We start from the raw sequence: 72,089 nt of genomic DNA on the forward strand, positions 1-72,089 counted from the left end.
CTAGTTGTCCTTCAGAAGGTTGACTACCTGAGCCACTGCTGTCGTTGCAATGTAGGTACACCCACTGTGCTATTATGGAGGGAGTTCCAGGATGTTGCCCCAGCGACAGTGAAGGAGCAGCGATATATTTCCAAGTCAGGGTGGTGACTGACTTGGAGGGGAACCTCCAGCTGGTGTGGTTCCCAGGTATCTGCTGCTCCTGTCTTTCTAGATGGTAGTGGTCTTGGGTTTGGAAGGTGTTGTCTAAGGAACCTTGGTAAGTTACTACAGTGCATCTTATACATGGTACACATGGCTGCCACTGTTTGTCGGTGGTGGAGGGTTTGAATGTTTGTGGAAAGGGGAAGCACTCAAGCAGACTGCTTTGTCCTGGATGACGTTGAGTTTCTTGAGTGTTGTTGGAGCTGCACTCATCCAGGCAAGTGGAGAGTATTCCATCACACTCCTGACTTGTGCCTTGTAGACGGTGGACAGTCTGTGGGGGGTCAGGAGGTGAGTTACTTGCCTTAGGATTCCTCGCCTTTGACTTGCTCTGGTAGCCACAGTATTTATATGGCTATTCCAGTTCAGTTTCTGATCAATGGTAACCCCCAGGACATTGATTGTGCGGATTCAGCGATGGTAATGCTATTGAATGTCAAGGAGCAGTGGTTAGATCCTCTATTGTAGGAGATGGTCATTGTCTGGCACTTGTGTGGTATGAATGGAACTTGCCACTTGTCAGTTCAAGCTTGGATATTGTCCAGGTCTTGCTGCATTTGGACATGGACTGCTTCATTATCTGAGGAGGCGCGAATGGTGCCGAACATTGTGCAGTCAGTCATCTGAAAACATTCCCACTTCTGAACTTATGATGGAAGGTCATTGATGAAGCAACTGAAGATGGTTGGACCCAGGACACTACCCTGAGGATCTCCTGCAATGATGTCCTGGAGCTGAGATGATTGACTTCCAACCATCTTCCTTTGTGCCAGGTATGACTCCAACCAGCAGAGTTTTTTCCCCGATTCCCATTGACTCCAGTTTAGCTAGGGTTCCTTGATGCCATACTCGGTTGAATGTTGCCTTGATGTCAAGGGCAGTCACTCTCACCTCACCTCTGGCATTCTGCTCTTCTGTCCATTTTTGAACCAAGGCTTTAATGAGGTCAGGAGCCGAGTGTCCCTGGCGGAACCCAAACTGAACACCGGTGAGCAGGTTATTGCTGAGTAAGTGCCGCTAGATAGCACTGTTGATGACTCCTTCCATCACTTTGCTGATGATGGAGAGTAGACTGTTAGGGCTGTAAATGACTGGGTTAGAATTGTCCTGTTTCCTGTGTATAGGGCATGCCTGGGCAATTTTTCACATTACCGAGTAGAAGCCAGTGTTGTAGCTGTACTGGAACAGCGGGTGCAGCAAGTTCTGGAGCACAATCCTGGAGTACTATTGCTGGGATATTGTCAAGGCCCATAGCCTTTGCCTTCAGCCATTTCTTGATATCATGAGGAGTGGATCTTACTGGCTGAAGACTAACATCTGTGATGCTGGGGACCTTCGGAGGAGTCTGAGACGGATCATCCACTTGGCACTTCTGGTTGAAGTTTGTTGCGAATGCCTCGGCCGTGTCGTTTGCACATATGTTCTGGGCTCCTCCATCATTGAGAATGGGGATATTTGTAGAGCCTCCTCCACCAGTAAGTGATTTAATTATCCACCACCATTCACGGCTGATGTGGTAGAACTGCAGAGCTTAGATTGGATGTGTTGTGGAATCGCTCAACTCTGCCTATTACTTGCTGTTTATGCTGTTTGAGACACAAGTAGTCCTGTGTTGTAGTTACACCAGGTTGACACCTCAATTTTCGGAACAGGAAAGCCGATGTGGTACCACTATTCAAGAACGGAGGAAGGGACAAACCAGGAAACTACAGACCAGTCAGTCTAACCTCAGTGGTGGGGAAACTATTGGAAACAATTTTGAGAGACAGAATTATCTGCATTTGGAGAGGCAGGGATTAATCAAGAACAGTCAGCATGGTTTTGTTAAGGGGAGGTCATGTCGGAGTAAATTGATTGAATTTTTTGAAGAGGTGACTAGGTCTGTAGATGAGGGTACTGCATTTGACGTAGTCTACTTGGACTTCAGCAAGGCTTTTGATAAGGTCCCACATGGGAGACTGATAGTGAAGGTAAGAGCCCATGGGATCCATGGAAATTTGGCAAAGAGGGTGATGGTCGAGGGCTTTGTGTTCTGACTGGAAGCCTGTGTCCAGTGGGGTCCCGCAAGGGTCAGTGTTGCCATTTGTGGTTTATATAAATGATTTTGATATGAATGTAGGCGTTGATCAGTAAGGTTGCGGGTGATACGAAAATTGGTGGGGTAGTAAATAGTGAGGAGGATAACCTGCGATTACAGGAGGGTCTAGATGGGCTGATCAGTGGCAAATGGAATTCAATCGGGATAAGTGTGAGGTGATGCACTTGGGCAGGACACACCAGGCAAGAGAATACATGAGAAACTGCAGGGCCTTGGGCAGCATCTTGTTTGCATGTACACCGGCCCTTATGGTAGCAGAGCAGGTGGATACAGTGGTTAAAAAAGCATATGGAATACTTGCCTTTACAAGCTGAGGCATACATTTTAAGAGCAGGGAGGTTTCGCTGGAAACCAGTACACACATTCAGGACACAAATATCTAACACCCACACACACAAACACCCAGCGCACACACACCCAGCACTCACACAACCAGCACTCACACACCCAGCACTCACACAACCAGCACTCACACACACAGCACTCGCACACCCAGCACTCACACAACCAGCACTCACACACACAGCACTCGCACACCCAGCACTCACACAACCAGCACTCACACACACAGCACTCGCACACCCAGCACTCACACAACCAGCACTCACACACACAGCACTCGCACACCCAGCAGTCACACAACCAGCACTCACACACACAGCACACACACACCCAGCACACACACACCCAGCACACACACACCCAGCACACACACATCCAGCACACACACAACCAGCACACACACCGAGCACACACGCACCCAGCACACACTCACCCAGCACACACACACTCAGGACACACATGTCCAGCACACACATGCAGGCCACACATGTCCAGCACATGCACTCAGGACACACACATGTCCAACACACACACTCAGGACACACACATGTCCAGCACACACACGCAGTACACACAGGCCCAGCACACACACACCCAGCACACAGACACCCAGCACACACACCCAGCTCACACACACCCAGCACATGCACACACCCAGCACACACGCACCCAGCACACACACACCCAGTCACACAGGCCCAGCACACACACACCCAGCACACACGCATCCAGCACATACACACACCCAGCACACACGCACCCAGCACACGCACACCAAGCACACACACACCCAGCACACACACAGCCAGCACACACACACCCAGCACACACGCACCCAGCACACATGCACCCAGCACACACGCACCCAGCACACAAACACCCAGCGCACACACACCCAGCACTCACACAACCAGCACTCACACACCCAGCACTCACACAACCAGCACTCACACACACAGCACTCGCACACCCAGCACTCACACAACCAGCACTCACACACACAGCACTCGCACACCCAGCACTCACACAACCAGCACTCACACACACAGCACTCGCACACCCAGCACTCACACAACCAGCACTCACACACACAGCACTCGCACACCCAGCAGTCACACAACCAGCACTCACACACACAGCACACACACACCCAGCACACACACACCCAGCACACACACACCCAGCACACACACATCCAGCACACACACAACCAGCACACACACCGAGCACACACGCACCCAGCACACACTCACCCAGCACACACACACTCAGGACACACATGTCCAGCACACACATGCAGGCCACACATGTCCAGCACATGCACTCAGGACACACACATGTCCAACACACACACTCAGGACACACACATGTCCAGCACACACACGCAGTACACACAGGCCCAGCACACACACACCCAGCACACAGACACCCAGCACACACACCCAGCTCACACACACCCAGCACATGCACACACCCAGCACACACGCACCCAGCACACACACACCCAGTCACACAGGCCCAGCACACACACACCCAGCACACACGCATCCAGCACATACACACACCCAGCACACACGCACCCAGCACACGCACACCAAGCACACACACACCCAGCACACACACAGCCAGCACACACACACCCAGCACACACGCACCCAGCACACATGCACCCAGCACACACGCACCCAGCACACACACACCCAGCACACACACACCCAGCACACACGCACCCAGCACACACGCACCCAGCACACACGCACCCAGCACACACACACCCAGCACACACACACCCAGCACACACACACCCAGCACACACACACCCAGCACACACACACCCAGCACACACGCACCCAGCACACACGCACCCAGCACACACACACCCAGCACACACGCACCCAGCACACACTCACCCAGCACACACACACCCAGCACACACACACCCAGCACACACGCACCCAGCACACACGCACCCAGCACACACACACCCAGCACACACACCCAGCACACACACACCCAGCACACACACACCCAGCACACACACACCCAGCACACACACACCCAGCACACACACATCCAGCACACACACATCCAGCACACACTCACCCAGCACACACACACCCAGCGCACTCACACCCAGCACACACACACCCAGTACACACACAGCCAACACACACGCACCCAGCACACACACACCCAGCACACGCTCACCCATCACACACACACAGCACACACGCACCCAGCACACACACATCCAACACACACACACCCAGCCACACACACCTAGCACACACGCAGCCAGCACACACACACCCAGCACACACACACCCAACACACACACACCCAGCACACACACACCCAGCACACACACACCCAACACACACACACCAAGCACACACACACCCAGCACACACACACAGGCCCAGCACACACACACCCAGCACACGCTCACCCATCACACACACACCCAGCTCACACACAGCCAACACACACACACCCAGCCACACACACCCAGCACACACACAGGCCCAGCACACACACACCCAGCACACACACACCCAGCTCACACACAGCCAACACACTCACACCCAGCACACGCTCACCCATCACACACACACCCAGCGCACACACACCCAGCTCACACACACCCAGCACACGCTCACCCATCACACACGCACCCAACACACACACACCCAGCACACACACACCTATCACACACACACCCAGCACACACACACCCAGCACACACACAGCCAACACACACACACCCAGCTCACACACACCCAGCACACGCTCACCCATCACACACACACCCAACACACACACACCCAAGAACAAAAGAACAAAGAACAAAGAAATGTACAGCACAGGAACAGGCCCTTCGGCCCTCCAAGCCCGTGCCGACCATGCTGCCTGACTAAACTACAATCTTCTACACTTCCTGGGTCCGTATCCCTCTATTCCCGTCCTATTCATGTATTTGTCAAGATGCCCCTTAAATGTCACTATCGTCCCTGCTTCCACCACCTCCTCCGGTAGCGAGTTCCAGGCACCACTACCCTCTGCGTAAAAAACGTGCCTCGTACATCTACTCTAAACCTTGCCCCTCTCACTTTAAACCTATGCCCCCTAGTAATTGACCCCTCTACCCTGGGGAAAAGCCTCTGACTATCCACTCTGTCTATGCCCCTCATAATTTTGTAGACCTCTATCAGGTCTCCCCTCAACCTCCTTCGTTCCAGTGAAAACAAACCAAGTTTATTCAACCGCTCCTCATAGCTAATGCCCTCCATACCAGGCAACATTCTGGTAAATCTCTCCTGCACCCTCTCTAAAGCCTCCACATCCTTCTGGTAGTGTGGCGACCAGAATTGAACACTATACTCCAAATGTGGCCTAACTAAGGTTCTAGACAGCTGCAACATGACTTGCCAATTCTTATACTCAATGCCCCGGCTAATGAAGGCAAGCATGCCGTATGCCTTCTTGACTACCTTCTCCACCTGTGTTGCCCCTTTCAATGACCTGTGGACCTGTACTCCTAGATCTCTTTGACTTTCAATACTCTTGAGGGTTCTACCATTCACTGTATATTCCCTACCTGCATTAGACCTTCCAAAAGGCATTACCTCACATTTGTCCGGATTAAACTCCATCTGCCAAATCTCCGCCCAAGTCTCCAAACAATCTAAATCCTGCTGTATCCTCTGACAGTCCTCATCACTATCCGCAATTCCACCAACCTTTGTGTCGTCTGCAAACTTACTAATCAGACCAGTTACATTTTCCTCCAAATCATTTATATATACTACAAAGAGCAAAGGTCCCAGCACTGATCCCTGTGGAACACCACTGGTCACAGCCCTCCAATTAGAAAAGCATCCTTCCATTGCTACTCTCTGCCTTCTATGACCTAGCCAGTTCTGTATCCACCTTGCCAGCTCCCCCCTGATCCCGTGTGACTTCACCTTTTGTACTAGTCTACCATGAGGGACCTTGTCAAAGGCCTTACTGAAGTCCATATAGACAACATCCACTGCCCTACCTGCATCAATCATCTTAGTGACCTTCTCGAAAAACTCTATCAAGTTAGTGAGACATGACCTCGCCTTCACAAAACCATGCTGCCTCTCACTAATACGTCCATTTGCTTCCAAATGGGAGTAGATCCTGTCTCGAAGAATTCTCTCCAGTAATTTCCCTACCACTGGAGTAAGGCTCACCGGCCTGTAGTTCCCTGGATTATCCTTGCTACCCTTCTTAAACAGGGGAACAACATTGGCTATTCTCCAGTCCTCCGGGACATCCCCTGAAGACAGTGAGGATCCAAAGATTTCTGTCAAGGCCTCAGCAATTTCCTCTCCAGCCTCCTTCAGTATTCTGGGGTAGGTCCCATCAGGCCCTGGGGACTTATCTACCTTAATATTTTTTAAGACACCCAACACCTCGTCTTTTTGGATCTCAATGTGACCCAGGCTATCTACACACCCTTCTCCAGGCTCAACATCTACCAATTTCTTCTCTTTGGTGAATACTGATGCAAAGTATTCATTTAGTACCTCGCCCATTTCCTCTGGCTCCACACATAGATTCCCTGCCTATCCTTCGGTGGGCCAACCCTTTCCCTGGCTACCCTCTTGCTTTTTATGTACGTGTAAAAAGCCTTGGGATTTTGCTTAACCTTATTTGCCAATTACCTTTTATGACCCCTTCTAGCCCTCCTGACTCCTTGCTTAAGTTCCTTCCTACTTTCCTTATATTCCACGCAAGCTTTGTCTGTTCCCAGCCTTTTAGCCCTGACAAATGCCTCCTTTTTCTTTTTGACGAGGCCTACAATATCTCTCGTCATCCAAGGTTCCCGAAAATTGCCGTATTTATCCTTCTTCCTCACAGGAACATGCCGGTCCTGAATTCCTTTCAATTGACACTTGAAAGCCTCCCACATGTCAGATGTTGATTTGCCCTCAAACATCCGCCCCCAATCTATGTTCTTCAGTTCCCGCCTAATCTTGTTATAATTAGCCTTCCCTCAATTTAGCACATTCATCCTAAGACCACTCTTATCCTTGTCCACCAGTACTTTAAAACTTACTGAATTGTGGTCACTGTTACCGAAATGCTCCCCTACTGAAACATCTACCACCTGGCCGGGCTCATTCCCCAATACCAGGTCCAGTACCGCCCCTTCCCTAATTGGACTGTCTACATATTGTTTTAAGAAGCCCTCCTGGATGCTCCTTACAATCTCTGTCCCGTCTAAACCCCTGTCACTAAGTGAGTCCCAGTCAATATTGGGGAAGTTGAAGTCTCCCATCACCACAATCCTGTTGTTTTTACTCTTTTCCAAAATCTGTCTACCTATCTGCTCCTCTATCTCCCGCTGGCTGTTGGGAGGCCTGTAGTAAACCCCCAACATTGTGACTGCACCCTTCTTATTCCTGATCTCTACCCATATAGCCTCACTGCCCTCTGAGGTGTCCTCCCGCAGTACAGCTGTGATATTCTCCCGAACCAGTAGCGCAACTCCGCCTACCCTTTTACATCCCCCTCGATCCCGCCTGAAACATCTAAATCCTGGAACGTTTAGCTGCCAATCAAGCCCTTCCCTCAACCAGGTCTCTGTAATGGCAACAACATCATAGTTCCAAGTACTAATCCAAGCTCTAAGTTAATCTGCCTTACCCGTAATACTTCTTGCATTAAAACATATGCACTTCAGGCCACCAGACCCGCTGTGTTCAGCAACTTCTCCCTGTCTGCTCTGCCTCAGAGCCCCACTGTCCCTATTCCCTAGTTCTCCATCAATGCTCTCACCTTCTGACCTATTGCTCCCGTGCCCACCCCCCTGCCATACTAATTTAAACCCTCCCGTGTGACACTAGCAAACCTCGCGGCCAGGATATTTATGCCTCTCCGGTTTTGATGCAACCCGTCCTTCTTATATAGGTCACACCTGCCCCGGAAGAGCTCCCAGTGGTCCAGATAACGGAAACCCTCCCTCCTACACCAGCTGTTTAGCCACGTGTTTAGCTGCTCTATCTTCCTATTTCTAGCCTCACTGGCACGTGGCACAGGGAGTAATCCTGAGATTACAACCCTAGAGGTCCTGTCTTTTAACTTTCTGCTTAGTTCCCTGAACTCCTGCTGCAGGACCTCATGCCCCTTCCTGCCTATGTCGTTAGTACCAATATGTACAACGACCTCTGCCTGTTTGCCCTCCTCCTTCAGGATGCCCTCTACCCGTTCGGAGACATCCTGGACCCTGGCACCAGGGAGGCAACATACCATCCTGGAGTCTCTTTCACGTCCACAGAAGCGCCTATCTGTGCCCCTGACTATAGAGTCCCCTATTGCTATTGCTCTTCTGCGCTTTGACCCTCCCTTCTGAACATCAGAGCCAGCCATGGTGCCACTGCTCTGGATGCTGCTGTTTTCCCCTGATAGGCTATCCCCCCGACAGTATCCAAAGGGGTATACCTGTTCGAGAGGGGGACAACCACAGGGGATTCCTGCACTGACTGCCTGCCCTTTCTGGTGGTCACCCATTTCTCTGCCTGCACCTTGGGTGTGACCACATTTACATAACTGCGATCTATGACGCTTTCCGCCACCTGCATGCTCCTAAGTGCATCCAATTGCTGCTCCAACCGAACCATGCGGTCTGTGAGGAGCTCCAGGTGGGTGCACTTTCTGCAGATGAAGCCATCCGGGACGCTGGAAGCCTCCCGGACCTGCCACATCTCACAGTCAGAGCACTGCACCCCTCTAACTGACATTGCGTCAATTAATTAAAATTAAAATTAAAAAAAAAAAATTTAATATATATTTTTTTAAATTTCAAAGTTACTGCTAACTATCTGTTTCCTAGCACTAGATTTCTAATAAAAATGCGAAAGCTAAATATAGTACTCTCCGATCTCTGGCTTAGATACCCCTCTAAATTATAATTAAGTAATTATGTTTAATTAGTTACCAATGCTTAATTTTTTTAAATAAGTGTAGATTCCCAACCAGCCACTCAGGTCACAGCTTTTCTGTGATGTCACTTCAGTTTCAAGGGTGGTATCATGGCCGGTACAGGCTTGGAGGGCTGAAGGGCCTTTTCCAGTGCTATATTGTTCTTTGTTCTTTTACGTGCTTGTTAGGTGAATTGGACATTCTGAATTCTCCCTCAGTGTACCCGAACAGGTGGTGGAGTGTGGCGACTAGGGGATTTTCACAGTATCTTCATTGCAGTGTTAATCGAAGCCTACTTGTGACACTAATAATGATGATTATTATTATGACAAGCTCTTCCTTCCAGGGATCATTCTTGTGAACCTCCTCTGGACCGTTTCCAAGGCCAGCACATGATTCCTTAGATATGGGGCCCAAAACTGCTCACAATACTCCAAATGGGGTCTTACCACAGCCTTAAATAGCCTGAGGAGTACATCCCTGGTCTTGTATTCTAGCCCTCTTGTCATGTCTCCACCAGAATTTATTGTTTGGGGGGGGGGGGGGGGGGGGGGGTGTGTACCGGCCATGATACCACCCTTGGCCAAAACCCTCAGCACTTCCTAGTGCCACATCCCTCGATACCCATCCTATCCATGGATTTGTCGAGATGCCTTTGGAGCGGCGTTAAAGTATCTGCTTCCACAACCTCCCCTGGATGCACGTTCCAGGCACTCACCACCCTCTGTGTAAAAAAGCCTGCCTCGCATATCTCCTCTCAAATTTTCCCCATGGACCTGAAACCTATGTCCCCTTGTGACTGACCCCTCCATTCTGGGAAACAGTGCCTGTCCATCCACTCAATGCATATCCCTCATAATCTTGCAGACCTCTAGCAGGTCACCCCTCAACCTCCGCCATTCTAATGAAAACAGTCTTTTGAGACTTGTGGGAGGAAACCGGAGCACCCGGAGGAAACCCACGCAGGCACAGGGACAAGGTGCAGACTCCGCACAGACAGTGACCCAAGCCGGGAATCAAACCCAGGTACCCGGCATTGTGAAGCAAAGTGCTAACCACTGTGCTACCGTACCGCCCTATGAAGAGTGGTTAAGGACTCTGGGCCTGTATTCATTGGAGTTTAGAAGGATGAGGGGGGATCTTATTGAAATTTACAGAATACTGAAAGGCCTAGACAGAGTGGACGTGGAGAGAATGTTTCCACGAGGCGGAAAAACTTGAACCCGAGGGCACAGCCTCAGACTAAAAGGATGATCCTTTAAAACAGATGAGGAGGACTTCCTTCAGCCAGAGGGTGGTGAATCTGTGGCACTCTTTGCCACAGAAGGCTGTGGAGGCCAAGTCACGGAGTGTCTTTAAGACAGAGATAGATAGGTTCTTGATTTATAAGGGGTTCAGGGATTATGGGGAGAAGGCCAGAGAATGGGGATGAGAAACAATCAGCCATGATTGAATGGCGAAGCGAACACGATGGGCCGAATGGCCTACTTTTGCTCATATGTCTTATTATCTTATGGACACACACACACACGCACACACATGTAGCACACACACGCAGAATACACATCGAGCACACACACACATCCAGAACCCATACACATACTCCTCACACACGCACAAACCCAGCACACACACATCCAACACAAACACACACACTCAGTGCACACATACCCAGCACATGCATCTAGCATGCACACACCTAGAACATGCACACACTCCTAGCACATGCACACACCTAGCACACACACACCTAGAACATGCACACACACAGCACACATGCACACTCAGCACACATACCTAGCACACACACCAAGCACTCACACACACCGAGCACATGCACACACCTAGCGCACACACACCTAGCACACACACCTTGCATATGCACACACCTAGCAAACACCTAGAACATACATGCAAGTAGCACATGCACACACCGAGTACATGCACACATACCTAATGCACACACACCTAGAACATGCACATACCTAGCGCATACACACCCACCCAGCACACACACCTACTTAGCCCATACATAGCACACACACACCTAGCATATGCACACACTTAGCGCAAGCGCCTAGCAGCCACACATACCTAACACATGCGCACACGTACACACCTAGCACAAGAAACTCGCACTAACACACCGCGTACACAGATACCCAATACAAACACCCAGCACACACAGACAACTAACATAAAAGTTCCTAACACATACACATCTAGCACACACATCTAGTATGCACAAACCGAGCACACACACACCTAACACGTGCACGCACCTAGAATATGCACACATCTAGCGCGCACACACAAGCACACACACACACCTAGGATATGCATTCATCTAGCACACATCTAGCACATGCACACACCTAACACATGCACAAATCTAGCACACAGACATACCTAGTGCACACACTCCTAGAACACACATATCTAGCACCCACATACCTAACACAGACACACCTAACACATGCATATTCCTAGCATACGCACAAATCTAGCACACACACACATACCTAGCGCGCACACAACTAGCACACACACATCTAGCACCCCATACACACACCTAACACACACACCTAGCATATGCACAAATCTAGCACACACCTAGTGCACACACCTAGCATAGGCACATGCCGAGCATACACACATACCTAGCAAAGACACACACATCGAGCACGTGCACACATAGCATAGACACACCTAGCACAAACACACACCTAGCATACACACACACCTTGCATAAACAGACTTAGTACACACACCTAGCATACACACACCTAGCACACACACACACCTAGCACACACACACCCAGCACACGCAGCGCATGCCCAGCATAGACACAACTAGCACACACACATCTAAAACACAGACACCCAACACACACACACATCTAGTACACCTAGTACACACACACCTAGCACCCACACACCTAACACACACACATTTGGCACACGCACACACACAGCGAGCACACCCACACGCAGAACTCACACCCTAGAACACACACACCTAGTGTGCACACCTAGCACACACTTCACCTACCACATGCACACACATAGCACACACCTAGCATAAACACACCTAGCACAAACACACACCTAACACACACCCACCTAGTGCGCACACCTAGAACACAAATCACCTAGCACATGCACACATGTCACACTCACACATACACACACCTTGCACATATACACACACACACCTGATACACACACACCTAACACACACAACTAGTGCACACACTTCACCTACCACATGCACACAAATAGCACACACACCTAGCATACACACATTTAGCACAAACACATGCTTAGCACACACATCACCGAGCACAATCACACAAGCCATGCACACACCTACACAAATAGCACACACACCTAGCATACATACACACCTGGCACATACCTGGTGTGCACACCTAGCACACATCACCTAACACATACACATGGACACCTAGCACACTCACAACTAGCAAACATACACCAATCTAGCACACACACACCTAGCACACACACATCCAGCATAAACAAACACACCAACATGCACATACACCTAGCACACACACAGCTAGTACACACATCACCTGGCATACACACACTGTGTGCACACACCTTGTGTGGCCACACACACCTTGTGTGCCCACACACACACCTAATGTACAGACACATACCTAGCATACACACACCTAGCACACACAAACCTAGCACGCACACATCCAGCATAAACAAACACACCAGCATGCACATACACCTAGCACACACACAGCTAGTACACACATCACCTGGCACACACACACTGTGTGCACACACCTTGTGCCCACACACACACCTAGTGTGCAGACACATACCTAGCATACACACACCTAGCACACACACATCTACCACACACATGTTGCTTGCTCACACACACATAACACACAATGTAGCACACACAAATACCTAGCACACACACACACCTAGTGGAGACTCATTATATCATATCATAGAATTTACAGTGCAGAAGGAGGCCATTCGGCCCTTCGAGTCTGCACCAGCTCTTGGAAAGAGCACCCCACCCAAGGTCAACACCTCCACCCCATCCCAACAACCCAGTAACCCCACCCGACACCAAGGGCAATTTTGGACACTAAGGGCAATTTATAATGGCCAATCCACCTAACCTACATATCTTTGGACTGTGGGAGGAAACCGGAGCACCCGGAGGAAACCCACGCACACACGGGGAGGATGTGCAGACTCCGCACAGACAGTGGCCCAAGCTGGAATCGAACCTGGGACCCTGGAGCTGTGAAGCAATTGTGCTATCCACAATGCTACCGTGCTGCCCACAAAGAGACACACCTAACACACACACGCCTAGGACACATGGTGCATGCTCACACACACACCTAGCAGACAATGTAGCACACACACAAACACACCGAGTGCACACACACCTATCACATATACAACTAGCATGCACACACCTAGCATGCACGCACCTAGCACCTACATACCTAGCACATACACCTAGCGTACACAAACCTAGCACACACACAGCTAACACACACCCATACCGAGCACACACACCTAGCATACACACACCGAGTGCACACACACATAACACACACTTATCACACATACCTAGTTCACACAAACCTAACACACAACCTAGCACACGCACCTCACACACATCTAGCACACACATATCTAGTACACACACCTAACACAGACACACCAAGTACACACACACACCTCATGCACCCACACACCTAGCACACACCTAATGCACACATGTTGCACAGATACACCTAGCACACACAACTAGCATACACACATCGGGTACACACACACATACCTAGTGCACACACAGCTAGCAGAAACACACACACCTAGCACACACACACCTAGCACACACACACATATGTAGTGTGCACACACCTAGCACACACACCTGGTGCATGCACAACTAGCACACACACGCCTGGTGCACACATACATATCACACATACATCTAGTGTACACATCTAGTGCACATACACCTAGCACACACATAGCTTATGCACACACTCCTAGCGCACACACACCTAGTGCAGAGACACGTATAACAGATACACCTAGTGCACACACACCTAGCACGCACACTTAGCATGCACACAACCCTAGCACACACACCTAGTATGCACACCTAGCACGCACACACCCCTAGCACACACACCTAGCACACACAGCTAGTGCACACACCAAGCACACACACCTAACACACACACGTAGCACACATATTGCATGCACACAAAACTAGGCACACAATGTAGCAAACATGCACTTCTCGCACAATCACATTGCACACACACGTATGTAGTGTGCACACCTAGCACACACACCTGGTGCATGCACAACTAGCATACACACACCTGGTGCACATACATATCACACATACATCTAGTGTGCACACCTAGTGCACACACACCTAGCACACACACAGCGAGCACGCACACATGCCCAGCACAAACACATACAACTAGCACACACACACACATATGCTAGCACACACACACAACCAACACAAACACACATACCTGGCATACACAGACAAAGCATGCACCTAGCACACACACTCAGACAACATAAAAACACACACCCAGTACACACACACACACACACCTAGCACACACACAACCAGCACATACACGCATACACACACAGCAAGAACACACTCACACCTAGCACACAGACACCTAGCATACATACACACACACATACACACATCTAGCACTCACACATAGAAAGCACACATACTCATAGTACACACGCACAGCTAGCACACACACATACATAGCCCATTTACACATAGCACGCACACTCACCTAGCACACAAACACACCTAGCACACACATGCATAGCACACACACCTAGCACACATGCACCTAGTGCACACACACCATGTGTGCACACACACATCTTATGTGCGCACATACTGAGCACACACACACATCTAGCACACACACACCTAGTACACATGCTAGTACACACTAGCATGCACACACATAGCTAGCACACACATATCGAGTGCACACACCTAGTGCGCACACATAGTGCACTCACACCTAGCACACACAATCTAGCACACATATACACCTCGTGCACACACCTAGCACACATATTGCGTGCACACACTCACCTATCACACACTATCTAGCACACACACACACACAACCCTAGTGCACACACCCAGCACATGCACACAGACACCTAACACACTAGCACCTAACAGATACACACCTAGTGTACATAATCTAGCACAAACAAACTAGCACACACACCTAGTGCACACACCTAGCACACACATTGCATGCACACACACACCTAGCACACACAATTCAGCACACACAATCGAGCGCGAACACACAATCGAGCGCGCGCACACTCCTAGCACACACACACAACCTAACATGCAGGCACCTAACACATACACATCTTGCACTCATATACCCAGCACACACACAAATCTAGCACACACGCCTAGCACAAACCTAACACACATATGCACCTAGTACATGCAACTAGCACACACACCGAGTACACACACCTCTAGTACACACACATACCTAGCACACACACACACATACCTAGCACACACACACATTGCACACACACATACCTAACACACACACATCTAGCACACAGACATCTAGTGCACACACCTAGCATGCTCACACCTAGCACACACACAATCTAGCACACACACACACCTAGTGTACACACCAACACACACATTGCATGCACACACACCTAGCAGACACAGCCTAACACATACACACACCTAGTGCACACACACTTAGCGTATGCACACACCTAGCATGCTCACACCTATCACACACACCTAGCACACACACACACCTAGTGTACACACCAACACACACACATTGCATGCACACACACCGAGCAGACACAGCCTAGCACATACACACACCTAGTGCACACACACTTAGCACATGCACACACACACCTAACACACGGGCACCCAACACATACACACCTAGCACACACAAACTAGCACACACATGCCTAATGCACACACCTAGCACATACATTGCATGCACACAATCCAGCACACACACACCTAATGCACACAGCTAGCACATACACAGCACACATAATCTAGCACTCTAGCACACAAACACACCTAGTGCACACACCTTGCATGCACACACAGACATCTAATATGCAGGCACCTAACACATAGACACCTTGCACATGCATGCCCAGCACACACAAATCTACTACACAAACACATAAGCCGAGTACAAACCTAACACACACACATGCACCTAGTACACACAACTAGCACACACACACCTAGTACACACACACCTAGTATATACATACACCTAATACACATACAAACCTAACACAAACACACACCTAGTACACACATACCTAGCACATTGACACACCTAGTATACACACATCTAACTACACACAGCGCATACATACCTAGTATACACAAACAGCATACACACACACACACGCAGCTCCGCACGCATTCGAGTAATGGCAGTCATTTGATTAATCGCGGTCAGACAACGCTGAATGCAAAATTGCCAGTTCAATTCTGGAATTATGTTACACATCAGACTGGGTTCCTTTCGGAAACCGATTCAATTGGTAGACGCACACTTTCGCAAAGGAAATGCAGACGGTTAAGGGAAGAAAGCGAGGAATCATTGCTGTCTCCGAGAGTATGAAGAGAGTGCAAGACAAATATAAGACAGCCCCTTCTGAAGCCGACAACCTGCACTGGGGTAAGCCATCACACAAAGCGCAATCTGTACAGCTGGAGAAATGTACTTCTACACATTATATCCACACATACACACACGAGTCTGGTATAAATAACATTTGTGCACACGTACCTATAAACGTGCCAAGCAGATAACTTCAAACCACATTTACTCGATTCAAAAGTCTGAACTGCAGCGAGTATTTTGATGATTGAATTATGCGGCTGTGTAGACATGAGGCACCAACACTTCAACGGATCGCTGTCCATGGTTCTGAAGGGGGAGCTGATAACCATATCCACGTTACATTTTTACGCTACATTTGAAACTGATCTTTTGAAAGAATTATGACTGCAACTCAGCGAAATGCTTGATTCCATTGATTCCTGATAGCATAAATACCTTTCTGCATCACATGTTGATGCATTGTGCAGTTTCATTGAAATCAGGAACCGCACACTAAACTCAACATTTTCTACAAGATCTATTTATTAACTAACATCCGTTGTTAAACAATCGCGCCTTAACTGAGAATTATTTGAAGCAGATTGTTCTATTTTCTTTGAAATATGGTTGATTACCTATTTAGGAATTGGCGGCCAATAATGTTTTAAATATCTACGAATGCATCGATACATGTAAAAATGATGCATGTAAATCTGATGATTTTCAGATAAACATCAGCGCTCCTTCATTTAGTTCTCCCATTAGTATGTTCGCCCAATTAAAAGGACCATTTTGATCAGCGTCGGTGCAGTTTACTTTTAAAAGTCTCCTTACTGCAGCTGCTTACAAATAAAAAGGTGGCAGAAATGGTCAGGCAAATCTCCTTGGGCCACATTTCCGCACCATCGCCACTCTAGCTTGCGGTGGGTACCTCCAGTTTGTCCCTTTCCACTTGCCGGCGCTTTGGTTTCCAAATGTAACTTCTCACCGTGTGCCCGGCGGGACTCTGGGCAAAGCAGCCACGGTTCCCCGGAGCGAAGAATATTGAGGCGATCAGGCCGCCAATCCCGCCAAAGCGAAAGGGCCAAAATCCGAAGATTGGGATATAACCCTAACTGCGGCTCTGTGCGCTTTGCAATCGATTTGCGTCGCTCTCTCCAGTGAGTGCGGCACAGAGAACGTGCAAAAGAAGCCTGGTTCTGTAGGATTGCACTAAAGCACTTGCACCGGAACAGTCCACTTACAATGGGACTCGCCATCTTTCTTTCCTTTCCAAAGCAGCAGCTTCCATTTGCTCCAACGCCAGGGACAAAGAGAGGGGAGGCGATCTGCATTTAAACTTGGGAAACATTTGGGGGAAATGAGGAGTGTGGGGGCGGGGGGGGGGGGGGGGGTCACTAATTCGTGCCCTCGTCTTGTAAGTGTGTTTCCGAAGGAGCAGGAAACCCAACCCATTTGGAAGAAATTGGAAATTGCTCCCGTCTCCCAAAGTGTTTCAGATCAGAATGAAAGCTGAACAAGTGAGAGCTGCGAGCGGGCACACACACACACTCTGCCGGCGAGGAAGGAGTGTGCGGGAGGGGAGCGGGGGGGGGGGGGGGGGTGGGGGTGCAGTTACACTTCAAACTAAACCTGGGGACTTGGATAAGCAGGTCCGGAATTGAGCGGAGAAATCTGAGTGAATGGAGCATGGGAATCAGTGGCAGTGACTGTACTGACTGGGGTGGGGGAGTGCGGGAGGTCCATTCATCACCCCCCCTCCCCTGCAGGACCCCTCCCCCCCCCCCCCCCCCCCCACACACACACACACCACCGCCCGAAAGTAATCCTGCTTTTCACAGAGAGCAAAATACACACAACGGCTCCTAACACACATTAGCAAACTGGTGTGGAGGGCAGGGAGGGAGACAGCCGAGTCCAGCTCCACACACTGCGTCTCCACAATTCAACTGAGAAACTGCTTCGGACACAAGCACGAAACTTACAAGCCAGTCAAAGCCTTCTGATGAAAGCGTCCGCTTCCCCTCAATACTTGTCCCCCACATCCATAACTTTGGACCGCGGTAAGAACACGTCGGTGCCGCGGCGGCGGAGCGCTGTTGCCAGCAGCCTGCTAGTCTCTGTGTGAAGTGTTGGAATAGCGGGATGAGCGCAGTGCATTCTCTCATTCTTAGTCAGATGCTCCCAGCTCAGCAAAGCGTGCTTTTTTTTTCCTCAAAAGAGGGCAGGTCACACCATGCATCACAATGAGTTAAATCAGCCTCTCTCTCTCTCTCTCTCCCAGGCTCCTGGCCGCTCTCAGCAGAGCTGATGTGCATTTCCCAATTCCAAATGCAGGGATATCCAACCCCACCCCCCACACCCGCCGGCTCATCGCTTGTTTTTTCCTCTCCCTTTCTCTCCCTGCTTCCTCTTTTGTGTTTGAACATCAGGCTCTGAACACTTCTTTAAACCTCCTTCTCCGTCCCCCGATCTCATGTAAATGTGGAAATTCGCCAGCTCACCCAGCAAATGTGAAGGATCAGGTCCGCGAGGAGGTTTGAGAAGAATTGGAAGATCGTGCCTGACACATTTACTTTTTAGCAGCAACAAAGAGATTAAAAAGGCAGTATGTAATTTGGATTTGACTAAAAGCCCAACGCAGTCCTAATGGGTGGGTTGCGAGCGACAAGCTCTGGACAGAAATGCTGGCTGTTACAGGCAGTGGGTATTTCACAACCCAATGCATCTTTGGAAAGGACATTTGTGCATGTTTTCTGCAGGTGTAATTGTTTCGTAAAAAGCAAATAAAAAGTGTTCTGATGAGAGAGTTCCGACTGCAAGGATAAATCATGATCAGTTCTTCATGCTGCATCGTTACAAAATGAACAGTTGATAGAAACCGGTCCACGCAATAACACACTGAACATCTTCAGAAACTTCCCCATTTTACTCATTACATGACTTCTGTATCTAGTTTACCATCGTGACATATGTTATACTGTCGTGCCGTTTGTATATTCAAAAAAATCTTATCGAATGGATCAGGTTTATAAAGAACATATTTATTATAATTTATGTTATTTTAGTCTTTGACACATTTTGATCAAAATCCTTTTATCACCAAACATTTTGGGGAAAAAAACATTTCATCCGTTTTTAATTTATCTCTGATCATTTCCCAAATCCAACTCGGATTCGGCCAAATGATTCTTTAATCCGCATTCTGGGAGAGATCGCCGGACTATTGACATTTCAGTGTGCGGGATTACTAACAGGAAACAAACCGTTTCTAATCTAAAACGATGATGCACATCAGCATTCTGTTTTCTAATCGTTATCTACTTGTGCATTAAGAAGGCCTGGCTCGCTCCCTGTCTTCAGACAGCTTCAGCTGCCTGCCGTAGACTGAATGACGCTAACTCAATAGAGCATTGAAAAACGTCTCGTAATACAGTATAAACCTCGAGAGTCATTCATCGCCTTTCTCCAGGAAGGTTTAAAAGGGCGTCCTTAACAGAATGACCTCTAACTGCGGACGTTTTATAGACTGTATCATTATTATTGTACTCAAACACACGGTCACCTCGTAACAAACAGCTTCCCTGTTTCTATTCTAAACTGCCAATTTGTCACTGGCAATGCGGATGCATTTTTATTGTGCATTTTTGACATCAGCCAATTTCCCTTTACTAAAATTGCATAATAATATGCCCCATTCTGTTACCCTAAACTAGTCAGTACGTGGGATGTGGAAATCTGTGTGATACATCAGTAATATGGCAGCGACTGCCGCTTGCACACTGGGTTGTGTTTTCAAGGCTGCCCACTACACGAGGGAAAAGAAACGTTTCTCGTTTTGGAAAGGGAATTCGAGGACACAAATCAACAACCGACGAACGGGCTTCTTATTAAACGCAATATTGGCAATAAAGGTGGCCCAGTTTGATCGAAACCGAAACCTGTATTGAGAAACGGCGAATGACATAGCGACAACCTGCATTCCCTTTCAGGACAGTCATTTCCTAAGAGCGGACTCAGTTTTGAACTGGACAGTAACTGGCAGCTACTCAACACCAGCAATGCATGGCGTCCTTTGGCATTTTGGTGTTATTGCGGGTATAGCCCTCAAAACCCTGCAAAGCGAATGGATTAACAATGAGGGTCTAAAATAAAAACGGAAAGCATACATAGAAAATATAGGCGATACCTATGTGCCCAGCAATTACCACCGCAATCTAAAAGATTTCTAAAACACACAGCGTTATTATATCCATTATCCATCCAATTATCTTTTTAGGTGTCCCTGCATTCTATTGCTGGTCACAAGCAACTTCAATTGCTGCGCAGAACCATTTGTTTTAGCGCTTACTTCGTGTGAAAAGTGCAGGGTATGTTCACACTGACAGCAATGAGATCTATTAAGAATATTTGCATATAAATACAATGAATGGTATAGAAGGGGGTCAGGTCTCGGCTTTACAATACATGCAGCATGCTGTCTGAATATTTGCTTATGGCAGTGCGCGCACAGGAGAACTGGCGTTTGAAACAGTCGCGTTCTGTCGACATCTAAAATGTGAGAACATTCATTTAAAATGCAATAGTACTGCTCAATGGCGCTAAAGTGGGCAACACAAAGGACTCGCACAAAACTCAGCTCCCCCCCCAAAAAAATCCTTTTATTTCACAAGTGTATATGTTTTGAACAATTAAATGATGTTTTAGGGATCCGAGATAATCAAACAAAGGGAATTTTACATTGTGTAATCCGGTTTGAGCGGTATGAATTCACATGACGTCAAAGCAAAGTTCATTAATCTTACTCCAGAGGTGTGAAAATGATGGGTTATTTATTAAAGGATATTCGTGAGTTTGGAGCCCTTTGAATCCGTGAAGGCTCAAAACAACAGAACGCATGTAATGGTTTTCCAAAGTAGCTCTCTTCCGTTTAGCATATAGCCCATCTGAGTTATGTCAAATCAAATTTAAGCCACCCCAAATCGAAATATTAATACTTAAGCTGATTGAATTAAAATATCCAGATAAATTTTGGCTTACAACTCACTCAAGTAATACAGGACAACGATTGGAAATTAACAAAGCGGAGCAAAGCCTTTGGAAATTAACCACACTGAGTTAAGTGCAGGTAAATAGGATCGTCAGATATCAGTGTAACAAATGCTTCTTGCAAGAGCAACTCTTGCTCTTTTAAATTACATTTTCTGCTTGGTTCTGTGGAACATTTAAATGCCGTTCTACAGAGAAGTTAAAGGGCTGCAACCACAAAGCAGTAACTTACTAAGACGAAATAGATGAAAAGGAAAGGGTTTAACGACCAGTTGATGCTTGTACAGGATCAACTGCCCATTTGCAAACATAAACCAAAGCAAAGTAGACGATAGAATGTGCCACGTTAAGTACAGCCAAGCAACATTTGTGGGTGTGCAAGTTTTACTTTGTACAAAATTCTATACATTGTTGTAGCCAAACAATAGAGATTCGGGCGACTGCAAGTCGAGCTGTATGAATGAAGTGTCTGCGGGAGATATGCGGGTCAATGCTTTGGGTCTCACTCCTAAAGACCTTTCTTAGTTTCACACAATCAAATAGCACAAGGTCGAGTCTTTTCTTGGTCACAGGACATTCCTATTATTCTGCAATTGGGCCTGCACTTCACAACAGAGAGAGAGAGAAAAGTTATTAATCAGCACTGACCAGAGGCCATTGAAATGAGAAAGAAAGAGAGAACTTCGATAGGCACTTCAGCTGCCGGGGCTATTATCTGACGAAAGTTTGTTTGACGTTGCAACTTGTGAACAGGACATAGAGAGTGGGCCCTCAGTCTCCCTCTACCCTCGCCGGAGTTAATGTGGGAAATGATTTCAGGTAAGAAGATACTAGGTCAGACAGCAAAGCGGGAATTGAAAGATCTACTGGTTATGTTGCTGATAAGACAGATGAAGCTAAATGGCACAATTAACATTAAAAATGGGCCTGAGATGCTCATAGGAAGTTTGAAAATGTGAAACTGGAAAAATGAATGCTTTAAGCAGTTTGGATGTCAGAATGGTTCTCAAAGTATATTTTGGTAAATGTTTCATTGACTAATTTCGCAATTGTTCAAATGCAACGCAGTCTAGCTGGTTTTAATTCGCAGACATTTTACACGCTGTAGGGTTAGATGACAGCAGCATGCCTAACGTGCGCACTGCACGCTCGCCATCATTTCCATTGATTTCATTTTAAAAGAAGGCATCCTGAGAGAAAATAATTTGTGAAAGGCTGTGCATAAAGGTTACAACGTATTCCGTTGAAAGAAATCAGATAAACGAAGCGTACACGGTTGAACAGTACAGCGGCCAATGGCCGCCTGAGTCATTGAGGGCCTGAGATTAACGTGCTGATAGAAAAGTGATCCTCAAATGTGCGGATGGCCAATGCGCGCGTGCGCGCTCCTGTGTGTTTGAACAAAATGGTTAATTTCCTGGAGCGGATCTGAGCTGCTGCCTGATTGACAGGCAGGAAAAATGTAGCTGACCCACCATCTGGGTCAAATACAGTCAGCGTTTCTTTGGAACCAATAAAAAGAGCACTTTCAAGAAACAGTCTTCTTAACTGAAACTGCCAAAATTACTATTAGGAGCAATTGAATTTTAGTGTCCATCAAAAAACGAATTCGGACTTAAATTTGCTTTAAAAAAAATACTTTATTCTTCAATACGTAACCCGAAATTGAATATCAAAGCCAACCCCAATCTTTGAATCCACCTTTGCGTCGACATCTTTATAGTGGATAATATACTTTAAGCAAATTACAATGATCACGTTGTAATCTATCCTTGTTTTTGCATGGGGCCATTGCATTACTCCATAGGATTCAAACTAATTTCCAAATGTATCCCGTTCCCTGGTGTATTCCGCAAGTCAAGACCGCGTGGTTCCTAATTCTGATTCCTTTCAATCAAACGGTGGATTGTAAAACATGCTGCGTGTTGTGTGTATCAAGTATTTAAAAGTTTGCACATCAATATTTAGTCTGGAAAAACAGTAGAAATAGATTTACTGCATGAGTTGGTAAACTAGCAGTGGGATAAATTGCTGGCATTTTATTTCATAGAGTTAGGTTTCAGTTGATCGTTTTTAAACTGTCGGAGACTGGGCATTGAGAAAAGGACTTATTGCATCAACTTAGTTGCTCAGTAGTTCCACAGCGAGAGGGGTAACACTGCTTTTGCAGTTTAGCCAGCATACACACTGTGAGGATGGCAGTACTATTTGGGATTTTAGCCTACATGTAAAAAACAATATTATTCGAGGTAGAACAATATTAATTCCGATCTTGGCCGGCATGAGTACCGTGAGAGGGACCAACCCGGTGTGGCATTTCAAGTGCCAACTTGGCTCAGTTCATCTCAATCGTGTTTCCAAGAGTATGTACTTTCAAATCCCACTCCGGGACCTGAATTCTGTCAATGGAGTACTATACGTGCAGCATTGTCGCAGGTTCTATCATTCAGATAAACTATTTAGCTTACATTTCTATTTTCTGACGCTAGTTCAATTGGACATAAAATCTAACAACACCATTTGAAGAAAAGCAGAAATCCCTCCTGGTGTCCTGGCCAACATTCCTCCATCAAACAACCCACATTGCAGGTAACTAGTCGTTGATCTCATTTCTAGCTCTAAAGCCGTGCTGTGTGCAAAATGGCTGCTGGAAATTTCTAGATAAAAAAGATACCGGGCATCTGAATAACTAATTGTATGTATAATGATCTGATAACCTTTTTTTAAAGATGTGCGATAAGGTATGATATGAATTCAAATCCTGAAGGGGGCAACTTCTGAGATATTTAGTCCACAGTTCTGACTACGAGTAAAATAATAGATTTTAGTGCAACCTAGTAATATTTGAAGTTCACACTGTAAGGAAATTATTCTTTACATTATTCCTTATACATACACTATTTTAAAAAGCTATTGTAAGTGGAACAACCCAATTCCCAGCGAATGGTTGGCCACATCCAAGGTTGTAAACATTGAGGAGGTAATTTTAAAAATATTGATTCGGTGGCGCTGAGCATTGCTTTTAAAAGTGTGAATATGAAAGGCGGAAGGAAAGATTGTGGGGAGCCAAGAGCTCTTTTTATTTAAGATATTGGGAAAAATGCGATAAAAGTGATGAATTTTGATGTCAACGTTGTGAGTCTGGTGTTAAAGCAGAAACGTGCTCAAGGTTAGATAGTCACAGCTTCTAAAGAATCGGAAGGGAGGATCCACAGGTGCATGATCAACATAATATTGCCAAATTAGAGAAAACAGACTAGGTTACAAAAACAACAGCAAACACTTGCATTTATAAAGCACATTTGACACAGTAACATTAACTGTAAAAAAGTTTTTTTACAGTTGTGTTACTAAACAAAAATACTGAGCCGCATCAGGAGAGAATAGGGCAAATGACCAAAAGTTTGGTCAAAGAGGTAGGTTTTATAAAGTGTCTTAGGTAAGAATGGGAGAGGGGTAGAGAGGTTTGGGGAGGGTGGGAGCGGGGTCGGAATTCAGAGCTAGGGCCTTGGTAGCTGAAGGCGCAGCCACCAAAATCAGGAGAAGTGCAGTTATTTGGGGGAGGGGTAGTGGGGGGGGGGGATGCAGGACTGGAAGACTTGCAATGGCTAGGCCAAGGATGGATTACACAACAAGGATGAGAATCACGGTAGCACACGTGGCTAGTATTGTGGCTTCACAGCGCCAAAGTCCCAGGTTCAATTCCCGGCTTGGGTCACTGTCTGTGCGAAGTCTGCACGTTCTCCCCGTGTCTGTGTGGGTTTCCTCCGGGTGCTCCGGGTTCCTCCCACAGTCTAAAGGTGTGCAGGTTAGGTGGATTGGCCATACTAAATTGCCCTGAGTGTCCAAAAAAGCTTAGGAGGGGTTATTGGGTTAGGGGGATAGGGTGGAAGCGAGGGCTTAAGTGGGTCGGTGCAGACTCGATGCGCCGAATGGCTTCCTTCTACACTGTATGTTCTATGTTCCATTTAATCCAGACATTTCTCAACTGGGAGACGATGTCGGTCAGTGAACACGGGGAAGGTGGGTGAATGCGGTTTTGTGGGCGTTCACATGGACAGCAGAGTCTTTGATAACTTCAATTTCCGGAAAGTAGGCTGAACAGGAGTCTGTTGGGATGGTTAAGCCTGGAGGTAACCGCAGCAATGAGCAGAGGCAAGGATGATGTTATGGAAGTGGAAACGGGCGGTTAGCCAATGGTTAGAAGCTTACTGTGACATAGGGATTGCCTGTCAAACAAAAAGTGTTCTTTGTAGTCCGGCCAAGTGTTGAAGAGTTTCCTTAGTTACAGGCGCAGTGTTCAGGATTTCGCTGCACCGACCCTTTAATCAATGTTAGGAGCTATCAGTTAAAAAATAATATTAATCACAAAAGAGGAAACAGAGATCACTGAAAGCAGCTTCAAATAGCTATGTTAGCTCGATTTAAGATCAATGGAGACAGTAACCTCAAGAAAGTTGATAGGACTAACGGTGTATTCATCAAAGTTAAGATGCACAATATTAGCTAATGGTTAAACTTACTCGAAACATAGAGAAATTATTTTCTCCGATCGATTGAAAGCAACGAGAATTCAATTGCTCCATAAAAGAACATGGAGGAGATCAAGATGAAATGATTTGTCCACTGCACTGAGAGGACTCAAACTTATGTGCTGTGAAGATGATTTGAAGATTGGTAATTGATCATTTGATATCTTTGCACATCTTGTCCATTATTGCAATTTAGTAGATATGTATCTTTAGAGATGTATTCTGCATACTTACTACCATGGAATTGCTGTTCGATAATAAGTCTACATACTCCATGTGCGGTGGTTAATAATACTTAGGATATGTCTGTATGCGTGTTACTAGGACAGTACTGGCAGATGTCCAGCCTATGTACACTTCCAGAAGCACTCTGTTTGAGGTCTAGCCCACATTAGGGCTGTCTCTTGTTAGTCCTCCAGGATTAACCTGGAGCCTCGGGAATGAAAAACAGTCTCCTGAACATTGCCACAAGCAAACAAAGGGAAAACTCCTGGAGGCATGGAAAAGATTATGTGCATTGTCCCATTTCTTTAAACACTTCAGTTTATTGGATCTAAAAAATATTTGGGATATCACCTGATTTACCGGGGGAAGTGGGAAGTCACGTGATGAAATAACAACAACTCGTACACGTACAGCACATGAAATGTAATAATCCAACATAGGAAGGTGACTGGGTCAGAAATGTTATAAAGAGCATCTTAAAGGAGGAGAGAAAGCTAGAGAGGGAGGAGAGGTTTAGAGAAGGAATTCCAGAGTTTAGGAATGCTTGGAAAATTAAAATAAAACTAGGAGCTTGGACGGTATTGTATGAAAACTTTCTATAACACCTAACGAAATATACTCATTTTAACTTCCTGTTCTTCCTCAAGCTGGCGACGCCTTGTTAAAAAATGCAAGTTTGCCGATTTCTCATTATACAGTAAAGGGTTAAGATTCAGCCTTGAGTTGACAGAAGGCAACGCGTTCGATCTACGATCCTCGTGTACGAATTTTAATCAAATTAGTCGACACGATTTAAATGGCAATTTGACAGAGTCGGAAACTAGATTGTGCAGCGTATGAATTATGAACGCCATTTGGAATGTCAGAAAATATAAATTGGAACTTGATGTAATTCACCTCCTTAAACTTAACCCAGCACACGTAGGATGTCACAAATTAGTTCTTCTTTGTAATGTTGAAGCACACGAAATCAGATTTTAAAAGAGAATTGTATGAAAATCAAACAACCATAGCCAAGAGATTTTCCCGTTTTAATCAGGGTAATAATGTGTCCTTTGTCCTTTGATAAAGCATGTTATTGACTCTAATTTGACTGGTATTTTGTGGACTAAAAACGAATATTTACCCTAAACCTCAAAGTAATGTATGTTATGTTAACTGTCGCTGTGTGGATGGAACCAAGGCGCGCTGAGTTTTATTATTTAGGTGGGATTATATGATAGAATTTAATAGGTTCTACTTCTGAAAGTTTTCATTCAAAATGATTCCGATTAATTCAAGATGCATGTTTTACCCGATCACATTTAGCGGGTCATTAAGGTGTCTTGAAAAGATGCAGTTTCTTATTAAACTGTCTGATTTCATACCGGTTCCTCAACAAAAGTTCGGGCTGTCGAATGATTTTCACGTGATTACACTCGTAGAATAGAGAGAACTTCCTGAACCATTTCGGATTGCGTGCACTAAACAACGAGTTCGGATCAGTAAACAGGAATTACATCATTGATGCTGGAATGTCCCCCAATGTCGTTTTAAACAATTATATATATAGATTGAGTTCACGCTGCCCTGAGAAGTCAATATTTAAAAAGTACAATAATCTTTCCTTCCCGGCCAACTGAACATCAGTATTGCTTTCATGCAGAGGTCAACATCTGGCTTTCACCAAAATAAATCAACATTTTGATGTGAGGCATGCTTTTCCTTCAAACAGCCGTCGCGGTTTTACTCTTTTCATCAACGAGAAGGTTCAACCAGATAGTTTGCTGAGAATATACTTTCTCGCGCCAAGGACACCTCCCGTTGGAAATGTATGCCATGGCAGAATCTCAAGCTTTTATAGAGATCAGACACAATACAAACGGCAACAAGACAGCAAACCCATCAACAAAATCTGTTTTAACCTCAAATGTTTCCAATCCGTTCTTTCTCTCTCTACGCTTGAATCTTATCCACTAAAAGCCCCAAACCATCACAAAACAAAATAAGATTTTAAAAATGCATCCCATCTGAAGTATGCGAAGCTGTATTAGGGGAAAATGTAGCATTTTGTTAGCAGAATTATATTCAAGATGAATCATTTGAAGTTTATGGTAGGTTTTAGCATAGTTTATTTGGAGGACAATGACCAGCATGGTGCTGGAAAGTTTAAGTTAAGAGTTGGATTTATAATTAATCAGTTTGCATATTCAGTCTGCGTTCATGATTACAATGCATTGCATCCCAATAGACATAGTTTACTGGATTGCTCTGATCCAATCTCTAGCTAAGGCTTTGATTTAGTAAAACTCAGGCGATATTTCAAGTTACATATCCATCCACCCGTCCATCCATCCATATCCATATTCATCCAGTTGAAATGTGTATGACATCGCTATATTTTTTAGAAAAGGCGAATGTTTCAGTTCCAGTTCATATTGAAGGCACGTCAGAATCTCTTATCCAATCATCGTATTGAGATCTTGCTACCCTTGTATCGCAATTTGCTACACAGCAACAAAACGTACATGGATATGTACTATCTGGTTTCCATAGATCATAGAATCTTGTAATCACAGAATTCGGCCCATCGAGTCTACACCTCCATCCTATCCCAGTAACCTCACCCAAACCTTTTGGGCATTAAGGGCAATTTAGCATGGCCAATCTACCTCACCTGCACATTTTTGGACTTCCATACAACTACTTTCTGAGATATTCTGCGTCTTTGGTCAACTTCTTAGTTACAGTCTCTGAAAAGTAACTCGCGAAATAACATAAACATTTAATAAAACTGTTTATTAAAACAGTGAAAAAGTGGTAGCTCTACACAACAGGTCGAAATCAAATTTAGACCTTCAATGTTAAAGCATTTTCACACTTTGTTGCAGTATTTTTTTTACAAGGCTTCAATTTGACTGTAGAAACAGGTCTTAATTCCATGATTTATACTACTGACTATAGATTGCTCCTCATCGCACTGAGGTCAGTGGGAGAGTGACACTGGGCATGCCATGCTTGGAGCCATTTGCAATTTTTAATGTTAGGAACATGGGGTAAGAGTGAGATTTTTCCAAACATTAAGAAGTAAGTTTCTGAAACAGCAGGGCATTTTCAAATTGTGTTTGGAACCAGGTTGGAGTTATTGCAGATCAAATTCCTTGGCTGTGGAGAATTTCACACTGGTTGGCCTTGGTGCTCTCTGGCATCAAATGGCACCCAGCATTAGAATGACACATTTTGCATTAATGTGCCCCTGAAACCTTGTTACACAAGACCGGCTATATAAATGCACCCTTAATCACACTACATATGCAATAAAATAACAGTGAAACATTAGAAATTTTAAAACCAGACAAGGTTAACGACTGTATAATATTTTGTCAGTTAGCATGTAATATCTCAGCAGCACCAGCTACCAGTAGAAATATTACCATTAGACTGATTCAATGTCGACATTATATTCATAAAGAAGGGTACCATTTTCAATGGCATGTTGTTCTAGGAATAATTCCTCGAATCTCTGAGGAAAATATGTTGATAATATATTGGCCATGAAACTGGGTGCCATAGCACTACTGATCCTGGCACTAGAGCTACAAAGTAGGATAATGACACACAATACATTGCTGACCACATTGGCTGTGTCCAGCATGGTACCCCATGCTGGCAAGGGTATCAGTATGGGCATGTTGTGCTTCTTTTGATTAGCCAAATAAACAAAATCAACAAATTGGGGGATAAATTAAAATCCATCTCCTGCATCGAAGTAAGTGGAATTTTAAAGGAAACTTAAAACATTAAAACAAGATATGATTGAAGGAGTTGATATAACACCCCAGTCCCTGCCTGGCTAGGCCCAGGAGCAGGCTCACAGGGAGATCCTCCTCGCTCGGCATCCCGCTCTGCATGGCTTGCCTGAAGAGCAGGAGCATTGGCTGAAGTGCAACCACAAACAAAACAACAGATCTACCAGAAAACTAAAAAGGGGGTGCAGCCTAGGACAACTTACATGTACATGCTCCACAGACTCCACAAGGCCAAAAAAGACACAGGCATCTTGGGAGTCCATGAACCAACGCAACCTACCGTTGTATGGGACTGCTGCATGCAACACCCTCCACCCCAGGCCCCTAATGGGGACATGCTGTGTTCATGCTGGAAGATTTGGGAGAGGCCTGATGGCAATGTCAATCCGCTATTCTGATTTGATGCAAGGTTTCATTATTTCAGCTGCTCAAGTCCAGTGAATGCTTGTGCTAATCATTCTCAGTTGAATAGGTATTCAACTGCACAAACCCCTTCCCCTGATCCAGCTTTCACAAGGGTCAGCCATCCAATTTGCGGGTGGGGTACTTTTCACTTGCTGCGAAAAGTCTGTGGAAGGTTTGTCTTTTTCATTTTGGAGCTCTGTTGGTGAGTTGGTGCATCCATTCAGGCAGGGTAGATTTTGCATTCTTTCCATGCCAAGTCTACAGGAGTGCTGCAATTGCAGGGCCTCTAGGTTTGCAATGCAATAGCAAAATTGAGTGAAGCCTGCAAAGCTCTATGAAAAAGGTCCATGCCAACCTTCTGCCATGGGGCAATAATAATAATAATACTCTTTTATTGTCACAAGTATGAAGTTACTGTGAAAAGCCCCTAGTCACCACATTCCGGCACCTGTTCAGGTAAGCCAGTACGGGAATTGAACCCGCGCTGCTAGCTTTGTTCTGCATTACAAACCAGCTGTCTAGCCCACTGAGCTAAGCCTGTCATTAGTGACTGTCTCGCGTGGGTTCCTGCTCTACTTGCGTTGAAATCGTCAGCATGTTTCACAATTCTCCACCATCAGCTCAATGTCCCGGTTGATCCCAGGCCAATAGACTGCCTTCCTGGCTCTCCTCTTGCACTTTTCCATCCCCAAGTGCCGTTCATGCAACTTGACGAGGATCATTAACCGCAATGTCTGTGGAATCATGAACTGCTGACTTTTGAACAGAAATCCATTAACGTCACTTAACTCTGCTCGAATGTTATAGAAACTCGAACAAGATCCATTGGGCCATCCTTCAAGGATGTACTTTATCACTTTGTGCAACATTGGGTCCTTCTCAGTTTTTTCTGTAATGACCTTTGACTTGTTGTGAGTGACTGGCAGAGACTCTGTCACCATGTTTCCGTGTACCTATACATGCTCATCTAACTGAAGTGGTTCCTCAGTGCCGGTAGCTCTGGAAAGCATGTCAGCCATGATATGATGTTTACCCCGCGTGTATACCAATTCAAAATTGTACCGCCGCAACTTTTGTTGCAGCCTCGGTGACTTTGCATAGGGATTCTATTTTATGATGGCGACCAGTGGCCTGTGGTCAGTCCCCACAATGAAGGTTGGAAGCCCATACACATAATCATGGAACTTCGGCAGCCTATTAATGAGCCCAAGAAACTCGTTTTCAATTTGTGCGTATCATTGTTCAGTGTCGGACATCACCCTGGACACATATGCCATTGGCAGCCAGTCTCCTTCCAGATTCTGCTGTAGCAGAACCGCTCCCAAACCATCCTCCGATGCATCGTTTGAGATTTTTGTGCTCCTGGTTGGGTCAAAAAACATGAGCACTGGCACCGTGGTAAGCAAAACCTGCAATGCCTGCCACTCTTGTTTGTGTTTGCTGGACCACTGGAATGCTGTATTCTTCTTTATGGGCTCCCTCAGATGCGCTGTTTTGGCTGCCAAGTTGGGAATGAATTTGCCCATAAAATGTATCATGCCAAGCATTCTTAAAATCCCTTTTTTATCCGTAGGGAGTGGCATCTGTAGAATCGCCCTTATTTTGTCTTGATCGGGCTGAACCGCTTGTGCGGACAGCTTGTTTCCCAGGAAGGTGATACTATTCACTCCGACTTGACATTTCGCCCTGTTTAATTTCAGACCGTTCTTTTCAGATACTCTTTAGAACCCTTAGCAGATGCTTATCGTGTTTTTCCCATGTCGACCCCCAAATAATAATGTCATCTACATATGCACAGTCCCCTGGTATTCCTTCAGTTATATGCTCCATGGCATGATGAAATTTCTCTGAAGCCTAGATGATACCAAATGGCATTTGTAAAAAACAATACCTCGCGAAGGGTGTGTTGAATGTGCACATTTTTGTGCTTTCTTTATCGAGCTTCAATTGCCAGTAGCAGGTTGCTCCTGCTATTTCACAAGTTATCTCCTCCCTTTTTGGTATAGGGTAGTGTTCCCTTTTAATATCGAGAGTCAAATCCTTCAGATCCATGCAGATTCTTAGGTCCCCATTACACTTCTTTACACAGACCATGGAATCAACCCAGTTGGTAGTGGCTTCAATAATATGATCAGGGATAGTCAGCATGGCTTTGTGAAGGGTAGGTCATGCCTCACAAACCTTATTGAGTTCTTTGAGAAGGTGACTGAACAGGTAGACGAGGGTAGAGCAGTTGATGTGGTGTATATGGATTTCAGCAAAGCGTTTGATAAGGTTCCCCACGGTAGGCTATTGCAAAAAATACGGAGGCTGGGGATTGAGGGTGATTTAGAGATGTGGATCAGAAATTGGCTAGCTGAAAGAAGACAGAGGGTGGTGGTTGATGGGAAATGTTCAGAATGGAGTACAGTCACAAGTGGAGTACCACAAGGATCTGTTCTGGGGCCGTTGCTGTTTGTCATTTTTATCAATGACCTAGAGGAAGGCGCAGAAGGGTGGGTGAGTAAATTTGCAGACGATACTAAAGTCGGTGGTGTTGTCGATAGTGTGGAAGGATGTAGCAGGTTACAGAGGGATATAGATAAGCTGCAGAGCTGGGCTGAGAGGTGGCAAATGGAGTTTAATGTAGAGAAGTGTGAGGTGATTCACTTTGGAAGGAATAACAGGAATGCGGAATATTTGGCTAATGGTAAAGTTCTTGAAAGTGTGGATGAGCAGAGGGATCTAGGTGTCCATGTACATAGATCCCTGAAAGTTGCCACCCAGGTTGATAGGGTTGTGAAGAAGGCCTATGGAGTGTTGGCCTTTATTGTTAGAGGGATTGAGTTCCGGTGTCGGGAGGTCATTTTGCAGCTGTACAGAACTCTGGTACGGCCATATTTGGAGTATTGCGTACAGTTCTGGTCACCGCATTATAGGAAGGACGTGGAGGCTTTGGAGCGGGTGCAGAGGAGATTTACCAGGATGTTGCCTGGTATGGAGGGAAAATCTTATGAGGAAAGGCTGATAGACTTGAGGTTGTTTTCGTTGGAGAGAAGAAGGTTAAGGGGAGACTTAATAGAGGCATACAAAATGATCAGGGGGTTGGATAGGGTGGACAGTGAGAGCCTTCTCCCACGGATGGATATGGCTGGCACGAGGGGACATAACTTTAAACTGAGGGGTAATAGATATAGGACAGAGGTCAGAGGTAGGTTCTTTACGCAAAGAGTAGTGAGGCCGTGGAATGCCCTACCTGCTACAGTAGTGAACTCGCCAACATTGAGGGCATTTAAAAGTTTATTGGATAAACATATGGATGATAATGGCATAGTGTAGGTTAGATGGCTTTTGTTTCGGTGCAACATCGTGGGCCGAAGGGCCTGTACTGCGCTGTATTGTTCTATGCTCTATGTTCTATGTTCTAATACGTTTAATGACACCCACGATAGTCATTCTCTCTAACTCTGCCTTTAGTTTATCCCTTAATGGCGCCGGCACACATCTTGGCGCATGAATCACAGGCTCTGCATCTTTCTTTAATTGAATCTTGTACGTGTGTGGTAACACACCAAAACCTTGAAAAATTTCAGAGAAATCATTCAATATGTAGTCTCCTGATGGACGAGAGCCCGTCGCAGCATTGTCCGCACTGTAGACTCGTCGGACGAGCTGTAACTCCTCACACACCTCAACTCCAATTAAGGACTCGCGGTCCACCGCCACCACAAAAAACTCAGCTTGTACGTTTTGGTTTTGACTTCGACATCAAGCTCACATGTGCCTAACAGCGAGATTGCATTACCATCATAATCTCTCAATAATACCATTCCGGTACCTATTTTTAGCTGAATTTGCAGCTTTTTACACCAGACAGGTTGATGAGGTTGGCCCTCGCACAGTGTCAAGCTTGACCGATATTACTGAGCCATTTATTTTTAATGATACCGTCCATTTATCTGTATAATTATCTGCCTTCAATTCAGTATTGCTGCAGATTGGAACAAATCTACTTCTGTTTGATATACCTTGAGTCTCCTTGTCTTTGCTGGAGATCACGTCAACAAAGAAGGTGTTCTCTAGACACGTCTCATCAATGGCACCAATATTCTTTGTTTGTTCAGGCTTTTTTCTTGTATAACATTGGGCTGCAAAATGATTCCTGCCATTCCAGATGGCACATGTTTTTCCATAAGCAGGGCATTGCCATGGCATATGCTGTTTGCCACATCGCAGACACAAAATAGAGGATCGGGTCAGCCACTCAAAATGGCCAACCACACTAGGAGCATGTGTCATATTCAGCTGCATCACCACACTAATGGTGTCAGCTGCCTCTTCTGCCTTTGCACCAAAACTACAGAGATTCATTGTGTTGAACTGCTTTGCAGCAAGCTCAAGCGTGACATATTTGAACGGTACTTTCAAGTTTCAGGTCTGTTTCCTGTAGTGGCCGCACGCACACTTTATTTTTGGAGATTCCGGAAACTATTTGATCACGTATCATTGACGCCTGGAGTGTGCCGAAGTTTCATGACTGCGCTTTCAATTGAAAGTCAGTGAGGAAGCTGTCGAATGCCTCCCCTGCGTTCTGGGTGCGCGTACGGAATTTATAGCGCTCAAATGTTTCTTTTTTTCTCGGGGTGCAATGCTGATCGAATCTTTTAAGCACTTCTTTGAAGCTTTTGCCGTCAAACTCGTCTTCATTTGGAAAAGTATTGAAGATCACAATTGCTTGGGGACCTGCTACAGTGAGCAGCAATGCAATATGCCTCTCATTGGGCTGTGCCTGCAGACCAAGGGCTGCAGTATACAGTTTAAACTGCTGCTTAAGCACCCTCCAATTCTCGTCTATGTTACCGGTAAACCAAAGCTGTTGAGGTGCCTTGATACCTTCCATTCCATCCTTCAAAGTTTTACTGTGCATTGAGCACAAAATGCCAGTAGCTTGCAATGTTCGTCACAAAGATTTGTTTCCTTTCTTATCCTGAAGAGTTATCTTCAGTGGTACGAATTTTCTTGGACAGAATCTTCAAGTTCTGGTTAAATCATCAATCCTGGTACCATGGCATGTTCTATAGATTGGCTGAAGTGAATGATAAACAACAGAACATGTAGTTTCAAATAATTTATTGTAGAACAAGCTGCATGGTAAGATAAATAGAATAAATAAACGATCAAACAACTAACACTGAACAACTCTTGTGGAATTACTGCAAATACGTCTATCTCCCAGCACAACCAACTGCCAACTCTCAGATCACATGGTGATGTGATGGCTTTACAATACCACCTAATGGTCGGAGGTCATGCATAACATTATGTACAAACTTACATCATGCATATCATCACACTACCTGCACACTAAAGTTTTGTGATTCATTTACCAGGACAACTATCCATTTTACCATAGAATTTTTCTTTTTAATTTTATTCCTTTCTCGATATTAAAAATTCAATACACCGGGTAGTGGACAGGACAAGCCTTTAATCCATCTCCTTGTTTGCTCCATAAAATAATTCAAATTGAATCCAATTCATGGTCCCCACGAGAGAGACATACAAGGTCTAAGCTGACAAGGAAAGGCATTGCACCTGATTGTGGGATTGATCTGATGCCTGATCTTAAGTTCTGCAAGCTTCCGCCATTCAAATAATTTATTGTTTTTCTATTGTTCCTACCAAAATGAACAAACTGCCATCTTCCCTCATTATACTCCCTCTGAAAATGTTTTTCTTTGTAAACCCCTTTATGATCTTTTGGCAACTTACTTTCTTATCTATCTTTGTATCGTCGGCACATTTATCTACTATACATTTGGTTTTTTCATCCAAGCCATCAATATACATTTTAAATAGTTGTGAAGCCCTAGCACTGATCCCTGTGGCACTCTGCCAGCAACAGCTTGTCAATGTCCAAATGACCCATTTATCCCTACTCTGCTTCCTGTTAGCTAACCAATCACCTGTCCATGCTAATATGCTTTCCCTACACCACAAGCTCTTATTTTGATATTCATCTTTGATGTGGCATCTTCTTGAATGTCATTTTGAAATCAAAGTACCCCACATGTATAGATTTCCCCTTTATCTACCTTGACTGTTACTTCCTCAAGGAACCAGTAAATGAGTCAAACATGGATTTACTTTTCACAAAATCTTGACTCTACCTGATTCCATTGTGATTTTCTAAGTGTCCTGCTATTACCTCCTTAATGATGGATTCTAACATTTTCCCTACACTAGATATTAAGCTAATTGGCCTATAGTTCCTTCGGCCGGAATGTTGTGCTCATTGGGTGTGTTATGGTCGGCGGGCCTGGAAGTGGATACGATATGAGCTTCTGGATGAAATTGGACCCCTACCGTGATTTCATGCTGGCTGGCTAATTAACTGGCATCCAGCGTGAAACACACGCTGAGAAACACTCAGTGCTCCTGCAGGGAAGGGGAGGGGGATGGGAAGAGGGCGGGCACCAAGCGAGATGAGGGTGGCCGTTTCCAGCGAGCTCCCTGAAGCCTGACAGCTGCTGTGGAGCTGCCTCGGGGAGCGGCAGTGCTGTCTAAATGAAATGAGCTGAGAGGAATGCTGCTCTCTGTGTCAATGCTGCAAATTCAAGTATCTGACAGCAGACCACATAGCGCATCAATCCTCAAACATCTTCATTTATTTTATATCACCCCGTACACTTTATCCCACGCTGGACCGTGTTTCTTGCAAAAAACGTGAAGGCCGCCCGGCTGCTTGTCCTGTCCACCAACTGTAAATGTGGACAGGCCAAGGAAAATGACCACCAATTGCATCCTTAATGGACTTCATTTCCCACTAAATTGTCGGCGGACATTCATCAGACTGCTGCGCATGCCTGCCGACCATATTGTTGCACGCATGTCCGGCGTCTTGCGCAATTTCACATGCTCCAGGGTCACAGGTGCACCCACATGTTCATTAAATTCTGGCCCTATTTCCTGTCTCACTTTCTGGGATAATGTTGTTACATGTGTGGTGTTCAATCTGCTCGGACCTCTCCAGAATCCAGGAAATGTTGGAAGATTACAATCTATGCATTAACTTCCGGTACGTTCTTTCAGGTTGTACAGGTCATCAGGTCTAGGGAACTTGCAGTGAGATGCTTGCCATGAATAAAAGCTGGAAGTACGTGAAAGCAGAGAGTGGTAGATGTGAGGCTGGTACAATGGGTTGATGTGTGACACTGAGGCGGAGCATCTGAACATTAGGCCTGAGGCTTAACAGCGACAAACAGCTGATGGGTGAATGATTGGGGATATGACGCACTGAGCAGTTTATGAAATTGGTGGGGTGGTGGGGAAGAGATGTCCTTTGAAGATGAATGCACTGACCTTGACCACCTGCACGGGTTAATTCAGGGTAGTAGTAATAGGTTTGTTAAAAAAACACAACTTGAGCTGTATCATGTTTTTAAGGCTTGATTAGCTGTCAGGCTACTCAAGTATGTTTTGAGCTAACATTTGTTTATTGAGTACCCATTAATTTTACAGTTGAAGGACAGAACCATTTTTAAGCTTGTCTGTAGCCCATTTCACAATATTACACACAAGGTGAGGGTTCGTTGAAACAATTCAATAGGATATCGGTTGCATCAAAATTTGTCATAATTGCACCTCAGTGCAAATATTTTATGGAAAATGTAAACTGAACAATTTATGATGTAAAAATATTAAATTTTGCAAAATCTTTTTCATCAGCATATTACTGGGATGGTTAGGAGTAGGTAATGGCGTACATCCAGATTGCCAAGATCAAACTAAATTCCTTGATATTCATTTAAATGAAGGTTGCTGTGTCACTAATGCCTTTTCTCTCCTTGAAATTTCCAGGATCACATTAGCAGCTGTCAGTGTGGATGGATTCTGAAACTGAGTGAAAGTGTCCGCTTGTCTGCTGTGGGGTCCATTTACCTCTGATTTTGTAGTTCTTTAGTTGCAGCTGTCAACTCTAATCCAACTTTATGACCCTTTTGTAGCATCCTTTTATATTCTACCTTTGCAAATGCTTTTCCAGTTACATTTTAAATGATGTTATTGTCTCCCCCTCAATAACCTCTTGTGGCAAAGCATTCCATATTCTATTGACCCCCTACACAAACTTTCTCCTACCCTTCCTTTTCATTTTACGTGTGATAATCTTCAGTCAATGCTTCTTATTGCCATTTGTATGGAAAACAACTTACACTGCTTGTCCCCATAGGAATTGCCAAACTGAATAAAAAGAGCTCAATCACTTAACGGTATCCTTTTCCACAAATCTTTTCCCATTACTTTAATATCCTGCTTATAAAATTCTAAATCTTTATAATTTTACATTCATTCACATGTTGTACTTTTACATCCATTTGGTCATAATAGTCAGCAAATTTTTCACACTATCAACAAAATGTCTATCGCAGAACTACAGGCAATAATCCTACTGCCTTGTGTAAATTAGAATTACTGCCTCACTTTTATATTTACTGCCTATATTTTTGTTAAAATATTTTTATTAAGGCATTTACTTATACATTAAACACAACCAACACAAGAGTAAGAAAACCTGGTTACAAATAAGTACCTACCCGAACGCCCCAACCTCACTGCCATTCTCCCCTCCTATCATGCCTTCCCCATTAACCCCCCCCCCCCCCCCCCCCCCCCCGCCCCCCGGCTCCTGCTGATTCCTCAACTTTCCTTGAAAAAGCCGATGAACGCCTTCCACCTCCAGGCTAACCCGTCAACTGACCCTCTTCAGGCAAACTTAATTTTCTCCCGTCTTAGGAACTCCGCCAGGTCGCTCACTCACAACCCCGGTTTTGGTGGCTCCAAGTACCGGGGTACTCCAGCAAAATCGTCTCCAGGCTACCAGGGAGGCAAATGACAAGACCCCTGTACTCCCTTGGACAGGACACACCAAATATTGCCACTTCTGGAATCGGAGCCACCTTCACCTTCAGCACCTCGGACATTACGCCTGCAAACCACTGCCAGAACCCCTTCAGCTTTGGACATGCACAAAACATGTGAACATGGTTTGCGGGCTTCCCCATGCACCGTCCACTTCTGTCCTCCGCCGCTTCAAAGAACCTACTCATCCTAGCGACCATCATATGCACCCTGTTAACTACCTTAAACTACATGAGGCCTTGCAAACGACTAGGACGCATTCACCCTCCTCAGAGCCTCCTCCCACAATCCAGTCTCCATTTTGCCTGCAGTTCCTCCTCCCACTTCTATTTAACTTCTCCTATCGCGGCTCCCTCCTGGTCCATTAACTCCTTGTAAATCTCGGATATCTTACCCTTGCCCACACCTGCCTTCAACATCACCTTGTCCTGTAGCCTCGGGGCAGCAGGTCAGGAAAAGATAGCACCTGTTTCCTCACATAATCCCACACCTATACATCCCGGAACCCATTCCCACTGGGCAGCTCATATTCCTCCTCCAATTCTTCTAAACTCGCAAAGGTGCCCCCCACAAACAGGTCCCTAGACCGCTCGGTTCCTGCCCGCCGCCACCCGCAAAACCCCGCATCTAACCCCCCGGTGCAAGCCTATGGTTTCTGCAAATTGGTGCCCACACCGAGGCGCCTTCCAACCTCAGATGCTGCCGTTACTGTCCCCACACCCGCAGGGCCGCCACCACCGGACTCGTGGAGTACTTGACCGACAAGAACAGCAGAGGCGCTGTCAGCAATGTCCCGAAACCCGTGCCCCTGCAAGAGGCCACCTTCATCTGCTCCCACGCCAACCCCTCCTCTACTACCCACTTCCTAACCGTGGATATATTCGCTGCCCAATAATAATTCATTATATTTGTCAAGACCAACCCGCCACCCTCCCACCCCCCCCCCACCCCCCCCACCTCCCCGCTCCACCGTTCCAACAGCACCTTCTTTACCTGTGGGGATTTCCATGCCCACACAAATCCCCAAAATTAGAGCATTAATTTTCCTGAAGAATGATTTTGGGATGAAGAAAACAAATAAGAGGTTCGGGAGTACCGTCATTTTCACTCCCTGCACCCACCCCGCCAGTGATAACGGAATCTCATCCCACCTCTTAAAATCGCCTCTCAACTTTTCCACCAGCTGCGCCAAATTCAATTTATGTAGTTGTTCCCATCCCTGCGTCACCTGGATGCCCAAATATCTAAAACTCACCCCACCACCTTAAACGGCAGCTCATCCACCTCCTCTCCCGCCCCCCTGGCCTCGATCGGGAAGACCTCACTCTTCCTTCTCCAACTCATTGACACTCTAAGCGCCATTGCCAGTGGCTCTATTGCCAAGGCAAAAAGCCATGGGGAGAGTGGGCACCCCTGCCTTGTCCCACGGTGTACCCCAAACTCACCCGATTTGTCCGTACACTCACTACTGGTGCCATATACAACAAACAAATCCAGCCCACAAACCCCTGCTCAAACCCGAACCGTCATAACACTTCCCACAGATACTCCCGATCGAATGCCTTCTCCGCATCCATAGCAACCGCCACCACCACATCCTGTCCCTCATTACCACGTTTAGTAATCGCCTAATGTTCGCCGACAATTGCCTCCCCTTTATCCTCCCCATCACACAGTCCGCAATCCGCGAGGCCAAGATCTCTGCCAGTAATTTAGCGTCCACATTTAGCAGCGATATCAGGCGATAGGACCCACACTGATCCGGGTACTTATCCTTCTTCAATATTAAGGTTATGGCAGCCTGTGATAACGTAGGGGGAAGTTCCCCCTTATCCCTTGCCTCATTATATTCCCTTACCAACAGGGGCCATAGATACCCAGAAAACATCTTATAAAATTCCATAGGGAACACATCCGGGGCCTTCCCTGCCTGCATTGCCCCCATACCCTCCATCACCTCCACCAACCCAGTTGGGGCCTCCAGCCCCTCCACCAGATCCCCTCCACCTTGGGGAACTCCAACCCATCCAAGAACCACTGCATTCCGGCCCGCCCTCCCCCTCCGACCGGGGGCTCCGATTCATAAAGCCTCTTATAAAACTCCTTGAAAATCACAATTCACCCCCATCGGTCCAGAACCACTCTTCCCCTCCCGTCCTTCACCCTTCCAACCTCCCTCACCGCCTCCTGCTTTCTAAGTTGGTGAGCCAGCATCCTACATGCCTTCTCCCCATACTCATGCACTGCCCCCATAGCCCACCATACTGCCCCACTGCCTTCCCCATAGGCACAAACCCAAACTTCGTCTGGAGCTTCTGCCGCTCCTTCAACAACCCTGCCTCCAGGGCCACCGAGTACCTCATATCCACCTGCAGAATCTTGTGTACCAGCCTAGCCATCTCTGCCCATTCCACCCTCTCTCTATGCGCCCAAATCGATATAAACTCCCCCCTGACCACTGCCTTGAGCGCCTCCCATAGCGTGGCTGCCGAGACCTCACCCATGTCATTCAGCTCCACATACCCCCGGATGACGGCCGTCACCAGCTCACACACCACCTCATCCACTAACAACCTATGTCCAGCCTCTACTGCGGGTGCTGGGCGCCCCCTGGTCCACTTGCAAATCCACCCAGTGCTGTGCGTGGTCCAAGATCACAATTGCCGAGTTCCCCGAGTCAACCATTCCCGCCAGCAGTGTCTCATTCACCACAAAGTAATCGATCCGCGAGTACACCCTGTGTACATGGGAGAAGTACGAAAATTCCATCGCCCTCGACCTCCCAAACTTCTATGAGTACCCCCCCCCCCCCCCCCATGCGCTCCACGAATCCCTTCAGCTCCTTCACCACCGGCGACACCCTCTCCGAACCTGGATTCAACCGGTCCATACCTGGCTCAATAACCGTGTTAAAGTACCCCCCCCCCAATAATCAACCGGTGCAACTCCAGATCCGTGATGTTCCCCAATACCTTCCTCATCATCCCAGTTTTGGGCACAAACATTAACTAAGATCACTGGCATCCCCTCCAGCTTCCCACTCACCATCAGAAGCCTTCCTCACAAATCTGTCACGATATTCCCCACCTCAAACGCTACCCGCTTGTTTACCACCGCCCGCCCCCCCCCCCCCCCCCCCCCATCATCTACATATCTAATCCTAAATGGAAGACTTGCCCTATCCACCCCTTCCTTAGCCTAGTCGGATCTCCAATCTTCTAGTGCGTTTCCTGCAAAAATGCCACGTCCACCTTCAAGCGCCTCAGATTCCCAAACACACGGAACTGTTTGACTGGTCCATTCAGCCCCCTCACATTCCATGTGACCAGCCTGGTCAGGGGACACCCTGCCCCTCTCCCCTGCCGATCAACAGCCCCCCCTGCCTGTGTGACATGACCCTCCAGGCCCATTTGCAGATGTCCACCATCACCACCTCCTTTCTTGCTGCACCACAGCAGGCTCACCTTTGTCAGCAGCCCCCCCTCCCTCCCTTAAACAAAACAACACTCCCACCCCCCTCTATTTCACTAACCACTTGCTCACCCCCATTGCGCTCCCGTTAACTAGCCCACCCAACTAGCCTAGCAGCCACCGCCATGGCACGAAACCTCCTACCCCCCACTGATTCCCCTCCCCATGCCCGCACGCCTCGTTAGCACAAACAACAATGAAATAAGAAAAAAGTACATTCATCCTCCACGTTCCTAAGCATCCCGCCACAGCACCCCCCCCAAAACTCATCTCAAAAAAGAGAGGTTCTCCCTTATCCAAAAAACCCCAAACAGTAAAGCGAAAAGGCAGAGAGGATCCAACATCTTCTCACACTTTCTCCAGAGTTCAATGTCCTCCCTCTCCTGCCAGTCCATTGGCTTTTAGAAACTCCATTACTTCTTCGGGTTTCCCAAAATAATGCTCACGGCCGTTGTAAGTCACCCAGAGGCGTGCCAGGTACAGCATCTCGAACTTCATTCTCTTCTTGAAGAGGGCAGCCTTGCCTCTATTGAACCCGGCTCTCCTCTTGGCCAGTTCCACACCCAGATCCTGGTGTGCTCAGAGCTCATTATCTTCCCAGGTGCATCTCCTCGTCTGCAATCTGCCTGGCCACCGCTGAATCTTCTCCTTATTGAGGAATCGCTGAAGCTGCACCAGCATTGTCTTCATCAGTGCACGATGCGTCGATCGACCTCCAGGGACCAGATGAAGGCCCCCTGCCCCATCAGCTACTCCAGCTTCTTGGCTACATATGAGCCCGCATCCGCTCCCTTGGCCATGCTAAATTGCCCCTTAATTGGAAAAAATGAATTGGGTACGCTAAATGTTTTTTAAAATGAAATAAAAAAAAACAGTTGGCAGATGGAGCATAAAGTCGGAATATATGGGGCTGGATTCTCTCTCCTGCTGCACCTGATTTCTGGTGCGGCACTCCCCTGCCAGCAGCAGGATCCTCCGTCTCGGCAGCCGGCCAAATGGGTTTCCCATTGTGGACACCCCCACACTGTCGGGAAATCCGTGGGTTTAGGTGCGCTGCTGGCGAAGTGGAGGATCCTGCCGGAGAATGGTGCTCATGAAGTTTTCCATCTTGGAGGGAGACTAGAAAAGCAGAGCATACTTTAAATGGAGAAAGACAGCAGAAGGTTATAGTACAGAGGAATCTGGCCCTTGTACATGAGTCGCAAAAGGTTAACATGCAGGTACAGCAAGTAATTAGGTAGGAAAATAGAATGTTGGCTTTTATGCAAGATGAATCGAATATTAAAGAAGGGAGGTCTTGCTAAAACTGAACAGGACATCAGTGAGATCTAGGGCTTGATTCTTTGACCGTGTTGCGCTTGATCAAGAGCACAACACTGCTGAAGAATCTCGGGAATGGGCGGCATGTGGCGCAGTGGATAGCACTGGGCCTGCGGCGCTGAGGACCCGGGTTCGAATCCCGGCCTGGGTCACTGTCCGGGTGGAGTTTGCATATTCTCCCCATGTCTGCGTGGGATTCAGCCCCACAACCCAAAGATGTGCAGGCTAGATGGATTGGCCACGCTAAATTGCCCCGTAATTGGAAAAAAAAATAATAATTAGGAAGAATCTTGGGAGAGCCTTTTGGGGGCCTCCCAGCAGCTTCCACGCCTCGTGGGATTCGCCCAAGATTCAGAACTCTGCCCAAAAGGCGAAGGACCAAACGGCGTTTCTGGAAGTACATCTTAAAACTACTTCAGACCTACTCACCCGGGATACACCAGCCTCTCTCGATTCTCCGGCCTCCCCAGGTAGGCTGCAGCCAGGCGTTGATCGATGCTGGTCCACAAGAACAGCGACTGGCGGAACGCACCCGATGGTTTGGCACTGCCCAGCTGGTACCTTGGCACTGCCCCCTTTAAAAAAATTTTTTTTTAGAGTATCCAATTATTTGTTTTTCCAATTAAGGGGCAATTTAGAATGGCCAATCCACCTAACCTACGCATCTTTGGGTTGTGGGGGTGAAACCCAAGCAGACATGTGGAGAATGTGCAAACTCCACATGGACAGTGACCCATGGCTGGGATTCGAACCCATGTCCTCAGTGCCGTAGGCAGCAGTGTTATCCACTGTGTCAAGTGCCCCCCACGGCACTGCCACCTTGGCACTGTCAAGCTGGCCAGATGGCATGGCCAGCTGGCTGGGGCACTGCCCAGGTGCCAGGGTGGCACTGCCAAGAGGCAGGGTCTGAGGGGGGCTATGCCCATGAAAGGAGGGTGGAGGGGATGTTTGAAGGGTGTTGGTGTGTAGGGCAGGAAAGTAGGGGCCTCCTGGAGGTTGGGGGATAATGGGAAGGGGTCCTGGAAGGGAGGGGATGCTGTAAGGGGACTTGGGGGGTAGGGGGCCTGAAGAATGGACCCCTAGGGACCCCATAGCAAGGTGACCTAACTTGGGGAGGGGGGGGTGAGGTCATGCCCACGTATGTGGGGGGTGACATTGCCCATTGGTGCGGGGTGTGGGGGACCCACAAGCTCATTTAGAGATCGGGCACCCTTTCAAAATGTTGGCCTGATCTGAGTTCAGCTCACCAGTGAATCATAGAATTTACAGTGCAGAAGGAGGCCATTCAGCCCATCGAGTCTGCACCAGCCCTTGGAAAGAGCACCCTACTTAAGCCCCACACCTCCACGCTATCCCCGTAACCCATTAATCCCACCTAACCTGTAACCCTACCTGTATTATTATTATTAACTTTTTTTTGGACACTAAGGGCAATTTTTAGAATAACCAATCCATCTAACCTGCACATCTTTGGATTGTGGGAGGAAACCGGAGAACCCGGAGGAAACCCACACACATGGGGAGAACGTGCAGAGTCCACACAGACAGTGACCCAAGCTGGGAATCGAACCTGGGACCCTGGAGCTGTGAAACAACTGTGCTAACCACTGTGCTACTCTGCTGCCCAGTGCTAAAAGAAATTCTGAGGGTGCGATTCTCCAGCCTCGTTACACTCTCAAGCGAAACAAGGCCAGCGAATAGCAGGAGAGGCCAAAAGCGAGAACCAAGCGAAGTGCCAAACAGTTTGTGATGCAACCGGCCAGCTCTGATAGGCGAAATCAGGATCTCGTCGTAGCATGGCGGGAAACCAATTATCATCACTTAAGCCCCATTTCCATACAATTAACTGGAGCCACCCCATATCCAACAGCCTCACGTCATTCAGCGACCTCCCCAGCAAGTGGTCACGCTGGCGCCGATCAGTATTCCTTTTTAAACAGGTGAACCTGGCAGAAGGGCTTCTGTGGGGAGCCGAGGAGGTGAGTATCCATGTTTCCTCACAGGCAAAGAGCCCAGGGGTGCTTGGCTTGCCATCCCAGTGTTCGGTGGGGATGAGGTGGGGGACCCTCCGCAGCGATGGGCAACCATGGGAGGGTGGGGTTGTGCTGGGGGGGGGGGGCACCTGAGGGGCAACCGTTCTCAGCACCACCATACCAACCCCTGGATCATGTTTATCCAGACCTGGGGCAACCCTTGTCCCTGCCTATCTGCCCCACCGACCACCCATAACCCTTACCGACTGGCTGTGCGGCTGAAGGCTATCGCTAATTTGAGATTGGCAATCGTGGTTAAGTGAGCACTTCACACAACCCAAGTGGATTCCCGTGGGTGGGAGGGCCATGTAACAATCGAGAATCATTGCCTAGAATCCCAATCACACCTTGATGCTTGGACACTGTGCCTGAACACTGCGAGAGGCAACACCCCCACACACGGCAGTCAACATCCAAACACCCAGGGATGGGACACAGGTCCGGGGCCATGTCCACGGCCAGAGAATGGGTTGTGCCCCGGGGAGGGAGAGATGCTCAGAGAGGTGGGCCAAGGGCCCGGAGGTCAGCCCGCATTGCGGAAGAAAGTGACAGTGGCACCATACTGGTTGTGCACAAAGGTGTTTATTGTGTTTGACAATTCCCCACCCTCCTGATGGTGCTGCCCCCTCACCCTCTACCTAGCCCCCTCCCGGGGTGCCCTCAGTGATCCTCGATGTGCTTTGCCCTCCTAGCTCTACCTCTAGGTGCGTCGCTGGGATGCACATCTGAGCTGAATGCAGCCAGCGGCTTACCTCGTCCCGTGGCCTTCGATATCCTTGGCGGGTGTCCTCTGTGGCTCTGAGGCCGGAGGGGCCTAGCTCAATTGTGGGTGGCATATGCACAGCCATGCCACCCTGTTCCATGCACTGGCTGCCCGATGCGGCCTCACCAAAGAAGTGGAACTCAGGGGGGAGCTGGTGGCCATTGCTGCCATTCCATGGGACGAGTCTGGGTTGGCACTCAGCACCCCTCCTCCCGCTCGGTGTCCATAGGGCCTTGGGGTTTATGTTGTGATGGAGGGGCAGCTGGTTCGAGCCCCGGCTGCCCCTGCATCATCTGGCTCTGCCAGCTCTGGCGGTTCCCCAAGGTCTGGACCCTGGTGTTGACGCCCTCAGCGATGCTCCTCAGTGACTAGAACATGCTCTGCAGTGCCTCAGCAGTGCCCACCTGCGACTGGCACAAGCTCTGCAGCGCCTTGACCATGTCCACCTGAGAGTCAGACATGTCCTGCAGAACGTCGTCAAGGTCAGCCTGGTACTGGGTCACATCCCCTGGCAAGGCGGACATTCTGTCGAGACCCTCAGCCATGGCTGTCACTGACTGCGCAACGCCTTGGACACTTTTACTAATGGTGGCGACATCATGCACCAAACTATCCACTGCGGCCGCCACCTTAGCAGTGTTGGCCTCAGTGCCACGCATTGCTGGCGACAGCTCCTGCGCCCGTAGTCTCTAGGACTCATCCGAGCGGCTATGTATCTGCTGGAGTGTCGCTGACATCTCTCTCTGAATGTCGCGGGCACTCCCTATCGTCTCCATCAGCTCTGGGTATCCCTGTTCCACAGGCTGAGTATCAGGCTTGGACCTAGCTGTGTCCTGAGATCCAGCAGACCTCAGACTACTGCCTCGCCTTGGGGTTCCTGCCTCCACCAGATGTGCATCAGTAGCAGTGTGGTGCTCACCAAATTGTGCCCCAGGAACCTGACCACTAACGTTTTTCCCACCGAGGTGCGTGTATCTGACAGCTGTTCCGTGACTATTATGGTGGCATCCTCGGAGCTCTCCTTCAAGGTGGTCTTCTGGGAGGCTGGAGAGGGTGCCACCCGGGATGGGCCGGCTCCGTCGGCTGGAGGACCTGCAAGAGAATAGACACGTGGTTAGTGGGAGGATTGGGTTAGTCACTAAGGGAATAACAACTCATGTTCGACAGGTTGTCTGGGTGGAGCCTGGTGGTCCCTCACCTTTGTGGCATCCGCCAGCCTCCGCATTGGTGACTGCTCTGTCCTCGGCTACACCGGTCATCTCCAGGGCATTATCCTCAATGGTGGTGAGGATCCTTATGTCCGGCACTCCACTGCCAGTCTGGCCCTCTCCCGACGACTGTGGGAGAGCTTTTCCTGAGGAGACACAGAGAGGGCATCATTAGCCACACATGTGGTTCACAGTAGTGGAATGGGGGTGTGTGAAGGCAGGATTGGGGGAGTTGAAGGGGGCGGGGGTGGAGGAAGGGTTGGGAGGTTGAAGGGGGAGGGGTGTCATGGGAGTGTGCTTTTAAGAAATGTTTTTGTCTTATGACATGAAATGAAAATCGCTTATTGTCACAAGTGGGCTTCAAATGAAGTTACTGTGAAAAGCCCCTAGTCGCCACATTCCGGCGCCTGTTCGAGGAGGCTAGTACGGGAATCGAACCGTGCTGCTGGCCTGCCTTGGTCTGCTTTAAAAGCCAGCGATTTAGCCCAGTGTGCTAAACCAGCCCCTATGGCTTCAGTGATGACATTGTGTGGGTGAAGCTGGGCTGTGGCTTTTGATTTTTTACTTTCACTTTGAGTTTGGAGCTGGCTGTGGCTCTGAGTTTTATTTTCGCTTTGAGTTTGGACTACTTTGTACTGCACAGGTTGAAAGTAGGTTTTCTCTATCTTCATTTTAAAAGCTGTTTCCAAACTGCTTGATAACTTAAAAGAGATAATTGTTTTCGGGAAGGAATTCAAACCTGCTGTTGGGAAAGGAAACAAGACCATCAACACCAAGTTATATACCAGTAAGAGTGCCGTGTGCTGGGCCAGGGGGTTCTGGTTTTTACTTGGATCTTGTTATTAAATTGGAACAGTTAAAGGGGGATCCATTAAGGGTTATAAATAGATTACTGTGGCTGTGTGGGGTATTTCTGTTTGTAGTTGATAAAAATTATTTCATGTGTGTGTTTATACAAATGTTTTGATTCAAGGTATCTAAGAACTTTGTTGAATAACAGCTGTAAGGCAGGCTCTTGTGCTCATCCCAGCCACATTCAATAAACAGTTGTAGGTCAGGTGAACTCCCATGATATACTTTGGAGTTTTCTAAACCCTTGCCCATAACAGAGGGTAAACTCTCTTGTGGCGGGGGGGGAGTCGTCTCGGGGGTTAGGAGGGGAGGTGCTATGGCGTCTACTCACTCATCCTGCCTGGTTTAGGTCATTGACCTTCTTCCTGTACCAGAGGCCAGTCCTCCTGGTCACACTAACAGCACTCACAGCCACCACCACCCCGTCCCAGGCAGCACTGGCTGCCCTGAGGTTAACCCTCCTGGACACTCGGGAGAACAGGACAACTCTCCTGGCCTCCACTGCATCTAGCAGCCACCCCAGGTCAACGTCCCTGAATCTTGGGGCTGGTCTCCTGGGCACCATTGTTATGAGCTGTCTGGGCTTGGCTGAGCCAGTGCAGCTTAAGTGTTGCTCGACCTTGTTAGCGGTGGGCTGGCGAGTGCGGTGCCGGCGAATTAGCTGGCGATCCTTCATTTACGAGAGAAGACCGTGAGGCCTCGTTAAGTGGACCGATTAACGTTGAATAGCGTTGTTGGCATCACTGGACTGAGCACCGGGAAGCTCGTGGCAATTCCCGCTCGCTACAACACTGAGTAATCATTCTGGAGAATAGTGCCTAAGTGTGGGCTAAACCGGTGAGAAACTCCCCAGGTTCCAAATAAGTTAGCTAAGTGTCATTGAACAGCGGTGGGGAACTTGCCGGCAGGGCCGGCGGAAAACTCCCTGATAAACCTGCCACAAATGAACATAGAAAGTTTCGGCAGAGTGGAGCCCTTAGATTACTGTGTACAATTTTGGACTCCTTACTTAAGGAGGATTACACTTGCATTGGAAGTAATTCAGACAAGGGTCGTTAGCTGATCCATGGGATGAAGGGGTTGTCTTATGATGATTGGTTGAGCAGGTTGGACCTATACTAATTGGAGTTCAGAAGAATGAAAGGCGATCTTATTGAAACATAAGTTTATGAGAGGGCTGGACAGGGAAAAGGCTGAGAGGACAATTCCTCTCGTGAGGCAATCTAGATCAAGGGGCACAGTTTACAAATAAGGCTCTCCCATTTAAGATGGAAGTGAGGAGGAGTTTCTTCTTTCAGAGAGCAGTGGAGGTAGGGCATTGAATATATTCAACACTGAATTGGATATATTTTTGATTGACAAGTAAGTCAAGGTTATGGAAGGTAGGGAGGAAAGTATTGAGGCTACAATCAGATCAGCCATGATCTTCCTGAATGGCAGAGCAGACTTGATAGGGTGCTTACTTATGCTCCTAATTCTTACAATGATGAGGTGAGTGGTAAACCCCAAGGGGACGTCGGGTCTGTAATGTAAACATGTAAGAACCAATTATAAACTTTAATCCCTGAATTCTAGGTAGAATTATCGATGCACGGACTTCATGAGCGAGATAAAAATCACTAGGTCAGAAAAGTAAATGTATTGCGGGTCATCCGCCTGAAACAATAATTCTTTTTCTCTTTTCACAGGTGTTGTCTGACCTGCTGAGTATTTTGAGCATCTTATGTTTTTATTTCAGGTTTCCAGCAGCTGTAGAATTTTATGAGAGAACATAGTGGGGACTCACCTGTGAAGCTGATAGGCTGGAAAGGCATTAAATAGTGAAGCTACATTCTGGCAAAGGCTTGCACTCATCGGGTTTCTTCTGAGAGTTTGACTTCACTATGTTACAGGTGATTCCTAAATTCTTGGAAGATACTTCACATATCTTCGACTTCAATCACCCTTGACTTGTTGAGCGCTTTCACTACGGCATGGGAATTGTTTATTCAGCTTTTCCTTAAACCTCTGATGAGGACCAAGAGGAGCAAAAACATGACCACCAGCAGACCAGAGCAGCAGCAGCACCAACAAAAAGTAGCACGACAAGTGCTATTTTGCTTTCTAGTTCGGAGTATTTTCTACGATCCCAGCCCCGGGTCACTGTCCATGTGGAGTTTGCACATTCTCTCTGTGTCAGTGTGGGTCTCATGATCACAACCCAAAGATGTACAGTGTAGGTGGACTGGCCACGTGAAATTGCCCCATAATTGAAAAATTATTTAGAAGATTTACCGTATGTTTTGATCGACTCTACAGTACCTTAAAAAGACAACCATGTCCTTTTAAACTAAGTGCTTTTTATATTTATGTCTGCTTGTTTAAAAGAAAAAATCATATTGCCAAATTAGCATCAGCATTTACTTGGTTTTAATGATCAAAAGACTAAAAGTGAGCCCGAATTAAAGGTGGCAGTTATTATGTTTGATTGATAAAATTGTGCTCAGTTTCAGCATTTTTCTTTGCCTCGGACATTCAACGTTTCCTTTGATGTTGTCCGTAACTGATATTTTTAAAAGATTGTGAAATTGGTTTTGAAGAACTATTAATTATATAAATTTACTCAAAGGTACCGAATTTTTAACTAACACATTTTTTCTATATTTCCCTAAACATTTTATACTTGCTGGCCCTTGCATACATCTGAATACCGATAACAGGCTTTCAACATTAGGAGACATTCCAATGGGTCAAGTTACAATTGAATATTCTGAATGTGAACAGGACAGTTATACGATTTCTCTTGCAGTGACGCACAGTGAATTTGGATGTATAAGGATGAATAAACAATATTAAAATTCCAATCTCGGTCTGTAGTCTGATTGCAGAATGCAGTGAAGGTGATGGTTGTGAGACCAAAAATATCATACAACTTGAATTTCATATTTGGGACAATACAACTAGCATCCAGTGCAAAGCCAGGTTTAACTTGAAGAACTTGGCAACTTTTTACACTTATCTTTTTCAATATACAGTTTTATAATGTTGGTAAAGAGGCAATACTTCTTCATGATTTCTCTCATAACATTTTGTGATTTCTGTGAATTTTATATTTGGCTGAATATGATATGGGCATGGAGTCACCAGAGATTGCCATGAGTGCAGAGGTACAATGCCAAGTCTCCCATACAGATCTTTGTATATCTTTGTATATAAAAAACTGATGGATAAATTATTTTGTATAAACTTTCGACTGAATTTCCTGAGCCCATACCAGCAGTGAGGCAACTCACCACCATCCACTGAAAAATCACATCCTTGATTTTCTGAAACACTTTGAGCCCACAAAGTACCCTGCCCATGGAGTGGATCTAATTTATGCACATTAAGTATACTTAGTTCACAGAGTTCACTTTATATTGGATGTGAATTTGTCGAAAAGATGAGAGGTTAGTCTCAGAAAATATTGCTCCCATTTTGTTCTTTATTTAACTTTTATTTATTTTATTCCCTTGTATTATTATTTATGCTGAAAGGGCTGAGATCAGGAATCATCTCATTGTTGCCTCTAACTTATTCTTTCTCAGATGTGCGCAACAGCTGGACCTTTGCCTTTTCTTGACATTTTGGAGGTTTTTAAAGCACAAACTTGGTTATCAGTTAGTCAGCATTTTCCATTAGCATTGTCTTCACTTCCACACTTAAAATGTATTCTATCCGTAAATTATGGATTTTACCCCCCATCAAGGTGAAGGATGTTGACCTATTTTAGGTATCAAGCACTTGCTGGTCTGAAATATAAATATAAGTGATGCCAAGAGTGAGAAAGGCAGATTTAGCCAAAAGGGTATGACTCCATTACTCTCCTGGCAGAACATTGGAAGCTTTGCAACTGATCTACATCTGCCTCTCCGAGAGTTTAGCCACTCATTCAACGAAGGAGCTGGGGCTGGTTTAGCACAGGGCTAAAGAGCTGGCTTTTAAAGCAGACCAAGGCAGGCCAGCAGCACGGTTCAATTCCTGAACCAGCCTCCCCGAACAGGCGCCGGAATGTGGCGACTACGGGCTTTTCACAGTCACTTCATTTGAAGCCTACTTGTGACAATAAGCGATTTTCATTTCATGTGCTTAAAACTATGAGTCATAACAGTGCACATGTGCTTCATGGACTCTTCCATTGTCTGTCCACAATGCCGCAGGAAACTCTGACACTTGGGAACTCGTCTGCATCTGATGTTCCAGAAAGACCCTCCTCTGTGATTCCCGAAGCCCAGCATCTCTGCCCAGTGGAGCATGGCTGTGTCTGTCCTCTATCCTCCAAAGGAGGACTGCCCACTGCTGACTCTGCCTTTCTCTCCTACCCCTGTTCACTTGTGATATGCCATTTACCCAGTGCTTCCTGTTCTAAACTTGATTTAGGCCCATCCAAGGTGTGAATAGATGGTGCAAAGATTGATGTGACAGTCCAAGCTCTATGAAGTTTCCCCAGAGCCCCCTCACACACGGGCATGCTGCTGTATACAGAGTTAGAAGCCTGTCACCTGGGTGTCACTTGCCATTCACCTTTCCAGACCAAAACAGCTCACCGACACTGTTACAACATTGGACCCACATCCTCCTAGTCACTTCTTCACTGCTGATCTCTATCACCTAATCCACATCCTCTTGGCAGTCTCCGTGCAGATTGAAAACAATATCTCTTGGCTCTCATCAATGTCCACAGTTAATGCCTCCCAAGAGGTATCGGAACAGTGGGATTGCCCGTGCCACCACTGGCCCTCTGCTTCTGAGCCATTTCCTCAGTGAGCGACAAGCTATCATGGCTGCCACTTTCCCTTTCAAAGGGCCCTCGGTTCATCTGTCCCATGTCTGGACACTGTTAATTGGATGTCAAACTCACTCTAGGTTAATTAGGCACTCAATATTTTACAATTGCATTGCATCACTACTGTCATGATGTGGGGTTGGGATCTTGAAATGATCCAGGTGCTGGATTGAATGACTCCAGATTGAAAAGTCAGTCCTATGTAAAACATTTGAACCACATACCCCATTTCTCTGCACCGCCATAACTGATTTGGTGAGATTGCTCTGTTTCTCTGGTTATGAATATGGCGGTCTATATGGTCGCCTTCCTTAATCCTAATTATGTGGATACCATGTTTCTTATGAACATTAGTGCAAAGGGGAGAACTGTGTCCCAGGTGCTATTGTGTTGTTGCACCATTTTTCTGAGGGTCTCTTTTAAAGTCCTGTTCATTCTTTGTACTATGCCGCTTGATTGGGGGTGGTATGCAATATGGAATATTTGTTTGATTCCGAAAATTGTAAGGACGTTTTTCATCACTCGTCCTGTAAAATGGGAGCCTTGGTCGGACTCTATGCTGCGTGGAAGTCCCCATCTTGTAAAGATGTGCTGAGTGAGGATTTTGGCTGTCGTTTTAACTGTATTTGTTCTGGATGGAAAGGCTTCCACCCATTTTGTGAAGGTGTCGATGACCACCAACACATATTTAAAACCATTCCTGCAGGGGGGTAGGGGTCCTATATAATCGATTTGTAAGTTCGTCCAGGAGCCATTAACGGGGCGGGTGTGGCTAAATTGACCTTTTCTTGCATATCTGTCCGGATTGTTCTGGGCACAGATTAAGCAGTTCTCAATTTAGTGTGTCACATTGGCTTTTAAATCGGGCCACCAGCAGAGCGGTTTGAAGTGGGCTAGGGTAGCTTCTATGCCTTGATGTCCATGGTTGTCATGGAATTGGCAAATAATCTGATTCCTGTCCTGGCTGGGGACTACATAAATTCCATCTTTTAAAATAACACCGTCATGTGTTGTCAATGTGTTTTTGTACTTATCGTAGGGGGCTAGGAAGTTGCCTTTTAAAACGTCCCTGAGCTGTGTGTCTTTTTGGGCCTTTGCTAAATCCTGAATGTTGGTCTGTGAGACCTGAACCGCGTGTACTGGAGCACTCTCGGGGGGGGGGGGGGGGGGGGGGTGGGGGGGTGGGGGGGGCGTCCAGAGGTGACTGTGTCTGGAACCTGCCTTTGCTATGGCGTCTGCCTTAATGTTACCGGGGGGGAAGAACGATGGTGGCTACGGACTTTAATATTGCCATATTTCCTATCTTTGGCTGTCTTTAGGATATGCCGGAGTAATGGGGCTGAGGGGTTTTCCGTCTGCGGAAACGAATCCTCTAGATTCCCACAGGGGTAGGAATTCGGTCAAACTGTTGCAGACATATAAACTGTCAGAATATATGTCGGCTGAGGTTGGGAACGAGTCGGGGTGTTCTACAATGTAAGCTATGGCTGCTAGTTCTGCTGCCTGTGAGCCTAAATGTCCGGGCAATTTCAACAATATTTCTTCTAGGGCACGTCCTTGCGCGTCCTCTACATATATACCACAACCGGTAATCCTTTTTCCGTTTAAAACTGTGGAGGAGCCATCCACAGAGATCCTAAGGGGTGCGCCTATATCTGTAGGCTGGGGTCTCTGGGGTGTGGTACCTGGTTTCGGGGGAGCTGACTTTGGTGCAAAGGGTCCTGTATTGTGTTTTGTGGTTATTATTTCACACTCATGTGGGGTACCTGCATAGTGTAAATTATCGGCGAGGAAAGTGTGTGTCGTTGTCCTCTTTACTGTTATGTCCCGTCCCTGTAAGAGAAGGGTCCAACGGGCTGCGCGAATCTGGCTGACTGTACCATCAAGTAGGAATTGTGTTGGGGTGTGCTCAGTTAAAATGGTGATGGGGTTGAGTCCTGTAATGTAGGCGAAGTATTGGCCAAAAAACTGCGAGCAGGTGCCTTTTACAGGCAGAAAATCTTTGCTCGACTGGATCAAGTACTCGTGAGGCGTAAGCAATGGGGCCTAAACGATCATGTCTTTCTTGGAGGAGCACGGCCGAAAGGGTTCGGTCGGTGGTTGCAACTTCAATTGCGTACGGGGAGAGTGGATCTGGGACCTGTAATGCGGGGGCTATGCTGAGGGCTTGTTTTAATGCATCCACAGCATCTGTGTGCTGTGGAAGCCATTCCCAAGGTGCCTGCTTCTTGAGAAGTTCGGATAGGGGCGCTGCCTTTGTGGCAAAACTGTCGATGTGGTTTCTACAGTAGCCAACCAGTCCTAGAAATGACCGGAGGGCTGTGACATTATGGGGCAGGGGTCATTTGATGATCGAGTCGATTTGTTTCTGCTCGTTCTCGCGTTTGCCATGTGTGATTACTGTTCCTAAGTAAATCACTTTTTCCTGTAAAATCTGGGCCTTTTTGGGGATCACTTTACAGCCAATTTGTTGAAGGAGTCCTAATAGTTCGGCGAGAAGCTAAATGTGCTCTCCCTTAGTGGTCGTCTGTAGAAGCAGATCATCTACAGACTGGACCAGACAATCGGGTCGGGACAATTTGGCTTATCCATTTGCCAGCTGTCGGTGGAAAATGGAGGCGGAATTGTGGAAGCCTTGTGGAAGGCACGTTCACGTATATTGCTGTCCCTGGAAGGAGAAAGCAAATTTATATTGGCACGCTTTATCCAATGGAATGGACCATAAGCCATTGCTAATGTCCAAAACCGAAATAAAATTTGACTGGAATCCCTGTTTGAGCATCATCTTGGGACTCGTGGCTATGGTGGTAGCTGCTCTGGGGTTACTTTTTCCGTTCCCGATAATCAGTGGTCAGTCGCCATGATCCATCGGGTTTCCTGACGGGCCAAATTGGGGCATTGTTTGTTGAGGCTACTGAACGGAGTACGTCTTGGTCAAGCAAACTCTGATTAACTCTTGAGATTTCTCCCTCTGCTTCTTGGGGAAACCCGTACTGCTTTTGGGGTCTGGGGCCAGGACCTGTAATGTTCACCAAGCCAGTGATCTTGCCACAGTCATTCTTGTGCTGTGCAAATGCTGCTTTGTGTTGCTGCAGGACTTCCCTAACTTCTTTATTCTGACTAATGGCTCGAGGGTCGAACCAGAATTCTCCTACTGCGCTAATTCTATTTTCATAGTCTCCAACTGTGAGCGTGGCGGGGGCTCGTGCTGCCTTTGCCATTCTCCACACACATTTGTTTACTGGGCCGAATGATAGATTGTGGAAGCTCATAAAATTAATACCTAAAATGTATTCAGCTGTCTGGGGTAGGTCGACCAGAACTACGGGGTGTTTAGTCTTAAAGTTCCCTATCTGAATTGCTACAGGGGCAGTGATGTGTCCCTGCTGTAAATGCCCTGTAAAACCACTGAAAGTAATGGTGTATGTGGTGGGCCACGTGTCTCGCTGAAACATCGTGGAGGAATTGAGCATGGTGCGGGGACCCTCCTGTGTCCCAAAGAAATTCTACGGGGTGTCCCCAGACTGTGCCTGCCACTACCTGTGTACCGGACTTGTCCCAAAGGGTGTCACAGACCCAAGTTGGAGAGCCTGAACACCGTCAGTCGGTGCCGTTCATATCTGTGATATCAGAACGGGCGCTAACACTGTGAATTGGCTTTGCCCTATTCTTATTTAGGGTACCTGTCTGCTGGTTTCTCTGCTGTTTTTGGGCCGCATTGCACTCTCGTGCGTAGTGTCCTTATTGGCCGCATTATAACACTCTTGGGATTTAGTTTGCTGTGGGCTGTTTCTTCCCTCATCTACCCATGCGGGGTTCTGGTGAGTCCTAACTGGATGCATGTTCGCATCTGCTCTTCCTCTGCTCTACCATATGCTGATTACCTTGAACGGACTGTTCCCAAGTGCAGGACATTCTCTTTAAAACCCATTTCTCGTTGTGGGCCTCGTCTGAGGGGTTCTAATTTGCGCAAGCTCTCTGTCTTGCCTCTGTTGCATGAGAGACTAGGATGCGAGTCCATTTGGCCATATTATCTGGGGTCAAATGGGCGCGGGCTAACTCTCCAAACACCGCTGTAAAATGTATCCACAAGCATCCAACAGACGCTGTGGGGTACTCTGTCTTTTTCTGCCTACACTTATTTAGGCCCTCTGCGGGGTCTCCTTTGTCATAGCCGATCACATTTCTTGAGGGTGCCTCCTCCTACATTTTGTGGGTTGGGAAGGGCTGCCACGACTGAGGGGTCGAGGCTTAAAACTGTGAGCTTCACTTGCTCTTTTTCATCCAGGCCGTACATGGTCGCCTGTTGTTTTACTCTTGCAAAGTAATGGTGGGGGTCCGATGTGGGTAGGAACGGTGTTATCTTGGCGCACGCGTTCTGTAATTGAGTGACGGTTAATGGGGTGGTGTATAGGATATCTGGGTCTCCTTCTGTTGTGGCCCTGTGCTGTGTGGTGACAGGGTTCATAGGATTGTGTTCTGCCTGTGCAGTCGGGGGTTGGGTGCTTTTCTCTTTTGTGGTTTGTCCTGTGTACATGTCCCATGTACATATCTGTGGGCAGTCTCGTTTAACTCCTGCCAATCAGGGCCATTTTCTTGATCTAATTGGGGTCCAAACGTGCTCTGGAACCCATTTTGGACAGAAAGCAGAGGTTGCAGTTCTACAATTTGCTTCCGGCACTTTGCGTGGTCTACTGAGCTCTGCCTTTGTTCCATCATGGAAGTGTAGAGTGCTCGTAGGGCTGCTTTTAGATCATTACACTGTTTCTATAACCGCTCAACTTGGTGTTCTGTTTCCTCTCTCACCAACACCGCGCGTTGCGTGTCTTGGTAGGCTTTGTCGTATTGCGACTGAAAGCTGCTCAAATGGACGAGACAAGATTGGTATGCCTGCTTGGCATCAGCCATCTCCTTGTCCTGCACCGCTAACTGCTCTCTCAGCTTTCTGTTCTCTTTCTCATATCCATTCATGTCCCCTTCACTATTCTTGTCTCTTTCTTCAATCTCTCTACGGAGCGTCCTCACGACCTCCTCTGTGCCTCGCAATTGTGCCAAGCAGGACACGATTGACATCGGCTTGCGAGCTTTCCCTAAGCTCTTCCTATGGATCTCTGTCAGGTTCTCCCACCAAGTATGCCCTATACTCCTGGGACCTGTTTCATCATTCGCACAAAATTTGCTCCAAAGGGGCCATCCTTTCCCTTTGAGATATTTTCTGATCTCCTCTTCCCATACGGGGCATTGTCCTACTCTCCTGGTCGCTGCGACCTCAAAATCTTGGGGGTTCATAAGGCGTTCCATTGCCTTCATTGTAATTTCTATCGCTATCTCTGGGGTTTCTACTGAATTTGGAACAGGGGGTGAAAAAATGGTGATGTAAACACAGGTACGGCTTACGCTAATTTCCGGCCTACAAAACCCCCAACAGTTTTATGCAACAAAATCTCTCGGGTTTCCGTATATCCCTGTTAGTACGCATGCAAATAACACACTTCCGAATCTTGGAGGTTTGATCAGTATTGGTCTTACGCTTGTGGGTTTTTTTCTTTTTCCAATTGGATTCTAATTCAAATTTTGGGTTCTCTCGGAGAGACTAGGCCACTTCTAGGTCGAGTCCTGTCAAATGTCGCCAGTAATGTTGCTCTGTTTCTCTGGTTATGAATATGGCGGTCAATATGGTCCCCTTCCTTAATCCTAATTATGTTTACTTTAGAGTCGCCAGATATCTCTCGATACCGCCACAAGGTTCAAACCAGAATACTGATCAAAGAGCCAATACACCAGTTAGTTAGTTCAAAGTCAATACTGTTTATTTACACACACAGTAATATCTACTCATGCACAAAGTACTACAAACGAAACTATCTCGAACGCTAACGCCTATACTTAGCTTCGGGTGCCCACTCAGTCAGAGGAACAATGGCCGTTGTTCGGATCTGAGGTTGTTGGGTTCGAAGTGGTACAGGAGAACAGCTAAGGGCATCCGTCTGGTAGCGAGCATTGACCATGGACTTACTTGCTTCTGGTACAGCTGGTGGACGGGTCTCTCCACTTTGAGAGCCAAGTCCAACAGAGCGATTCTCTCTTGGGGTTTCTTCTTATACCCGGAGGGGCTTCGCGAGCTTTTGGGCGGGCCTTAAACTTGGCCCCAATTAATTGGGCCGCTTCTTGATCACTGGCATTGATCTTGACCAATAAAGGGGTGGGTGCCCTGATGGCTGGGTGTGCCTTTGGTGGTCGTTGGCCTGGCTTTGTTTATGCTTACAGTTTGGGGAACTGGCGCCGGGATGTCTGGAGCAGTATCGGTTGCTTGAGTGTCTTTCCTTTGTTCCCGGAGATGGGCCATCAATTAGTTAATTGACCTATAGAGCTGTCTCTCCAATATGCATACAGGCTCTGTGCCTGCTTGCTTTCCTAACATTGTCCACAGTTCCCTACAGTCTTTGCGAGCGTCCATTTTGTATTCTGGAAGTGGCCATCCCAGATGGCTACAAGATGATTAAAAAGGGGATTTTCTATTTTATACTTAAAGTTGACTCTTTTGCTGAAAGTAGCAACTGGATGAATTCCACTCTCCTAGAATGTACATGTAAAAAGAATTAACACTAATAAAAGATAGTTAATTTGCACCTTACAAACCTATTCAGCTATCAGACTAAGTATGAAACTTTAGCATAGCCTGTGAATGACTACTAGATCATGCTAATTCTGAACCACATCTTGTCATGCACAGACCCCAAATTATCCAAATTAACATCATTTCTGCTTCCATTAAGTTTGGAATAACTGGGTTTCCCTAATAATTTAGAATCTCATTTCATACAGGTAAGACTAAAACAGATTTTATTTTCGAGAAAACAAAACAATATTTCCGAGAATTTAAATATTGAAGCAGGAGTGCAGTTTAATTAATTGTTGGCTATGTAGAGGTTAGAAGTCTGAATTGTATTCAAGGCTTGACAATGCTCAATCTACCTCTCCACTGACTAAATGACACATTCAGGGCTATATCCATTAACTGAAGATTTGCTACACTGGTCTTTTCAAGTGGATGAGAAAAGAACACCGCAACCTACAGAAGCTTGGTAAAGTGATGGTTAGAAATTGGATCTATAAATATCTATACAAAGAGCCATCTGAGAAAGTTGAAGATCCTGTGGGATATAGTCCCTAGGTCAGAAAGGGAGACATCCATAGAAAGGGAGACACCCATAGCATCCGTTCTGTTTATATGACAAGCTAAGAATCATTTGAAGAAGTCTCAGCAAATGCTACTCTTGGATAGCCATAGAATTTATAGTGCAGAAGGAGGCCATTCAGCCCATCGAGTCTGCACCGGCCCTTGGAAAGAGCACCCTACTTAAGCCCCACTCCTCCACCCTATCCCCTTTATCTCCATAACCCAGTAACCCCACCTAACCTTTTTTTGGACAACAAGGGCAATTTAGAATGGCCAATCCACCTAACCTGCACATCTTTGGAATGTGGGAGGAAATCGGAGCACTCGGAGGAAACCCACGCAGACACGGGGAGAACATGTAAACTCCGCACAGCAGTGACCCAAGCCGGGAATCAAACCTGGGACCCTGGAGCTGTGCAACAACTGTGCTAACCACTATGCTACCATGCTAGAAAAGACCTAAACGGCTGCAGATAGAAGCAATTCAAGCAGTGAATCAAAATGTAATATCAGTAGATGTACAGACTTGTTAGCATTAATTCACATTTCCACAGAAGGCCATTAATTCACATTTCCACAGAAGGCCATAGTGGTACAGTTGTCACGTAAATTAAAGAAGCAATATTTAACAGTAATGTAGAATGTTGCGAGGCCTCGGTAAAATTTCATTCAATTTCCAGACTTTAGAAACAAGGTCAAACTTTGGCAAACAAATATTCTCTAATCATTTGCAATGTTTAAAAAATATTTTTATGAATAATTTCACTCTTTTTCTGAATTTTCTAATTTTTAAAGAAGTACTTGTTGTGTGTGCCAGAGTAATATTTATTCAGCCATTGCTTCAGAATCCCAGCACACATCTGGCGGGAATTTGATGCACTGGCTTAGATGGATGTCATGACCTTAAGACGCTAAGTCCCGCTCTATGCTCCTTGTTGGCTTTATCAGAGGTGGAACCTCTGCCGACCACACAATAAAGTTAGATTTGATTCAGGAAGGCATTCCTATACTGGAGGTTCTTGCTTTTGGGTTCATGAGGTTCACCTCCTGCTGCCTTGACCCTATTCCAATAAAACTGCTGACCGCCCACATTCACTTCCTGGCCCCATGTTGATGATCTTGTTGATGGTGCCCCCCTTCAGGTACTGCCCCTCTCCTCTTCAAATCTGCCAACATCATCCCCTATCCTCAAAAGTCCACCCATGATCACTCTGTTCTTGCAAACTCTCAACCGATTTCCAACCACCCTTTCCTCTCCAAAAATATTGAACATTCTGTCACTTCCCAAATCCCTGCTTTTCCAGAGCTCCATGAGCTGGATTTTACAGCCCACCACCCCACCCCCTCTCCCTCCACCCTACCATTGGCATGGAGGATCGTAGAAATTCCTTGGGCGCTGTGCCCATCACCTACCCTCTTGCCCCTGCTCCTGTCACAATTTTACCAATGGCAGGGGAATACAACTGATACCCACCCATCTGAGGGCCAATTGAGGCCATTAAGTGGCCAGTTAATGGGACTTAACCAGCAGGGATCGAGGCCCATGCAGAGCATCCAACCTGGCAGCTTTGAATGTGTGGGCTGATACCAGGCAACGGGGATGGTGCATCCTTAACATTTCCCTGGGCCTATTGGATCCTCCTGCCAAGTTCTTACTCTTTCCCTGTTTCCTTCTCCCCCTCCCTCCAACCTGCCTACCCCAGCCCCTCCGCACCCCATTGCCAATGTATGTTAGTCTGAACCTGGCAATACCCATTGCCGCAGAAGGCTGTGGAGGACAAATCACTGAGTGCCTTTAAGACAGAGATAGATAAGTTCTTTATTAATAAGGGGATCAGGGGTTATGGGGAAAAGGCAGGAGAAAGGGATGAGAAAAACATCAGCCATGATTGAATGGTGGAGCAAACACGATGGGCCGAATGGCCTAATTCTGCTCCTATGTCTTTTGGTCTTATGGACTTTTTAAAAATTAATTCATGAGATGTGGGCATCACTGGCTAGACCAACATTTATTGCCCATCCCTAATTGTCCTTGAGAAGGTGGTGGTGAGTCGTCTTCTTGAACTGCCACAGTCCATGTGGTGTAGGAAATACCAAAGTGCTATGAGGAAGGGAGTTCCAGGATGTTGACAGTGAAGGAACAACAATATAGTTCCAAGTCAGGTGTAATATAGTTCATTTCTCTTGTTTCAATCAATCAGCACACTCGTGTGAATTTTTTCAGTAATTTACCACTTTTCTAAAAATAAGCAAGCGTCTTTCAAGCCAGGTTTCACCCTGGGACCCACTTGTCCAGTATTAACATCAGTTGTGATCATATCACTTTGTTACCTCCAGCCTTGATCATTTCAGTGTTCTGACTGCCTCTCACCTGACACATTATTTAAATCTGAGGTGATCCAAAACTGTTATGTTGATAGCCTAACTCATTCCAAGTCCTTGTTGACCCATCACTCACAGGCTCTTGGCCTGTGAGGTACCCTCAATAACGACGCTTAGAGTGTAAACGGTAAAGAAGGCTTTAATAGACTAAGAACTATGCTAGAGCTGAGACGTGCTAACTGCTGCACAGCCCACAAGGCAGCCCCTTATATATGGCTCACAGATGGGTGGAGCCAGAGGCGGAGTCCCCAGGGTTCCAAGCCCGGTCTTAAAGGGGACATCACCTTACATGATGACAAGGCAGTAACCGTTCATCACAGCCTGGCAATGCCTTAATTTTAAAATTTCACGCATATTTTGAAAAGCCTCCATGGCCTCACTCCCCCCTGTCACTGTAATATCCTTGAGTTCTACAATCCTCTGAGATCTCTACGCTCCCTAAATTCTGGACACTTGCCATTCCCAATTTTTATCACTCAAACATCGATTCACGCTCAGGCCCTACCCCCAAGAATTCCTGTCCTAAGTCTAACCATCTATCAGTCTCTGCCATATCCTTTAATATCCTTCTGAAATCCAGTCTCTTTCACCAAGTGTTTAGCCACTAGTCCTACTATCTACTTATGTGGTTCCATATCTACCAGGTAATGTGGAAAATTGCCCAGGTAAACCCTGTACACAAAAAGCAGGACATGCAATCCTTAGGGGGGATTTCTGGGGTGGGTGGGGGACATTGCATCTTCTGGAATACCTCCCAGGTATGACCCCCCTTGGGAGATTGGATTTTCTAGGATTTTCTAGGCCATTAATAAATAAAGAAATGCCAATGCAAATGTTAGTTGAGGACTTGGAAATATCAGGATAATTATTTCTGGCTCCGAATACTGATTTAAGTGAAGAAAAAAAATGTTCGAGCAATGTGATTGGTGAGTTTTGTGGTCCTAACGGGTTCTACCCCAGAATACTGAAGGAGGCTGGAGAGGAAATTGCTGAGGCCTTGACAGAAATCTTTGGATCCTCGCTGTCTTCAGGGGATGTCCCGGAGGACTGGAGAATAGCCAATGTTGTTCCTCTGTTTAAGAAGGGTAGCAAGGATAATCCCGGGAACTACAGGCCGGTGAGCCTTACTTCAGTGGTAGGGAAATTACTGGAGAGAATTCTTCGAGACAGGATCTACTCCCATTTGGAAGCAAATGGACGTATTAGTGAGAGGCAGCACGGTTTTGTGAAGGGGAGGTCGTGTCTCACTAACTTGATAGAGTTTTTCGAGGAGGTCACTAAGATGATTGATGCAGGTAGGGCAGTAGATGGTGTCTATATGGACTTCAGTAAGGCCTTTGACAAGGTCCCTCATGGTAGACTAGTACAAAAGGTGAAGTCACACGGGATCAGGGGTGAGCTGGCAAGGTGGATACAGAACTGGCTAGGCCATAGAAGGCAGAGAGTAGCAATGGAGGGATGCTTTTCTAATTGGAGGGCTGTGACCAGTGGTGTTCCACAGGGATCAGTGCTGGGACCTTTGCTCTTTGTAGTATATATAAATGATTTGGAGGAAAATGTAACTAGTCTGATTAGTAAGTTTGCAGACGACACAAAGGTTGGTGGAATTGCGGATAGCGATGAGGACTGTCGGAGGATACAGCAGGATTTAGATTGTCTGGAGACTTGGGCTGAGAGATGGCAGATGGAGTTTAATCCGGACAAATGTGAGGTAATGCATTTTGGAAGGTCTAATGCAGGTAGGGAATATACAGTGAATGGTAGAACCCTCAAGAGTATTGGAAGTCAAAGAGATCTAGGAGTACAGGTCCACAGGTCATTGAAAGGGGCAACACAGGTGGAGAAGGTAGTCAAGAAGGCATACGGCATGCTTGCCTTCATTGGCCGGGGCATTGAGTATAAGAATTGGCAAGTCATGTTGCAGCTGTATAGAACCTTAGTTAGGCCACACTTGGAGTATAGTGTTCAATTCTGGTCGCCACACTACCAGAAGGATGTGGAGGCTTTAGCGAGGGTGCAGAAGAGATTTACCAGAATGTTGCCTGGTATGGAGGGCATTAGCTATGAGGAGCGGTTGAATAAACTCGGTTTGTTCTCACTGGAACGAAGGAGGTTGAGGGGAGACCTGATAGAGGTATACAAAATTATGAGGGGCATAGACAGAGTGGATAGTCAGAGGCTTTTCCCCAGGGTAGAGGGGTCAATTACTAGGGGGCATAGCTTTAAGGTGAGAGGGGCAAGGTTTAGAGTAGATGTACGAGGCAAGTTTTTTACACAGAGGGTAGTGGGTGCCTGGAACTCGCTACCGGAGGAGGTAGTGGAAGCAGGGACGTAGGGACATTTAAGGGGCATCTTGACAAATATATGAATAGGATGGGAATAGAAGGATACGGACCCAGGAAGTGTAGAAGACTGTAGTTTAGTCGGGCAGCATGGTCGGCACGGGCTTGGAGGGCCGAAGGGCCTGTTCCTGTGCTGTACATTTCTTTGTTCTTTGTAGTGAGTGATTGCTTTAAGAAAATAATGAGGGATTTGATTGATTTTCTGGCAGCTCTTTGTTCCATACTGATACTTTCTGCTGCATATTAACTCTTTAATTGAGCAGATATTTAATTGGGTCGATTTATTTGCTACGTTCTTCAGATATATGTTGCTTTTCAGATGTGATGCCACCTTGGAGGCTGCACTTTCAGGTGACACTTGCAAAAAGATCACGGGCGGGATTCTCCGCAATCGGCGCGATGTCCGCCGACCGTCGCCAAAAACGGCGCATATCAGTCCGGCATCGCGCCGCCTTAAAGGTGCGGAATCCTCCGTATCTTGAGGGGCCGAGCCCTCACCTTGAGGGGCTAGGCCCGCGCCGGACTGATTTCCGCCCCGCCAGCTGGCGGGAAAGGCCTTTGGTGCCCCGCCAGCTGGCACGAAACTGACTTTGCCGTGCGGCGCATGCGCGGGAGTGTCAGCGGCCGCTCACTGCATCCACGCGCATGCGCAGTGGAGGGGTCTCTTCCGCCTCCGCCATGGTGGAGTCCATGGCGAAGGCGGAAGGAAAAGAGTGCCCCCAGGGCACAGGCCCGCCCACGGATCAGTGGGCCCCGATCGCGGGCCAGGCCACCGTGGGGGCACCATCCGGGGCCAGATCGCCCCGCGCCCCCCCCAGGACCCTGGAGCCCGCCCGCGCCGCCTTGTCCCGCCGGTAAGAGAGGTGGTTTGATTCTCGCCGGCGGGACAGGCATTCCAGCAGCGGGACTTCGGCCCATCGCGGGCCGGAGAATCGCCGGGGGGGGGCTGCCAACCGGCGCGGCGCGATTCCCGCCCCTGCAGAATATCCAGTGCCGGAGATTTCGGCAACCGGCGGGGGCGGGATTCACGCCAGCCCCCGGCGATTCTCCGACCCGGCGGGGGATCTGAGAATCCCGCCCCACATATTGAATGGGTACTGTATGTAAAATGTCCAATTATATAGATTGTCAATGTATAAAGTTGAAGCTTCGAGATATTTAGCTTTCTTTATTACATCAGCATATGAACTCCAGTTAAAATGAATTATTAAGTTGTATAGAAAACTGAATATGCTTTCACTCTGAAAAAACGTCAGATTTTGAAATGCTGAAACAGAAACCTAACATTCTGGCTTCAGTCAGCAGGTTGAATAGCATTGGTAGAGAGCACAGAAAAGTTAATGTTTCCGGTGTAAATCTAATGTCAGTTTTGTTCTCACCATAGATCCTACTTCTCACCCGTGAATTGTTTCAAACATTTTTTGTTTCTGATTCAATTTAAAGATGATTGATGATTTATTCTTGGGCAGTCTTATTTTACACTTGATCCTTTAGTCTAGCTTCAACCCTTTCTATCTCATCAGAAAATAATGATTCATTCTTGTGAGGATCCATTTTGGCAGCTGAGCTCATAGTTTACGGGATACTGTTTAATATTTGACAATAATCATCCTCAGTAGTGTGCAAATTTTGTAACATCTTGAGAGGATAACAATGCTGGATATAGGAAGATCCCTTCGCTTTCCAACAATGTGCAAGCCCTGGCATATTACAGCTTTTGGAGTTTTGTTCGTGGAGTAAGTTTTTTGAAGCCAGAGCATTATTTGCATGTAACAGACATTGACACATCCCCAACTGTTTTGCACTTGTAAGTAAAGTTCTGGAAGAAATCCAATTTAACGCAATTTGCTTGAATTTTAAAAAATCGACTTTATATCAAATTGCAAAAAGGAATGTCAGTTGATTTTGACCAGTTAAAAGTAAAACCGGATTCTCATACACAAGGACATATTTCCACAATAGAAAGCCATGCAAAATAATATATGAAATGAATGAAATGAACTTATTGTCACAAGTAGACTTCAAATGAAGTTACTGGAAAAGCCCCTAGTCGCCACATTCCGGCACCTGTTCGGGGAGGCTGTTACAGGAATCGAACCGTGCTGCTGGCCTGCCTCGGTCTGCTTTCAAAGCCAGCAATTTAGCCCTGTGCTAAACAGCCCCATATAATGTTATTTCTCCTGTGTTGACTACATAATTATGATAAATAATAGGCCCTAAGAAACAAGTAACTTTTGGAACTGTGCTGGAAGGAAAATAAGATGTAAACAATATACTGGGCACAATTTAAAGGGGAGATGTGACAATTAGACAATTGCAATAAGTTGACTTTAGAGACAAGAATCCCTCAACATTATTGCTGGACGTATTGTTTTGTTCATTTATATAAATCCATGATATTTTTTTCAAAGTACTTTTGGATGTTGGATGGCTGATCATAGTCATATTGTTTTATCTAAGGAGAGACATAGATTTCCACATGAATGCAGCTAGCCTTCCCCTTCTGCATACAGCTGAGAGAGGAGGACATATTTTGTCCACTTGCTTTCAAACCACTGCGCATTGGCCATACTGGATGGTGCACTTGTACCAGTAATTTTGGTTTTTTTTACACATGCATTTTAATCTGTCTTTCTGAGATGCTGCCTCACAGCACCAGGGACCGGGTTCAATTCCGGCTTGGGTTACTGTCTATGTGGAATTTGTACGTTCTCGCCGTGCCTGCGTGATTTCCTCCGGGTGCTCCAGTTTCCTCCCACAGTCCAAAGATGTGCAGGTCAGGTGGATTGGCCATGCTAAATTGTCAGTGTCCAGGGATGTGCAGGTTAGGGTATGGGAATAGGGGGGAAGTGGGTATGAATTGAGTGTTCATTTGAGGGGTCGGTGCAGACTCAATGGGCCGAATGGCCTCCTTCTGCACTGTAGGGACTCTATGACTAGGCTTCTATGTGATAGAAAGAATAAAGGATAAATTTAATGGACACATTTGATGATGATTTCTTCTCATGCCATACGGCTAAGTGACTGCGTAATTATTTCTTGTGAAATAGTTTTATTTCTGCAAATCAGGGGCGAAATTCTCCCCAAACGGCGCGATGCCCGTCGACTGGCGCCCAAAACGGCGCCAATCAGACGGGGATCGCGCCGCCCCAAAGGTGCGGAATGCTACACATCTTTGGGGGCCGAGCCCCAACATTGAGGGGCTAGGCCGGCGCCGGAGGGATTTCCGCCCCGCCAACTGGCGGAAACGACCTTTGTTGCCCCGCCAGCTGACGCGGAAATGACATGTCGGGGCGGCGCATGCGCGGGAGCGTCAGCGGCCGCTGAAAGTTTCCCGCGCATGCGCAGTGGAGAGAGTCTCTTCCGCCTTCGCCATGGTGGAGACGTTGCGGAGGCGGAAGGGAAAGAGTGCCCCCACGGCACAGGCCCGCCCGCGGATCGGTGGGCCCCGATCGTGGGCCCCCCCAGGACCCCGGAGCCCGCCCACGCTGCCTTGTCCCGCCGGTAAGAAAGGTACTTTAATTTACGCCGGCGGGACAGGCAATTTATCGGTGGGACTTCGGCCCATCCGGGCCGGAGAATCGAGCGGGGGGGGGACCGCCAACCGGCGCGGCGCCCCGCCGAATCTCCGGTGCCGGAGACTTCGGCAACCGGCGGGGGCGGGATTCACAGCAGCCCCTGGCGATTCTCCGACCCGGCGGGGAGTCGGAGAATGACGCCCCTAGATTCTGGTTCCAAAAATTGCAAACGTAAGAAATCCTTTTGCTACATTTCTGAGGCTCTGACATTATCAGAGGTTATCTTTCTCTTGGTGTTACAGATCTAAAATTACAGATTGACCAGCTAACCAAAGTACTTTGGGACCTGCTGGCCACTGCAGGGTAGTTTATATGGAAAATTCTGTTTCTATTGGCAGAATTTGGGTGAGTGGAGAGCAGAAAATTGCATGGTTCGCAATTCCACTCAGTTCCACGCTTTTATCAGACCATATGTCTGCACCAATCACTCCTACTGCATTTGAGCTGGAGCTTTTTAAGCGTGCATGCTGAATACGAATGAAGGCCTTGAGGAAGACATCTTCAGTTTCTGACATTTTGACAGAAGTGCTATCTCTTGGTATTCCCTGCAGTACCATCATACAAGGGGAGTTTATTGAGGTCCCAATTTAAAGGAAAATAAGTCTTTTATTGGGAATTTCTTTTTCTTTTTCAGCTCATGCCTCTGTATATTCATTTAGTTTTCATCTTTATAATTTAATTCTGCATGATGAAAATGTTTCTGTTATGAGAAACAGGTGCACCATTGCTACCAATGTCACCAGCAAAATTAATATATAGAAACTCTCACCAAGTACCACAGAGGGATCCTTAAAGTGAATAGGATCTGTGAAGAATGTCCCACACTTTTAATGTTTATACCACCCAAGAGTACAGTGCTGTACCTATTTGGAAACAATACAAGAATATGCATTGGTAAGTCTCTCCCACCTTACTGCTAGGGTGTGACTTACTGGGTGCTTCCCAATGGCCGAGCCAGTGAGACATGACTCATATTTAACAGCACTGAGTGCTGAAAATGATCCCCCCTGAGCTTCACAGCAGAACTGGCTGTCCCACAAGCTGATTCGTCAGAACCCCACCCGGCAGTTCCCCACTAACAAGGGGAAGTTGCTCATAAACCCTCCCTCCAAACTCACTCCTAGGCATCACATGACCATGGCACCACGTAGATCTGCTTTGACGACGCTGACCTAGCCACGCTGGTGGATGTCGTGGAGATGAGATGGATCACCCTGTTCCCTCAAGAGGGGGTTGGAGGACCAGCAACAGGGCCGCCAATTTGCCTGGGAGGCAGTGGCAGCGGCCGTCAATTTGGGCAGAGTGACCAAGAGGACCATTGTCCAATGTCAGAAGAAGACCAACGACTTCCATCGGGCCACAAAGGCAAGTTAACACCGGCCCCCTGCCATCAGTCCCACCTGCCACTCCCCTGACCTCCACAAGCCCCCTACCCAGCCAACAAGTCAACGGCTGACACCTCGCACCCCCCCACAGCGTATCACTGCACTTGTGCCCCAGCACACCCTGGCACCCACCAGCACAGCACCTCCATGTCCTGGAGAGGTGCCCACACATGCCACCTTCCATAGATTCCCCCTAATGCATCAAGCATGGGGCTCAGAAGAGGTGGGAAAGGGCCCAGACGGGTGACAGGGTTCTGGACATCAGAGTCCTCACCTCCTATGACGAAAGGACCCTGGAGATCGCAGGGTTGGCTGAGGAGAAGCATTCATCAACAGCTAGGTTTGCCTGTGCCGCAGAGGTGAGGTTCCACTGCCCCTTCACCCAGATGACCTGTCTCAAGTGAGTTGTGAGTTGTTCATGTCAGACAAAATGATCCTTACCTTTCATTGGCCACATGTCCATTATCTCGCAGGATCTCCACCTGATGGGGCTGGGCCATCCAGGGTCACCCCCCCCCTCCCCCCAGGCACCAAACAGAACACCATGGAGGATAGCTA

General features: G+C 47.0%; 1 long non-coding RNA gene across 1 annotated transcript; it reads left to right on the top strand.

Moving 5' to 3' along the window:
• Positions 1-22,972: 22,972 nt before the first annotated feature.
• LOC140386011 (uncharacterized) lies at positions 22,973-52,703 on the top strand. Its single transcript, XR_011933532.1, has 2 exons — positions 22,973-23,184; positions 51,599-52,703. It is a non-coding gene; the product is annotated as an uncharacterized lncRNA (long non-coding RNA).
• The last annotated feature ends 19,386 nt before the right edge of the window (positions 52,704-72,089 follow it).

The sequence above is a fragment of the Scyliorhinus torazame genome, chromosome 11 (assembly GCF_047496885.1).
Source record: "Scyliorhinus torazame isolate Kashiwa2021f chromosome 11, sScyTor2.1, whole genome shotgun sequence".
NCBI lineage: Eukaryota > Metazoa > Chordata > Chondrichthyes > Carcharhiniformes > Scyliorhinidae > Scyliorhinus > Scyliorhinus torazame.